This window comes from Dendrobates tinctorius, unplaced genomic scaffold (assembly GCF_039654945.1).
Source record: "Dendrobates tinctorius isolate UK_male_01 unplaced genomic scaffold, ASM3965494v1 ptg000152l, whole genome shotgun sequence".
In the NCBI taxonomy this organism is placed as follows: Eukaryota; Metazoa; Chordata; class Amphibia; order Anura; family Dendrobatidae; genus Dendrobates; species Dendrobates tinctorius.
Genome location: NW_027361819.1, coordinates 60,177 through 113,334, shown reverse-complemented (window position 1 = coordinate 113,334; position 53,158 = coordinate 60,177). Strand labels below are relative to the sequence as shown.

The 53,158-nt window shown below is 45.7% G+C and overlaps 2 protein-coding genes across 2 annotated transcripts; both read left to right on the top strand.

Annotated features, from left to right (window-relative positions):
- The first annotated feature begins 386 nt into the window (after positions 1–386).
- LOC141050632 (uncharacterized) lies at positions 387–27,929 on the top strand. Its single transcript, XM_073547220.1, has 8 exons — positions 387–448; positions 1,868–2,088; positions 6,900–7,229; positions 12,485–12,784; positions 22,018–22,125; positions 22,256–22,615; positions 25,388–25,759; positions 27,907–27,929. The coding sequence occupies exons 2-8, from the start codon at positions 2,049–2,051 to the stop codon at positions 27,927–27,929; spliced, it is 1,533 nt and encodes a 510-aa protein (XP_073403321.1). The 5' UTR covers positions 387–448; positions 1,868–2,048.
- Positions 27,930–28,132: 203 nt separating this feature from the next.
- LOC141050650 (uncharacterized) lies at positions 28,133–52,944 on the top strand. The gene is made up of 3 exons (XM_073547239.1): positions 28,133–28,438; positions 43,282–43,635; positions 49,616–52,944. Exons 1-3 carry the CDS (start codon positions 28,141–28,143, stop codon positions 49,630–49,632), a joined length of 669 nt encoding a protein of 222 aa, XP_073403340.1. The 5' UTR covers positions 28,133–28,140; the 3' UTR covers positions 49,633–52,944.
- Positions 52,945–53,158: the final 214 nt, after the last annotated feature.

The window sequence follows — 53,158 nt, the reverse complement described above, 5'->3', positions numbered from 1 at the left end:
CTATCTGGATTAAAGGGATAATCATTCAAAGTTTAAAAATTGCCATTTTTTTAAACATTTTTGTCAAGTTTCTGATATTTTTTATAAATAAACACAAAACATATCGACCTAAATTTACCATTATCATAAATTATAATGTGCCACGAAAAAACAATCTGAAAATCACTGGGATTTGTTGAAGCATTCCAGAGTTATCACCACATAATGTGACATTGGTCAGAATTTAATAAATTGGCCTGGAGCAGTTCAGTTTACACAGCCATGACGGCATGGGATGTTAATTATCGGGATTAGCCGCCACTTGACACAAACATCACATGTCAGCATAGGCATTTTCGGATTGGTTCACAGGTTTTTTAAATAATCTTGAGCCTATCCATTTGAGCACGCCCCTGGAAACGAAGAATAGGCGAAACGTGTGTTAGGGTGGGAGATGCAGCAGTCCCTGGTAACATAAACTCATTATGCACTTTATTTACTGTGGTTACAAAATACTTAATAAGTAACATTTCTCACATGTGTAGAGACAGGTGGACACCTGGATGTTTGTGTTTGGGCACCAGAACAGTACCCGGACTCGAGCCCCGACCACACATCCAGTGTTTGCAACACTGTCATGTGCATGACTGTGCAGCAAACACCGCTTCGGATCGGTGGTGACATCATCCCTGCCCATCAGAGAGCCACGGTTCCTACACTGTCAAAAGACAGCGTGAGTGCTCAGCTGTGATCAGAGGTATAAAGTTTACCTCCAGTCACTGGTGTCAGCTGATGGGACTACCGCTCCCATCATCCGACACCTGCTGCTGCTAATAACAGAGAGCACAGGAGCGGCGGATGGGATTATTCATCATCCGCTCCTGAACTGTAAATAAATAATTTTAATAAAAAAAATGGCGTGGGTTCCCCTGTATTTTTGGTAACCAGCCAGGCAAAGCTCATAGCTGGGAGCTGCAACCCTCAGCTGTCAGCTTCAACAAGGCTGGTTATCAGGAATAGAGGGGTCCCCGTGCTGTTTTTTATTTAAATAAATAATTTAAAAAAACGACGTGGGGTCCCCCCATTTTTTACAACCAGCCTTGCTAAAGCAGACAGCTGGGGGCTGGTATTCTCAAGCTGGTAAGGGGCCTGACCTTAACCCCATAGAGAATCTATGGAGTATTGTCAAGAGGAAGATGAGAGACACCAGACCCAACAATGCAGACGAGCTGAAGGCTGCTATCAAAGCAACCTGGGCTTCCATAACCCCTCAGCAGTGCCACAGGCTGATCGCCTCCGTGCCACGCCGTATTGATGCAGTAGTTGATGCAGAAGGAGCCCCGACCAAGTACTGAGTGCATTTACTGATCATACATTTCAGGAGGACATTTCGGATTTTACAATCATTTTTCAGGCTGGTGTTATAAAGTATTCTAATTTCCTGAGATAATGACTTTTGGGTTCTCATTGGCTGTAAGCCATAATCATCAACATTACCAGAAATAAACCCGTGACATAGATCCCTCTGTGTGTAATGACTCTATAGAATAGAGGAGAGGCACTGTCTGTATTGAAGAACTGAAATAAAGTCACTTTCTGATGATATTCTGATTTTGTGAGAAGCTCCTGTATGTGTCTGTGTGTTTTGAAGAATATTTCCTCTGAAAGCGATGTGTAAATGACATAGAGAATTGCTCTATGTAAAAGCTCGTGTTAAAATCGCACTGAAATCGGATGTAAATCAGATACCAGGTGTGAAAAATCGGATTGCACTCGCATGAGAAACGCTTGACACTCGCATTATACTCGTCTGACTTTGCAGGAACAAAATCGGACCGATTTTAAAATCGTTAATGTGACTCCGGCCTAATGCTGATTCCCCAAATAGGAAAGAGAAAGTGAAAGATATTTGGGAAGTTATTTGGGAAGTGTCGTCGGCCTTGCTGTGAGCTGGATCATATCTGCCCTGGGAATCAGAGACCAAGGAGAAAATCTGATCTGTGAAGAGTCGGATCATTTCAGGGAATCCCGGGAACAGCGAGAAATTACAGGAGAAGAACTGCGCGGCCATGAAGGGATTCCTCAGCCTCCTGCTCCTCGCTCTCTCAGGTCAGCGCTTCCCTTCTCTCTTCACATGAAGGTTTGTGAGAACAAACCCCAATAATTTATCTCTGGACGGAGGCGGTCGGATCACGATTCCTCCCTTACAGCGACGTCCGTATTATACGGATTCTGTATGAACTTTCCTAATACACCGAGAACCGTAATAAGACAGGTGTAGTGGTTTGGGCGTGACTCTGCATTAACTGTTTATGGTTTGGTTTAGATGTTCCTGTGATTTTATTAATCCCATAATTGGAGTTAGGCCGGGATCACATATGCGAGAAACACGGCCGAGTCTCGCATGTTAATACCTGACACTGCCGCTGGCACTCGGGAGCGGAGGGGGTTGGACCAGATGGCCCAGGAGGTCCCGACCAACTCTACGATTCTATGTTTCTATTGTTATGTGGCCTCACGCTCCGATCCAAGTGCCGGTGGCAGTGCTGGGTATTAACATGCGAGACGGCCGTGTGTCTCGCATGTGTGATCCCGGCCTAAATAGGATAATATAGGGAGGGGCTGATAACCAGAAGTAAATCTCCCACACTAAGGGTATGTGCACACATTGCGGATCCGCAGCAGAATCTCATGCGGTGTACAGCACCATGTTAGTCTATGTAAAACAAAAACCGCTGTGCACGTGCTGTGGAAAATTCCGCCCAGATTTTCTGAGGTTTATTTTCTGCAGCATGTCAATTCTTTGTGCGGATTCCGCAGCGTTTTTACACCTCTTCCATTATAGGAAGCCGCAGGTGTAAAAACACAGGTGGAATCCGCAGGAAATCTGCAGAAAATCCGCAGGTAAAACGCAGGTCATTTTACCTGCGGATTCAGCAAAATCCGCACGGAAAAATCCACAATAGAATCCGCAACGTTTGCACATATCCTAAGGCTGAGTTCACACTGGGCGTTTTTGCTGCTTTTTTATGCTAATTTTCAACTGTGTTTTACAGTATCAGCATAGTCTATGAGATCTCAGAAATCTCACGCACACACTTTGGTTTTTTGTCATCAATATTTTGTGCTTTGCATGTTTTTTTGGACACAGAGCATGTCACTTCTTTCTGTGTTTTTTCAGTGTTTTTCACCCATTGACTTGATTGGTTGGTGAAAAAATGCACCAAGAACGCAGGTATCAGGATTTGCTGCGTTTTTTGTGCCAAGATCTGATTCTATGGAACAGGACTTTGTTTTTCAACACTAAACATTATCAGCATCCACAAGAGAGAAATCTAGCGTTCCAAAACCGCTGCGAAAATGCAAAGAAAACCAGGAAACATGCTTTTTCTGTAGCTTTCCTGCCAAGAGATCAGATTTTGCTGCAGAAAAAAAATGCTGAAAAAACGCCCAGTGTGAACTTACCCTAAGAAAGTATTTACAGGTCAGTGATAATAATAATACAGGAATAATCATTCTTCTCTAGCGCCAACATATTCCACAGCGCTGTACAATTCAGAGGGGACTTGTACAGACAATGGCAGACATTACAGAAAAACACAAACCAAGAGGAGTGAGGACCAGAGCTTACAGTCTATGAGGGGGTGGGGGGGACACAAAAGGTAGAAAAGTGCTTGTCATGTGCGGCCCAGCCATCGATATAACACATAAATAGGGATATTCAAATAACGCTGGATAAGTCAGTCATCAGCCAGAATCTGTGTAAGGCTACTTTCACACTTGCGTTTTTTTTGCGCTGCGTGCGCAGTGTAAACGCACATAAAAACACATCATGCGTTTTTAATGCGTTTTCTTGTTTTTGCGCATGGTTTTTGCGCATGGTTTTAGCATCTATTTCACCTGGATGTGTATCCATTATTACGGGAAGGGGATCTGGATGGAGGACATTACACCAGGAAAGGGCCAAGTATGTTGGACATCATAACTGGAAGGGGCCATGATGGGGGACATTATTACTACAATTGACCAAGAATGAGGGACATTATTGCTAGAAAGGACACAGGATGGGGACATTATTACTGCAAGTGACCCAGGATGAGAGACATTATTACTAGAAGGGACACAGGATGGGGGACATTATTACTAGAAGGGGCACAGGATGGGGAACATTATTACTAGAAGGGACACATGATGGGGGACATTATTACTAGACGGGGCACAGGATGGGGGACATTATTACTAGAAGGGGCACAGGATGGGGGACATTATTTCTAGAAGGGACACATGATGGGGGACATTATTACTAGAAGGGACACAGGACGGGGGTCATTATTACTAGAAAGGGCACAGGATGGGGACATTATTACTAGAAGCGGCACAGGATGGGGAACATTATTACTGCAAGTGACCCAGGATGAGAGACATTATTACTAGAAGGGACACAGGATGGGGGACATTATTACTAGAAGGGGCACAGGATGGGGGACATTATTACTGCAAGTGACCCAGGATGAGAGACATTATTACTAGAAGGGACACAGGATGGGGGACATTATTACTAGAAGGGGCACAGGATGGGGAACATTATTACTAGAAGGGACACATGATGGGGGACATTATTACTAGACGGGGCACAGGATGGGGGACATTATTACTAGAAGGGGCACAGGATGGGGGACATTATTTCTAGAAGGGACACATGATGGGGGACATTATTACTAGAAGGGACACAGGACGGGGGACATTATTACTAGAAAGGGCACAGGATGGGGGACATTATTACTAGAAGGGGCACAGGATGGGGGACATTATTATTAGAAGGGACACAGGATGCGGACATTATTACTACAAAGGACACAGGATGGGGGACATTATTACTAGAAGGAACACAGGATGGGGGACATTATTACTAGAAGGGGCACAGGATGGGGAACATTATTACTAGAAGGGACACATGATGGGGGACATTATTACTAGAAGGGGCACAGGATGGGGGACATTATTACTAGAAGGGGCACAGGATGGGGGACATTATTACTGCAGTGACCCAGGATGAGAGACATTATTACTAGAAGGGACACAGGATGGGGGACATTATTACTAGAAGGGGCACAGGATGGGGAACATTATTACTAGAAGGGACACATGATGGGGGACATTATTACTAGACGGGGCACAGGATGGGGGACATTATTACTAGAAGGGGCACAGGATGGGGGACATTATTTCTAGAAGGGACACATGATGGGGGACATTATTACTAGAAGGGACACAGGATGCGGACATTAGTACTACAAAGGACACAGGATGGGGGACATTATTACTAGAAGGGGCACAGGATGGGGGACATTATTACTAGAAGGGGCACAGGATGGGGGACATTATTACTAGAAGGGGCACAGGATGGGGGACATTATTACTGCAAGTGACCCAGGATGAGAGACATTATTACTAGAAGGGACGCAGGATGGGGGACATTATTTCTAGAAGGGACACATGATGGGGGACATTATTACTAGAAGGGACACAGGACGGAGGACATTATTACTAGAAGGGGCACAGGATGGGGGACATTATTACTAGAAGGGGCACAGGATGGGGGACATTATTACTAGAAAGGACACAGGATGGGGGACATTATTACTAGAAGGGACACAGGATGGGGGACATTATTACTAGAAGGGGCACAGGATGGGGAACATTATTACTAGAAGGGATACATGATGGGGGACATTATTACTAGAAAGGACACAGGATGGGGACATTATTACTAGAAGGGGCACAGGATGAGAGACATTATTACTAGAAGGGACACATGATGGGGGACATTATTACTAGAAGGGACACAGGATGGGGGACATTATTACTAGAAGGGGCACAGGATGAGAGACATTATTACTAGAAGGGACACATGATGGGGGACATTATTACTAGAAGGGACACAGGATGGGGGACATTATTACCAAAATAGGCCCAGGATGAAACACATTATACCAGGAACAGACCCAGGATGGGTGACATTAGTATAGGATGCAGGAAATTACTAAATTATTGGGGGGGGAATACATATGTCTTTGAAGGATTTAGAACGCTACAAGGACCCAAAATGAAGGTAGGGGCCCAGGTCCAAATTTTGCACTAGGGTCCATTAGACTCTTGTCATGCCACTGCTGAGAAATAACCACATTGTCTGGGGTAGTGCATGCCAGAGATCTGGAGACGAAATGTTAGGTTTGGATTATCGAGGATGTTAGTCTTAGGTCAACAGCAAAACAGAGAGCAAAGGTAGAGTGGTAAAAGAGATTCGGGAGACGATGTAGGGTGGTACACAACTGTCACGAGCTTTGTAGGTGAGAGTGGGGGATTTGGGACGAATAGCTGTTGACCGACTGTGGACACCTTAATGAATTTCAATGATCAGATGTGGCAGACATTCAACAGACCACGGCACGCGTTATCTCCAATAGATTATGGCAACAGCTCCCTGCACTGCAAACTGTCACATGTGTTGGGGGCAGAATCATAACAAAAAATTATAGTAGATTTTTAAAAATAAAAAGGACGCTTCCTTTAGCTTGTGTTCAAAAAGACATAAGACTCTCTATGACTGAGCTTCTTAAGAGATTGTCATTTTTACTACATGCTTCACTATGGAAATATTACATGACATTATATGACACAGAATTGTATTTATTCTACTCGCTTATATACGTCGTCATTGTTTCAGTTGTTGCCATTGGCTGCAGTATTCTTGCCTTCACAATTTTTGGAAACCTTAACATAACCCAAAACAATGTTCCTAACGCCTGTGCTAGGAAACACTAATATTTACAGTATTAATGTGAAAGAGAACGGAATGTGTCATTAGTTTGTGATGTATACTTTCTTCAGTAATGGACTATATCTGTTATTGTCCACAGTGTCGTCACTAGAGCTGACCGGACCATCCACAAATGCTGCCAGGCTGGGATCTGACGCTTGGGTTCCTTGTCTGTTCACAGTGGACAATCCTCCTGTAGATCTCAATCATCTCACAATATTCTGGTACTTCCTAAATAAGGAAATCCTGAGCTATAACAAAACTGTGAGGACAAATTCTTCTAGACATTCTCTGAGCACAGAAGAATTACTAACCGGGGTAGCTAACCTGACTATTTCTAATATAAGAATATCCGATGGTGGAAGATACAAGTGCTCAGTGATCTATAACTCGGAGAGGAGGGAGAAGAGGCTCTGGTTGGATGTTGGAGGTGAGGCCGCAATAACAGAGTTGAATCAGAAATAACCAACTGCACTCACCCAACTAAGAAGGACTGTTTTGTACTCATATATAACATCGAAAGTCCATCATTAAACTTTTGCACCCTTCTAATATCTTAGGCTCATGGTCCTTTACCCAACATGGTCCCTCCTGGGGTCAGTATTTGTTTTTCTTTCTCTCTTTACTCTACCTTGGTTATTTTTTCTCCAGGGGTTACTCTTGTAAGTAATCTGCCGGCAGCTTGTGTTTTCTCCTTGCTCCTTGTATGGGGCCCTTTATTCATTTCCTGAGAGGGTGGAAGGTCCTGCCGTTGGAGTGAGCTCCTAGACCAATAGTCTCATCTATGCTTGCCTATAGGACTTTTCTTTTTGTTGGCCTTAATTCACGACCTCCACACAGTGGTTGCCATGCAATGTCCAACTGTTTCAGGCCACAGCTTCACAGCTACTCTCATGGCTAGTGTAAGTGTACCTCTTTCGTTCCAACTCATCCTAGGCCAGATCCCTCTTCTGATGCTTCTCTATGCTCAGGTGGTCTCAGGGGCTTCCTTCGACCAATAAATGTCTTTTCAAGCTATATACTCTAGGAGTCATATTTTACCTCATTTTTCTCTATTGAGCTCCAATCTCTCTCCTCATTGCTCACTCATCTGCATCATCTAATCCTGTCCTAGCTCTTTTGCACTCAACAAGTCTCAAGCCTGAATAGCTAGCTGCTTCCCTGCCACCACCATCATTGAGAGACCTAGTCCTGAGGTTATACGGCTCCATACCTCCTGGGTACCAGTAGGTGCTCTTCTGAACTCATTTTGGCTTCTTTCCAAACACAAAATATTTTTGCTTGGGAAATCCACTCTCCAGATCCTCCACAATGCAGTCATCTCTTATTTAGTGTGATCAAAATGTAACAAATTATTGCTTTGCATTCAGCCAGGCTCCCTATGTGTACAGTGCCTTATCCCCCCATCTGCATCTTTGACCCAGGCCATAAGTAACCTATCCAACCGTTCCCAATCAGTAGTTGAATTTCTGGAGTGTTTGCGTCCCATCTCACCTAAATGTGTTCTTCAGCCACTTTTGACATGTTGCTTGAGCAGACTTCTCCTAACTGCAGACCTTGTCTCACAAGAGACAAAGCGTCTCTTCTCATGGATCTGCTTCAGCATTTCAAGAACATTCCCCAGACAAAGTTATTGCAGACAAGACCTTTTCTCCTACTAACCAGTCCAAATACTTGGGTAACACCTCAGACTTAATCTCAAGCAGGATTCTTAGCTGCTCTTGATCTAGGAGGACCTTATTCCGGCAGTGGGAGACACACTCCAGGTTAAGTATGACTTTGCCTCTCCTTTCTGACAGGCGGTTTCCTTCTGTATCACTGACAACAGGTGTCTTTTCCTAACCACGCAGACTATGATGATCTCCTCAACGAGGAATGAAAATATGTCTTCCTCTAAACAGTCTGAGGTACTTTTCACTTTTGAGAAGGAACTAGTTACCAAATAGGCAATGTCACCCCCAGGTTGCTCATCTTTCTGTAATCACCACCTTGTTTTGCATTGATGCGCTGTCCCAGTAACCTGCTGGATTAGTAGCCTTTTTCAGCTGCAGTCTCCATCTTGTGCCCTACTTTCTCCTTGACATGGGTCAGCAAGGCCAATACAGCCTGGACCAAGCAGTTTCATAGGGTTAATCTTCTGGCACCCACATAAAAAAGATTTTCTTGCTGTCTCCTCTCCATTATTTCATGCCTCTATATGTGACTCATGCAGACTTACGTTAGGGTACCGTCACACTTGGCGACGCACCAGCGATCCCGACAACGATGCGACCTGGTGCGTCGCTACGAGGTCGCTGGTGAGATGTCAAACAGTCAGATCTCAACAGCGACGATCCGGAAGCGATATGACGGTCGTTGGGACCCTTTCTCTCAGACCTGTAGTAATGAGGTCGTTCGTCGTTGTCCCTGTCAAACACAGCGATGCATGCTGGCCAGCAGGACACCAGCGATCAAAAAATGGCCCAGGACATTCGAGCACAATCAGCGACATCGCAGCAGGGGCCAGATCGCCGCTATGTGTCACACGTAGCGAGATCACAGGCGAGATCGCTGTTGCGTCACAAAATCGGTGACGCAACAGCGATCTTGCTAGTGATCTCGCTGCGAGTCGGGGGCTTTAGAGATAAAACTGCGACTGAAAGCTATGTGACTCATAACCTTGGTCCGTCGACCCTTTATTCCCTTTGAGCTATTCAGCTCTCTGGACAGCTCCTTGTTAATTCAGCTGTCAGTACCTGTGTTGTTCCAGATTGACTCCAACCTCTCATTTCATGATTGAACATCCTATATAAGCCTGGCCTTACATTTCCTCACTTGCAAGATTATTTAACTCCCAGCTGTTAGTCTAGGTCTCTCACCTGTGACTGCTTCTCCATCATCATTATCATACTGCTGTCCTGTGTACCAACCTCTGGCTATCCACTGCCTACTCTACCTGCCGCTCCTCCATATCATACTGCTGTCTCGATCGGTGGCTATTCACTGCCTACTCTACCTGCCGCTCCTCCATATCATACTGCTGTCTCGATCTGTGGCTATTCACTGACTACTCTACCTGACGCTCCTCCATATCATACTGCTGTCTCGATCTGTGGCTATTCACTGCCTACTCTACCTGCCGCTCCTCCATATCATACTGCTGTCTCGATCTGTGGCTATTCACTGCCTACTCTACCTGCCGCTCCTCCATATCATACTGCTGTCTCGATCTGTGGCTATTCACTGCCTACTCTACCTGCCGCTCCTCCATATCATACTGCTGTCTCGATCTGTGGCTATTCGCTGACTACTCTACCTGACGCTCCTCCATATCATACTGCTGTGTCGATCTGTGGCTATTCCCTGCCTACTCTACCTGACGCTCCTCCATATCATACTGCTGTGTCGATCTGTGGCTATTCACTGCCTACTCTACCTGACGCTCCTCCATATCATACTGCTGTTTCTGTGTACCGACCTCTGGCTATCCACTGACTACTCTACCTGCCGCTTCTCCATATCACACTGCTGTTTCTGTGTACCTATGGCTATTCACTGACTACTCTACCTGCCGCTCCTCCATATCACACTGCTGTTTCTGTGTACCTATGGCTATTCACTTACTACTCTACCTGCCGCTCCTCCATATCACACTGCTGTTTCTGTGTACCTATGGCTATCCACTGACTACTCTACCTGCCGCTCCTCCATATCACACTGCTGTTTCTGTGTGCCTATGGCTATTCACTTACTACTCTACCTGCCGCTCCTCCATATCACACTGCTGTTTCTGTGTACCTATGGCTATTCACTGCCTACTCTACCTGCCGCTCCTCCATATCACACTGCTGTTTCTGTGTGCCTATGGCTATTCACTTACTACTCTACCTGCCGCTCCTCCATATCACACTGCTGTTACTGTGTACCTCTGGTTACAAAATGACTATGCTACCTGCCTGTGCTATCGCTAGTGGTTGCAATAATTAAGACTCCAATTCATACCAGAATCATCACATCTCCAAATTCTTGGATTGAGGAGTAGTGTTTGCCCATCACACCACTCCTTTAGACACTGGAGGAATCATGGGTCCATGTCATCCTTATGGAACGGAGAGACTTCTTTCTTGTCTTTCTCACTGGTCATTCATTTTTCTACAACTGCCCAAACTGTATGCAGACAAATCAAAGATGGTGGACTACTTGAAACACGTGTAGGGCATCAGGAGCACCTCCACCATGAGTCATGTTCTAATTAGAAAGGCTAAAGTCTCTTTCTGAGGCCTACGCGCCGCTTACTTCTGCATGTGTCCTGCATTGTCCTGCGTACCTATCTTTAACATTGGGTACGCAGAGACATGGGTTGTATGCGCACAAAAATGCAACATCTTGTGTTCGGCGGGCACGTCAAAACAACACATGTGGACGCATCCGCATACAACGCATGCTCCTGCATACCCAATCTTAAAGATAGGTACACAGGATGCATGTGGAAGTAGGCGGAGCTTAAGGGAGTAAGTATGCAGACCAGCCAAACGCAAGTGTGAATCCAGTCTAAATGAATACATTGGGGAATACTCAGCTCTCTGGGTGGTTTTAGAAATAATAATAATCTTTATTTTTATATAGCGCTAACATATTCCACAGCGCTTTACAGTTTTGCACACATTATCATCACTGTCCCCGATGGGGCTCACAATCTAAATTTCCTATCATTATGTCTTTGGAATGTGGGAGGAAACCGGAGAACCCAGAGAAAACCCACACAAACATGGGGAGAACATACAAACTCCTTGCAGATGTTGTCCATGGTGGGATTCGAACCCAGGACTCCAGTGCTGCAAGGCTGCAGCGCTAACCACTGAGCCACTGTGCTGCCCGTATTGTTTATACTCTTTTCAGTTTTTTGCTTTAGTCATTTCACCTACTGTCATGATATATATCCACAGTCCTAATTCCACCAATGTAGTCTGCTATGTTCAAAGATAAGGAACATATATAAACGTAAAGGAATTCAATAAGACTAGCTTGCCTATGTAATAAAAACTGTTTTGGAACCTGAAAAGACCCTTGTAGGCAGGTACGGACTGGGGCTGAAATTCAGCCCTGGCATTTGAAATCACACAGGCCTATGTTGTTCCCGTCCTCAAGAACCAGATGGGATATATTACTAATATTACTTGGATGGAGGAAAGGAAGATTTACTACAAGACCAATATTTCTAATGATACCTGTGGCCTGCTGGGGTAAGTGACAGAGTCAGCAACTTTGTGCTCCATCACAACTCTTAACAGTATGGGTGTCTTAAGAACATCAATTCCGTTAGCAATGTAGCAGACAAGCGAGCCCACGATCAGACAGGTCCTTCTGGCATTTGCAAGAATTGCCAGATGGCCAGTCCAGCCCTGCTTGTAGGACCTGGCAAGTAGCATGAACAAGGCTCGGATGGTGCTGTCTGCTAGCTATGAGTTACTGTCTGCACTGAAGAACCAGCTCGGATTTTGTTAGAGGACGGTGGAGGCAGATGGTAGAAGGTAGATGTGGACTGACGGTTAAAAAATTTGCTCAGTATTTTTGTTACACTTGATTATGAATGAAACAAACTCCAGAGCCATCATTTCCATCATCCATCCAACATTTGGACTTGATTCATCATATACAGTCACATATGTTGATACATTAATGATGTTTTATTCTTGCATTTTTCAGCTCCTCCACTGGTGACAATCACAGAGAGAACAGTTGTAGTGAACGAGGAGAGTGTCCTGCGCTGCTCCGTCACTGGATTCTTCCCCATAGATATTGAAGTTAAATGGTTCAGGGGCTCAGAGAGGCTGAGTGATGTTACTATGGATCAGCCACAGAGGAACCTGGACAGAACCTACAGTGTGAACAGCACCGTGACCATCACACCCACTGAGGAGGACCGAGAGCAGAACTTCTCTTGTAGAGTCCGACATTTTTATCTTACTGATCCTCTCCAGGTACACTTCCAGCTAATATTTATGGGTAAGCTACCGTTACTATCTCTTTCTCCAAATATCAATATCGGGTGTTTTATTGACCTTTATTTTGTGTTTTTTAGCCACTATTTACTGATAATGGTTTTCAGAATTATTTCTTCCAAACTATGATTTTTAACGTTATTTCATTTAAAAAAATATCACTTCTCCATCTTAGTTATATATTACAATTCCACAAGATTTGCCATGAAGGATTGATGGGTAGTGCTCTCACCTATGGAACCATTAGGGAAGAAATAAGAAAAAAAACGGGGTCCACGTCACTCATTCTTAGATTAAATTTGTCTAGACGTAAAATGGATTTCATGGCCACTCCACATGACTGTTTGTAATCTGTAAATATGATGTAAAAGATTCCACTTAAATGTCTAAAGTTGGAATAACTTATTAATATACAGTAGCTCTTAATTCTAGTTTCAGCTTTAGTTATTCTTCATTTGGATCTCTATCCCACAGTTATCTTATTCTAACCCACCCTAGAGATCGAAGATTATCTCAGAATTTCCCACAGTAGATCTTATTTTAAAAAAGATCCGTCACCAGGTTAATAGTGGTAACATTTTGTTTTTGCTCTTATTTCATTCCTTTGCTTCCCTGAGGAATCCAATTTTTGTTTTTTATTCAGGGGCTGATTTTTACCAAGGGGGCGTTGTTCACAGGGCCGGACTGTCCATCTGGCAATTCTGGCAAATGCCAGAAGGGCTTGTCTGGTTGTGAGCTGTCTTGTCTGCTACGTTTTTAACAGAACCAGTGTTCTTAAGACACCCATACTGTTAAGAGTTGTGACGGAGCACAAAGTCGCTGACTCCGTCACTTACCCCAGCAGGCCACGTGTATCATTAGAAATACTGGTCTTGTAGAAAATCTTCCTTTCCTCCAATCCAGTGTAATATTAGTAATATATCCCATCTGGTGCTTGGGGACGGGGACAACATGGGCCTGTGTGATTGCAAATGCCAGTGCTGAATTTCAGCCCCAGTCCATACCTGGTTGTTCACACTGTGATAATGCAGAACAGCCAGAAGACACTCCCCCGAGGGACAGTATGGCATATTTATAAGGCATATGGCATATTTATAGAATGTAATACACAGTGGAGCAACAGAAATAAAAAGAGTGAAGAGTGTCCATGTCTGCCCTGGTCACAGGTCCTCTGATTTGATATTATTTCCATAAACTTAATATTTAACAAGAAGGCATAAAAAAGGAATGGGAGCTATGTCTCCACTTCTCACTGAATCTACCTGAGAAGACTGTGAACAACTATAAAGGTGTAAAGCTGCGATATAAGTGATGGATGGGTGTCATGTAATAAGCGTGGATGGATATGTAGTTATAATTGCAAATTCCAGACTTGGAAAGAGCAAAACCTTGCAAAATGTAAAGGATAGCTCAACCATCCACGTAGGGATCCAACAGCCTTGGTGAGGCAACGATCTAACTAAACAGCTCATTAAGGAACATGGTCAGCAGATTAATGAGAGGGCTTACTGGGAAGCTAATCAGGAGCCTAGATGTCCTATTTAAAGGGAGTCTGCAATACCCAAAAATGAATTTTACCTGTAGATTTAGAGTAAATCTGCAGATAAATAGCATTAAATTAGCACCTGACTGTCACACTGTAAGCTACAGGGAGGAAATTAGTTTATATCCTCCCAGGAGCTGCTGGCTTTCAGTCATAAGGGAGTGCATGTGTAGGTATGTGTGCCGACTGGAGGTGGTCCCTTTCGGCTGCGAACAGACTGGAGACAGAAACCAATGTGCGTTCAAACAGGTCCTCTTTATTGGCCGTCCTCTTGACGACCACAGCACCATGGCAGCTCCTACGCACAGGCCCAGGTACCTTTCACCTCCTCCTTTCCCCTAAAGCGACGTCCCTCGTGGTTCTTTCACTGCGAGGCCCACCACCATAGCGCTTCCCCTGGCCGAGTCTGTCTGTCTGGTACCCCGGGCGACTTCTGTCCTGCGGTTATCTTGTCAGGGCCACCCCCCTTGACTGTCTCTCCTTCCAGTCCCTTCCGGAGCTCGTCCTTCTTCAGTCTCCTCCTGAGCTGAGCTGCGCTGAACTCCTCCTGGACTGGATTCCTCCCCAGGACTCTCTCTCTTTTTATTCCCCTGCCTGGGAATTCCCCTCCCAAGTCCCCGTAACTCCGCCCACCATGACTTTGCAGTTTCTTTAGCATTAGCTGCTATTATGTCCTTTCCCTGCTTTCTTTTGTCTCCCTCCAGTGGCCAAACCTCAGTACTGCACATTCTCCTTTTCCTGCTATTCTTTGTCTCCCTCTAGTGGCCAAAACCCGTTCCTACATCATCTCTTCCTGATTCCAGCTGTTTCCCCACACGTATATACAAATTCACGTCAAGTTTATTTACTGCACATCTTTACATTCACTTTTCTTCTTCAGACAGGTCCATGGGTCAGTCCACTTCCCTACATACCCCCTTCCTTTTACCATTGTCGTCCCTGACAATCCCGTGACCTTCGTGTTTTTTTGGGGGGGATACTTCCCCACTTGCTTTTGTCTGCGCGGCCGGTTGCTGAGCAGAGCCCAGAGCTTCCTAGCTCGACACGGGGTGCTGGGCGGGGCTGGGAGCTATTAAGCTCCGAGTAGCTGACAGCTACTCGCAGGCGCTTGCACCTCTATGATGACTTTCCTTCATTGGGGTAGGAGCACCCGGACTCCTCAACGGGTGCTCTCCCCCAGGTATCTTACACTTCTGGATGCTTTTGCGTTTGGGGTATTGTTCAACAAATATTGTCTGTCCCATACCACAAATTGTTATACACCTTCTTTACATGGTTGTCATGGCAAGCATTTTGCTCTAATTTAGCACCTAGGACCTGTTGAACATTTTATTCATTTTAATATAGACAACATTTAAAGTAGTCACTATCTCCGCTTTTTAACATCACGGGCACCATTTCTACAACCTTACTCATCGATTAACCATTAGACACCCTTATTAAGCTGTGCATCATTATTAAACTCTTCAAGATGCTAAGTTTCAAACATTTGTCAACAACATTTTTAAACAGTGGTGCACCCCCTTCCTTTGTGGGAAGCACCCCCACACATCCCTGCCATGTCAGGAGATAGGGTCTCTTACCCTGAGGGGACGCGGAACAGTCCCTATGCTGCGCAACAGCGCACAGCAGTCCCGGTAGTCCGATCTCAGCGGTATTCCGGGCTGTCTCCTGATGGCCGATGTTCCGCCAGCAGCAAGGAACTCCGCAGCCGTGGAGCCCCCGGGATGTCTTGACTGTTCCTGGGCCCCGAGTGTCCTTAGTGCCCGAGACCCAGGAGTCCACCTCCCCTTCATGGGGTCCCGCATTCCTCAGGGTACAAAATAACTGCCATGGCATAGTAGCCGCAGGGACAGTATTCCTTGTAAAAGGATACCTGATCTCCCATTCGCAGGGCCCTCCCATGCTTAATGGAGACCGCATTCAGGTACACCTTGTGGCCAGTCTCCGTTTCTCTGATGAAGCCGTAGCCCCTCTCAACATTCATGTACACAAGCTGCCCTATGTCATGATCTCAGTGCGGGTTTATCTCGCACATGTGGGGTTAATATCTGGAACCAGTGCTGATGGCTGGCACTTCTGGGGTTAAATGTTATGATTCCAGTGCAGGCTTACCTGCACACCTGGGGCTTATTGTTGTGGCCTCTCCCTGGTTCTGGGAAGGCTTCTTATAGCCTCAGGACGCTCGCATCCCTGTCAGTTATACTTTCGCCCTTGGCAGAGTTGTGTTGACCCCTGAGTGTGTTTGTGCTGTGTTCTTGTTTGCCCGATACTTTGTGTACGACTCAGCCTGTTCTCTGGATACTGCTTGTTGGATTGTGCTTGGTACCTTCTATGTCTGTTTGGCTCTGACCACTGCCTGTCACCGACTCTCCGTTCTGTCTCATCCCTGGTACTTTATTGCTATCTCTGTGTATAACCCGGTTTTTTCTGACGTTGAGTATTCCTGCATTAGTGTCCTGCCATCTCTGGCAGCAGGACGCTAAGCCCCGCCCCCTTGCAGTCACATGACCGTAGGTCCTTCACTGCTTACTGACTTCAGCTCCTCCAGGTCCTGTTTGACTGAACGGTCCAACCGTGTCTGACCCCGGGCACCTCCGCAGCGTGGGTGAGTCCTTGCTCAGTGGTGGCTGCACGCCGACCCTAACGGGACCGTGACATTATAACTGACCTTTATGTTTTTGGGTTTTTTTTTTCTCTGCTGAGAACTATGGATCCCATACAATATCTGGCTGAACAGATGCAAAATCTGAGTCAGATGTTTCAGGGTTTATCTTTGGAGCAGCAAGCTCTTGCTCGTTCTCAGCAGCAGGTTTCTGAGACAGTGCTGGGGGGCTTTAGCTGCTGGGTCTCTGGGGGCTGGGGCGAGTGATGTTGTTTTGGTGTCTCCAGAACCACCTCTTAAACTGCCTGACTTCTTTTCTGGGAACAAAAAGGAGTTCAGGATCTTCATGGAGGCCACGTTCCTCTGGGGACGAAAGTCAGAAGGTAGGGGTCATTATGTCTTTATTAAGAGGGTCCCCGCAAGCTTGGGCTTTCTCCCTTCCTCCCACGGCCCCTGAGAGAGTGTCTGTGAATGCATTTTTTTGAGGCCCTTGGGCACATATATGATGAACCGGACCGAGTGCGATTGGCAGAGGGCATGGTGATGAGTGGCTGTCAGGGGAAACACTCAGCTGAGTGGTTTTGTACGGAGTTCCGCCGCTGGGCTGCAGAGGTCTCTTGGAACGACGCCGCACTCCGAGGACTCTTTCGCAGAGGCTTGTCCGAGCGGCTACAGGATGCTTTGGCATTACATCCCCCACCTAACTCACTCGAGGACGCCATGACCCAGGCCGTCCGATGGACCGCAGGTTGCAGGCCAGGGAGGTGATGCAGATGGAAACTCCATTGTTCCCTAGTGGAAAAGAGACTGTTTCTGTACCCATGGACGTAGGGGCTCTCTCCCTGAAGGAAAAGGAGAGACAACGCCAGAGAGAAAAGCAGTTATGCTTCTACTGTGGTAAAACGGGACCTTGGAAAAGGGAGTGTCCTGATTGTCCATCCTCGACCCAATTCGCGGGAAACGTCTAGGTCTGGGTAGTCAGCGGGGAGACTACTCAGACCCTCAGGTACCTTTTTCCTAGTTTTCTAAGGTGTTGCTTTATGTGGAACTGTCAATGGACGGTTGTTTTTTTTCCCTCTACAGCCTTCGTGGACTGCGGATCATCCATCAATCTTATTGACTCCCTATTGGTCAAACGCTGTAAGATAGGGATAGTTAGACTCAAGGTTCCGATCAAGGTGGTGGCCACTGACTCCTCCCCCCTCACTAAAGAAGGAATTCTCTTCATGTCTGACTTGTTTTCACTCAGAGTGGGCGCTACCCATGTGGAAAACTTAAGTTGTTTGGTTCTGGACAATCTGCCAGCAGGATTGGTGTTGGGCATGCCCTGGTTACAACACTATGACCCAGTTATTAACTGGAAAACAGGGGAGATTGTTCAATGGGGGTTTAATGATTCGATGATATGTGATAAATCTGCACTACTGGTCGAACCTCTTAAACTCGGTACAACTCGGTCTGTTCTCTGGATACTGCTTGTTGGATTGTGCTTGGTACCTTCTATGTCTGTTTGGCTCTGACCACTGCCTGTCCCCGACTCTCCATTCTGTCTCATCCCTGGTACTTTATTGCTATCTCTGTGTATGACCCGCCTTTGTCTGACTTTGAGTATTCCTGTATTAGTGTCCTGCCATCTCTGGCAGCAGGACGCTAAGCCCCGCCCCCTTGCAGTCACATGACCTTATGTCCTTCACTGCTTACTGACTTCAGCTCCTCCAGGTCCTGCTTGACTGAACGATCCGGCCGTGTCTGACCCCGGGCCCCTCCGCAGCGTGGGTGAGTCCTTGCTCAGCGGTGGCTGCATGCCGGCCCTAACAGGACCGTGACACCCGGTGCTCCGAGGGACAGACATGGCTGCCTCCCCCTTCTCAGGCAGCAGCGCCCAGACCTACCGCTCTTTGGCCTTCTTCTGCGAAATGACGTCAGCAATCCAGACAGAGGGCCCGGTATTGGCCATGGAGCTTGGCGACCTGGCCGCAGCCGCGATCTGGAGTGGGGTCGGAGCTGCAGCGGGCCTCGATGGATAGGCTACAGCCGCGGTATGGAGCTCGGCAGAGGTGGCCGCGGGCCTCGGTGAGCAGGCCGCGGATCCGCTCTGCACTGGAGACGTGGGACGGGGTGCTGCCGGTTGGGGCAGCTCGGGGTTGATGGCGCGGACATTGGTCGGCCCTGCACGGGCTGCGGATCCATCGGGAGCCGGGGACGCTGGATGAGGGGAGGCCAAGCGGGGAGGCTGAGAGCCGGTGTCGGGGCTCTTGGGCTTAGCTCGTGTATGGGGCGTGGAGGCGGGGACTGCCTGCGGTGCCGCCGGCTGGGCCGGGGGAATGCTCACCTTCCCTGGCGCCGCGGCTTCCTTCAGGCCATCCCGCAGTTCCTCCAGGAATCGGTGCATCAGTGCGACCGGAGGGTCCGAAGTGTCGCTGGTCTCCGTCGCTCCTCCATTGCTCCCGGTCCCGTCGTCTGAAGTGCATCGCTGCTCTTCCTCCCTCTCTCCAGCAGGACCAGCCTTCAGGCCCGATGGTTCCATAGGGAGGGTCGGCAATGGTTCCTCCAGCGGCTGCCCTGGCATGGCCTGTGCCGCCTGCGAGCACACCGTCACCTCCAGCTCCGCAGGTCCAACCGTCGGCAGCTTCAGTGGGGTCCCAGGTAGGTCTTCCTCCAGGGTGAGTGTCCAGTACACCGACACTGACTCCCAGGCACAGGTTACACGGTGGCCCTCGATCTCCCGCCACCATTGCCACTCCATCCGTCCAAGGCCTCGGCAGCTGCAGTGTCTCATCATGTCCGATGTCCCAGAGCTCAATGGCGCTAGACAGCCATACCCAGCCTTTTCACCAGGGTCACTCCCGTTCCAGGATGGGGCATGGGCCGGCCTCTCCACCCATTTTCCAGCGTTCAGTGGGAAGGGGCGACTGTCACTTGATGTACACCGCTCTCCCCAGAGGCGGGCTCCGCATAGCTGCCCCTGGTTGTCCAATTTAATGCCAACTTCCTCCTTCCCGACAGTCACCAGCGCTGGAGGGGCGCAAAGTGTCTTTCGGGTTCTCTTCCGATAGTTCCAATCACAGTCCCAATTTGTATTCCACTCAGGTACTATCTTCAACCTGTTTCAGCTCAGGTCCTTTAAATCTTCGGTGCGGTCTCAGCGCTGACGTTGGTGTATTGGCGGTGATGATCCTGCCAACTACGCCACTTGTAGGTATGTGTGCTGACTGGGGGTGGTCCCTTTCGGCCACGAACAGACTGGAGACAGAAACCAACGTGCGTTCAAACAGGTCCTCTTTATTGGCCATCCTCTCGACGACCACAGCACCACAACAGCTCATACGCGCAGGCCAGGGTACCTTTCACCTCCCCCTCTCCCCTAAAGCGACGTCCCTCGTGGTTCTTTCACTGTGGCTGCCTTAGGCCCACCACCACAGCGCTTCCCCTGGCCGAATCCGTCTGTCTGGTACCCCGGGCGTCCTCTGTCCTTTGGCTATCCTGTCAGGGCCACCTCCAATGACTGTCTCTTCTTCCAGTCCCTTCCGGAGCTCACCCTTCTTCAGTATCCTTCTGAGCTGAGCTGCGCTGAACTCCTCCTGGACTGGATTCCTCCTACAGACTCTCTCTCGCTCTGTTTTTATTCCCCTGCTTGGGAATTCCCCTCCCGAGTCTCCGAAACTCCGCCCACCATGACTTTGCGGTTTATTAAGCATTAGCTGCTCTTATGTCCTTTCCCTGCTTTTTTTGTCTCCCTCTAGTGGCCAAACCTCAGTACTGCATTGTCTCCTTTTCCTGCTATTCTTTGTTTCCCCCTAGTGGCCAAAACCCGGTCCTACACCATCTCTTCCTGATTCCAGCTGTTTCCTTACACGTATATACAAATTCACATCAAGTATATTTACTGCACATCTTTACATTCACTTTTCTTCTTCAGACAGGTCCATGGGTCAGTCCACTTCCCTACACATGGAGTGATAACAGTCATCACCCACTTTACTGTGAGCGGAGCAGTCTGTAATCACTCTCCAGCACAATGATTGATGATCCGCTCTACACAGATGTGCTGAACATTCGCTGCGGGGCAGGCAGTCAATCAATGTACAGAGGAGTGATTACAGCCACGTTCACACTACAGTGACGGTAGCCACTTCATGCCTGCACCTCTGACTCATAACCAGCAGCTCCCAGGAGCAAATAAGTTAATTTACACTCTGTAGCTTTCAGTAAGGTGGCCAGGCAGGATTTACTGCTATTTACCTGTAAATTAACCCTATATCTGCAGGTAAATCGTGTTTTTGCACTGGACAGTTTTCCTTTAAGATTCCTAGTGATGTAATCTCTGCCAGTCAGATACATCAAGAGGGAATGGACCTAAAACTAGGGAATATTTTAGCTCAGTTCCCTCTTCATTTGACTGACAAACGTTACGGTACTTTACCCACTTTATAATGTATATCCATCTTCATATTAAACATTTCATATTGTTGCATTATGTGTAGCTGGTTTAATTATTTTTTTTAATTAAAAGTGACATTTTATTGGGATTTTTTTTTTGTTTCTCACAATATAGAGTTCTCTAAAGTGAACAGGCATTAATATTGGTCTTCAAAGTATAAATATCAGAGGAGTTTCTAATAAGCAGAGGCGCCTGGGCAGAGTCTGACTGTAGAAGACCACGTTGAGCTGATGGTCCCATTATAGTTTGGGAAAGCAATTATTATGTGTGCGCCGTTATCAGATTATGGCTGTTCGACCAGAACGTTAAAAATTGGTAATGATAGTTTGGCCATTAAGAGCTTTAAATGGAGGATTACATAAAAGAAATCTACAACAAAAATTTTCAAAATTCCTCCATATTGGGTTTTCCCGTCTTTACAATGTAAATGTAATGATTTATCGATAAATGATGCCATCACTTTCTGATACTCTGGGGTCCAACTACCAAGACCTCTAAGACCCTTAGAATAAAGTTCCCGAGGTAAAACCCTCCCTGATTATAATGTGATGGCATCTCCGAACCTTACGCCAACATTAATAATCCCTTTGATACTGACTCTGTAGAAGTCTCTGCTCTCTATAGTAATTTATTCTTCCATTTCTGCAGACAGAAGCTCGGTCGGGATCATCACTGTCTGTTCAATCCTTGTGGTTATTCTGATAATCATCATCATCGCTGGTGTTCTGTGGTGGAGACTAAATCCGAGGAAAAAAGGTAATGCAGTCAGGATATGATTATTTCCTGTTCCATCTACATGTCTACATTAAACACATAGAAATCCATGCAGCAATGTCATGTTATTTCCCAGTTTGATGTAATTTTATCATTTTATGCTATTTTATAGTTATTGGTCCATTCATAGTTCGTGACATTGTGGGTCCTCCTAAGCTGATTGATGGAGAGGAGGCCGCTCTGCACTGCACCGTGGATAACGCCCCCGAGGACCTGTGTGTGACCTGGCTGATAAGAAGAGCTGGACAGGAGCAGGCGATCCAGACGTCTCAGAAGAGAGAACGTTCAGAAGAAGATGAGAGTTTACTGGATACGTCCTATGTGATCAAATCACAAGTGGTGGGACGTCAATATTCATCATCACTGAGCTTCATACCCCATATGGAGAGACATAAAGACGTGACCTTCATCTGTAGAGGGGTCTCCGGTCATCATAAGGAAGAGAAGTCGTTTCACCGTTGGATGATTTATGGTGAGATATGATTTTTATATGACATGACATTCATACAGTTATCAAGTTACTATTCCGAGCATTGTAAGATCTGGATAATTGGCTATTTCCAATATTAAAGGGAACCTGTCACCACTTTTCTGTCCTACCAGTTAGAAATGTCATTTTATTCAGTGCCAACTATGCATTCCCTACATAATTATGTAACCCCCTGACTCCCCTTGTATCACCCATAAAAACCTTTTATATTTCTCTTGTGATGGATGCTAATAGGATCCGTCCGGTCCGATGGGCGTGGCTTCGGGTCACTCACTCCACCCCACTCCTCAGCTGCTGCACGTTGTCCTTGACGCAGATCGCTGTGAGATATCACACCCACGCAGACAACGGATTCTCACGCGTGCGCACTTCTGCTTTTCAGCTTTGCCCGCAGTTGGGCAACGCATACTGAGCACGCGTGAGCAACCATTTGACTGAGCGGGTGCGATATCTCACAATTTCTACTTACTGTGGCAATACCCCATATGTGGCTGTACAGTACTGCTTAGCCATACGGAGAGACTCGGGAGGAACGGAGCGCTATTTGCCTCCTGGAGCGCAGACTTTCCTAGAACAGTTTGTGGACTACATATACAGAGGCCCTAATTGCTAGAAGAGCAGAATCCCCCCTCAAGTGATCCCATTATGGGAAACTATACCCCTTGGAGAATTTATCTACAGATGTAGTGACAATTTTGACTCCATGGATATTTTCCAGAAACAAGCAGCAATGAATGTTGTCGAGTGAAAATTGCAAACTAGATAATAAGTAACCTCAAGCACTCGACAAGAAAAATAGAGTTTCTTGATGCAATGAAACAAATATTTTATTCAGGGAATCCACAGCCGACATAGAAAATCATAACATTCCTCCCAACGTTTTGGCCTTTATGGCCTTTTTCAAGGGTATATTTCTGTAAACAGGGAGATCAGCATCTGTGGCGTGTAACATATCCTACCGCACTGGAGGGTTACACGCCACAGATGCTTGTCGAGTGCTTGAGGTTACTTATTATCTATTTTGAACTTTTTTGTTCTTCTAAAGCACCAACTATCATTATCAAATCGGAATGCACTACTAACTTTGATCACATATATTAAGAAAATTGCAAACTGCCATTGTAGTGACCAGTACGTTGTAGTGACCAGTATGATGTAGTGATCAGTAAGCTGTAGTGACCAGTATGTTGCAGTCACCAGTACGTTATGCCCAGCCCATGCTTCTGGAGGTATGCACCTGTAAGTTAGGCGGGCTTTCATCGCTTCAGAAATGCCAAACATGGACGCAATATGTGGATTAGGTACACTGTGGGGCTCACAAGGGAGGGGGGCATTTGGATTTTGGAGTGCAGAATTTGCTGAATTTCTTTTGGTGGGTGAGGAGCTATTTCACTTTTCCAGAGCCTTTGTGCTACCATTAACGTGAAAGCCCCCTATATTTCCGTTAGCAGATGACAGACCTGAGTGGGGACTTGCTTTTTTTTGTGGATTAAGTTGAAGCTTTTATTGGGAACATTTTACATACCATTTCTTTGAAACAGAAAACCAGGCTATAATTTTGATTCTTCTGGTTGGCTATTTCATATTTTATAAATAAGAGACAAACCTTCAGTTGTGACTTTCTCCTTAAATAAAAACTGTTGAAAAAGAGATAATTATTTCTTTAAAGAGAAAATGAGACTAAAAAATGCCTAATTTGTAGATACTGATAAAAACTATTTCAATTTAGGGAATACTTATTAATAAGAATGTCAAAAGGGAAACGGTAAGTAACAAATCATTAAAAATATCTGCGACCATGATAATTCCACTCTTCTGCCACAAAGCTAAATTAAGACAAGGAATATGAAATTCCAACTCTCTAATAGAGATTTTAGTAAGAGGGATGGACAGGTTATTTCTAACCCAATAGTTCCACAAAAATAAAGTAGCCTTCATAGTTGGTAAACACGGAGTAAGGGATGATGGCTTGATATATTCTCCCATTCATTATAATACGTGGTATATAGAAAGGCGCAGGAGCAGAATATTGGGAGCTACGTGACACTTTCTGGTATTATGTTAAATACAAAAGTTACTGTTAATAAAAATAATCATTCTTCATAATAAATAAAGTAAAATAAAATTAAAGTAGCGGAGTTGAAAGCATGTTCCAAAAAATCAAGTTATTCCTTAGCCATGGGATAACTTGCTGATCACTAGAAGTCTTACTATAGGGACCCCCAGCAATCCTGACAATGGAATTCTGCAACTCTATCATGAATAATTTGGGTGTACTGTACATCATGTGCGGCCTTTGCTACAGTCAGTGTCTATGCGACTACCAAGAGCTTGGCTATTTCTGACAGACCTATACACCATGAATGGAGTGGAAGCTGAGCATGTGACCCCCAAAGATCGGCAAGTAACTCCCTATCTGACGCACCACAGGGTCTACGAGTCCATACTGAAGACCCATTGTTGTGACCCCTAAATATGCACCAGGAAACCCATCATTCACACTTGCCAACAACACCAATTTTGCTTGAACCATCCCAAAAAACATACACCAAGGTTCTCCGGGTGTTTCTATAGGAGGCACTGAAATATCCAGAATTTGCAGTTGTTTGGTAAGTGAATTAATTCAATTTAATTGGAAAAGTAAGTTGCAATACCATTTTTTATAAAACTGAACCTGTTTAAATGAGGGAATGTGTCACCTGTTTGGCTTTGCTGTTGTAGAGGCTGAGGCTCTTTCTTTGGCTCATTTTGCAGCAAAACCCAAACTGTCTAAATCACTAACAAGGAGACGAGTGAGACCTGGAGAAATAAAGTATTTACTCAACTTGGTGAAATTTTATCCACAAAATATCAAGATTGTCTGGATGTGTGGGGTTGAAACGACAGGAGGGGTCGTATCATCCACCGAATCCAAATCAGAGAATCCTGACAGAACCTACAACATCTCCAGTGAGATCATTATTCCTGAGGATCAACACAAGGATCCAGGATTCAGAGTACGAGTGACTTGGGAACATGAATCTATGGAGAAACCAGAATTCCGGGAGCTGAATATCAGAGACTCAGGTGAGAGGAGAGATAAATGGGGTAATATAAGAATCCTGGAGCTGTCTATCAGAGACTCAGGTGAGAGGAGAGATATATGGGGGGGTTATATAACAATCCTGGAGCCATCTATCAGAGACTCAGGTGAGAGGAGAGATATATGGGGTTATATAAGAATCCAGGCGCTGCCTATCAGAGACTCAGGTGAGAGGAGAGATATATGGGGTTATATAAGAAACCTGGAGCTGTCTATCAGGTGGGAGGAGCGCTATATGGGGGTTATATAAGAATCCTGGAGCCATCTATCAGAGACTCAGGTGAGAGGAGAGATATATGGGGTTATATAAGAATCCTGGAGCCGTCTATCAGACACTCAGGTGAGAGGAGAGATATATAGGGTTATATAAGAATCCTGGAGCTGTCTATCAGAGACTCAGGTGAGAGTAGAGATATATGGGGTTATATAAGAATCCTGGAGCCGTCTATCAGAGACTCAGGTGACAGGAGAGATATATGGGGTTATATAAGAATCCTGGAGCCATCTATCAGAGACTCAGGTGAGAGGAGAGATATATGGGTTTTATATAAGAATCCTGGAGCATCTATCAGAGACTCAGGTGAGAGAAGAGATATATGGGGGTTATATAAGAATCCTGGAGCCGTCTATCAGAGACTCAGGTGAGAGAAGAGATATATGGGGGTTATATAAGAATCCTGGAGCCGTCTATCAGAGACTCAGGTGAGAGGAGAGATATATGGGGGTTATATAAGAATCCTGGAGCCGTCTATCAGAGACTCAGGTGAGAGAAGAGATATATGGGGGTTATATAAGAATCCTGGAGCCGCCTATAAGAGACTCAGGTGAGAGGAGAGATATATGGGGGTTATATAAGAATCCTGGAGCCGCCTATAAGAGACTCAGGTGAGAGGAGAGATATATGGGGGTTATATAAGAATCCTGGAGCCATCTATCAGAGACTCAGGTGAGAGGAGAGATATATATGAGGGTTATATAAGAATCCTGGAGCCGCCTATCAGAGACTCAGGTGAGAGGAGAGATATATGGGGGTTATATAAGAATCCTGGAGCCGTCTATCAGAGACTCAGGTGAGAGAAGAGATATATGGGGGTTACATAAGAATCCTGGAGCCGTCTATCAGAGACTCAGGTGAGAGAAGAGATATATGGGGGTTATATAAGAATCCTGGAGCCGTCTATCAGAGACTCAGGTGAGAGAAGAGATATATGGGGGTTATGTAAGAATCCTGGAGCCGTCTATCAGAGACTCAGGTGAGAGGAGAGATATATGAGGGTTATATAAGGGTACCGTTACACCTAGCGATGGACCAGCGATCCCGACCAGCGATATGACGCGGTCAGGATCGCTGGTGCATCGCTAGGTGGTCGCTAGTGAGCTGCCACACAGGCAGATCTCACCAGCGACATCGCTGGGGACGGGGATCGCTACTTACCTGTCAGACGCGGCGATCCTGCGTCCTCCCGCCCGGCTCCACGCGTCGCTCGTCGGCGCCACAGGAAGCGCCGCAGGAAGTGGCCGACGAGGAATGGTCCAGGAGCTTCTCGCGCGATCAGCGATAACCAGCGGGGGAGCCAGTCGGAGGTAAGTATCACATGCAGCGATATCGCTAGCAATATCGCTATAGCGTCACAAAATCGGTGACTTTACAGCGATATTGCTAGCGATATCGCAGTGTGTAACGGGGGCTCAAGAATCCTGGAGCCGTCTATCAGAGACTCAGGTGAGAGGAGAGATATATGGGGTTATATAAGAATCCTGGAGCGTCTATCAGAGACTCAGGTGAGAGGAGAGATATATGGGGTTATATAAGAATCCTGGAGCTGCCTATCAGAGACTCAGGTGAGAGGAGAGATATATGGGGGTTATATAAGAATCCTGGAGCTGTCTATCAGAGACTCAGGTGAGAGGAGAGATACAGTTGTGCTCAAAGGTTTACATACCCCGGCAGAATTTTTGCTTTCTTGGCCTTTTTTCAGAGAATATGAATGATAACACCAAAACTTTTTCTCCACTCATGGTTAGTGGTTGGGTGAAGCCATTTATTGTCAAACTACTGTTTTTTTTCTCTTTTTAAATCATAATGACAACCTAAAACATCCAAATGACCCTGATCAAACGTTGGATTTGTATCACCTGCCTTATAGCATAAGTTTCTCGTGAATCAAAGTATGTCCCGTCCAAATTTCAGTAGAACAGAAGAAGTTACAGTAATGTAAAGTAGCGAGTGAATCACCCTGTATGTAGTTTTATGGCATCCACACTCCTTGTTAAAGGAGGCATCCAACCTCTTTAACACTTTCACAAAAATACGCTTAATATCCTAATGAAGAACTGTCATTTGTATACATTTCATTTATTCAACTATTCTCACAACTATTACAGAATCTGATCATTTCTAATTCTATTTCCAGGTAAACCCCAGATGTCGGCCCCTATAGCAATCACTATGGCCGATTCATCTCGTGTTCAGTTCTCTCTGAATCTACAGAAGTTTTACCCTGAAGATATAAAAATCTCCTGGTATAGAGAAGATCAGTCTGGTAAATATGGATTATCAGCTGTGGAAACAATCAGAGCACGGGACGAGGATCTCACATACGAGGTCACCAGTGTCGTCCAGATTTCTAAATATTTATTCAGAGATCCAGAGATGGAAATCATTGTAGAGTGGGAACACGAGAGTACAGAGACGTCAGAGAGGAGATCACTGAGTGTCAGAGGTAAAGAGGATATCTGTCTATCTACTGCCTGTGTATTATCTATCTATGTATCTATTATATATCTCTCTATCTATTATCTATCTATCTGTCTATTATCTATATATTACCTATCTATTTATCTATATCTATCTACTATCTATTATCTATCTGTCTATTATCAATCTATTACCTATCTATTATTTATCTATTTATCTATTATACAGTATATCTATCTACTATCTATTATATATCTATCTGTATATTACCTATCTATCTATTACATATCTATTATCTATCTATTATCTATCTCATATTTATTTATCTATCTATTATTTATCTATCAAATAATAATAATAATAATAATTTTATTTATATAGTGCCAACATATTCCACAGCACTTTACATTATAGAGGGGGCTTCTACAGACAATAGACATTACAGCATAGCAATAAACACATAGATCAAAACAGATACCAAGAGGAATGAGGGCCCTGCTCGCAAGCTTACAATCTATGAGGAAAAAGGGGAGATAGGAAAGGTGGATGGTAACAATTGCTTTTATTGTTTGGACCAGCCATAGTGTAAGAATCGGGTGCTCGTGTTGCTGCATGAACCAGTTAACAGTCTAAGTATGTAACAGTACAGACACAGAGGGCTATTAAATGCATAAAGCATGTGAGAACATGATGCGAGGAACCTGGATATGGTGAAAAAATTTGAATGAGCCACACAGGAATATTTAGGCTAATGCGTTGAGGCGATAGGCCAGTTTGAACAAATGAATTTTTAGGGCACGCTTAAAACTGTGGGGCTTGGGGATTAATCGTATTAACCTGGGTAGAATTGGCGCAACATGTGAAAAGTCTTGAGACGGAAGTGGGAGGTTCTGATTAATGAGGATGTTAACCTCAGGTCATTAGCAGAAAGGAGGGCACAGGTAGAGTAGTAGGCTGACAAGAGGGAAGAGATGTAGGGTGGTGCTGAGCCATGGAGTGCTTTGTGGGTGAGGGTAATAAGTTTATACTGAATTCTGGAGTGGATGGGTAACCAGTGTAAGGACTGGCACAAGGTAGAGGCATCGGTATAACGATTGGTGAGGAATATGATTCTAGCTGCAGCATTCAGGACAGATTGGAGAGGGGAGAGTTTGGAAAGAGGGAGACCAATTAGTAGAGAGTTACAATAGTCCGGACGAGAATGAATAAGAGAAACAGTAAGAGTTTTTGCAGAGTTGAAAATAAGAAAGGGTCGAATTCTAGAAATGTTTTTGAGGTGCGGATAACAAGAGCGAGCCAGTGATTGGATGTGGGGGCGAATGAAAGCTCGGAATCAAGTATGACCCCAAGACAACGGGCATGTTGCTGGGGAGTAATGGTGGAACCACACGGAAATGGCAATGTCGGGCATAGGTAGGTTAGCAGAGGGAGGAAACACGAGGAGTTCAGTTTTTGACAGGTTCAGTTTCAGAAAGAGGTAGGACATGATGTTAGAGACAGCGGTAAGACAATCACTGGTGTGATATCAGGAGAAGTGTATAATTGGGTGTCATCAGCATAGAGATGGTACTGGAACCCAAATCTACTGATTGTTTGACCAATAGGGGCAGTATACAAAGAGAAGAGGAGGGGGCCTAGAACCGATCCTTGAGGAACTCCAACAGTAAGGGGAAGATGAGAGGAGGAGGAGCCAGCAAAAGATACAGTAAAGGAGCGGTCAGAGAGATAGGAGGAAAACCAAGAGAGAACGGTGTCCTTTAGGCCAATAGAGCGGAGCATAGTGAGGAGGAGCTTATGATCCACAGTGTCGAATGCTGCGGAGAGATCCAAGAGAATTGGCATGGAGTAGTGGCCATTAGATTTAGCTGTTAGAAGATCATTAGAGACTTTAGTGAGGGCAGTTTCAGTAGAGTGTAGAGAACAGAAACCGGATTGTAGAGGGTCAAGGAGAGAGTTATCTGAGAGGTAGCGGATAAGTCGGGTGTGAACCAGGCGTTTCAGGAGTTTAGAGATGAAGGGAAGATTAGAGACAGGTCTATAGTTAGCGGCACAGTTTTGGTCGAGGGATGGTTTTTTAAGTAATGGCTGTATGATGGCATGCTTAAATGAGGAAGGAAAGATACCGGAAGAGAGAGAGAGAGGTTAAATATTTTTGTTAGGTGAGTGGTGACGGCAGGGGAAAGGGACTGGAGGAGATGTGACGGAATGGGGTCACTGGCGCAAGTGGTAGAGCAAGAAGATTCAAGGAGCCTTATTACTACTTCTGTTACTGGTTCAAAATCAGAGAGTGAGCTAGATGCAGTGGGGGAGGGAGGACAGTGCATGGTATGAGGTGATTGGGAGATAATTTCCTGTCGGATTTGGTCAGTTTTTTCTTTGAAATAATTAGCCAGATTGTTAACGTGGAGATCTGTGGTTGGGGCCTGCACTTTTGGGTTGAGTAGGGAATGAAAAGTGTCAAAGAGATGTTTCGGGTTATTGGATAGTGAGGTGATGAGGGTGTTGAAATAGGTTTGTTTTGAGAGGTGAAGGGCAGTGTTGTATCTTTTAAACATAAACGTATAATGGATTATCTTCTGGTAGATTGGATTTTCTCCACAGACGTTTGGCGCACCTGGAGCACCGCTGTAGGAAGCATGTTTGCAGCGTGTGCCCGGGTTGTCGCCGTCTGTGCCTAGTTGTTCTATGTATAGGAGGTGCAATTTCATCCAGGGCACTTTGAAATGTTTCATTGTTATTCTTCAGTGCAGAATCAGGACATGAGAGGGAGGAGATAGGGGCCAATGAAGACTGCAAGTTCTTCATAAGTTTATGGGTGTTGATGACCTGTGTGGAAAGTGGGGGTGACCTGGGCGGGATGACAGCTCTTGATAGAGAATGAAAGAAGGTTGTGGTCAGAGAGCGGGAGAGGGTAGTTTGTGAAATCATCCACTGAGCAAAGCTGGGAGAAGGCCAAATCGAGGGAGTTTCCATCTTCATTCGTCAGAGAGTAAAGGGGGCTTTACACATAGCGATATCGCTAGCAATATCGCTAAAGCGTCACCAATTTTGTGACGTAGCATCGATATTGATAGCGATATCGCTATGTGTGATACTTACCTCAGACTGGCTCTCCCGCTTTCTGTCGCTGATCGCGCGAGATCGTCCACGTCGATTTCTCGTCGGGCGCTTCCTGCTGGGCTTCCTGCTGGCGCCGACGAGCGACGTGTGGACGCGGGCGGGAGGACATCAGGATCGCCGCATCTGAAAGGTAAGTAACGACCGCTGCTGCGTCGCTACGTCGCTGTGAGATCTGCCTGTGTGGCAGCTCACTAGCGACCATTTAGCGATGCACCAGCGATCCTGACTGGGTTGTATCGTGGTCGGGATCGCTGGTGCATCCCTAAATGTAAAGGGGCCTTTAGAATGCTGCGAGAGGCTGAAAGAGGAGGTTAGAGATAAAAGGTGAGAAGCAGATGGTGAGAGGGAAAGAGCAATGGGAATGTTGAAGTCTCCCATGATGAGGGTGGGGATGTCACAGGAGAGACAGTGTGGAAGCCAGGTGGCAAAGTGATCCAGAAACTGATGGGAGGGGCCTGGAGGACGATACACCACTGCCACTCGCATGGAGAAGGGGACGTAGAGTCTGACAGCATGGACCTCGAAAGAAGGGAAGACAAGTGACTGTACTTGAAGGATAACCTGAAAGGTACATTTGGGTGATAGGAGCAGACCAATGCCTCCACCTGCTCTGTTGTCCGTTCTTGTCATATGAGAGAAGTGTAGTCCACCATATGAAAGAGCAGCAGTGGTGGAGTCTGACTGCTGGATCCAGGTTTCAGTAAGAGCCAGAAGGTTGAGAGAATCGGAAAGGAAGAAGTCATGGATGAAGGAGAGTTTAATACACAATGAGCGAGAATTCCAAAGGGCACAATTAAAAGAGATAGAAGGCATGCAGGGAATATTAATAAGATTAGACAGGTTTCTGAGTGTAGCAGTTGGGGGGTTCGACTTTCTATAACGAGGGGCCGGGGTTGGGAGAGATATCTCCTGTGACCAGGAGAAAGAGGATAGAAAGAGTGAGCAGATGGTTTAGTGATTTATGAGAGCGTCTTGGGTGTTGGAAGGTGCGAATAAATGGATCTGTGCTGTTTAGCAATGTGAAAAGAGCATGAGTGCTATACATAGGAGAGGAAAGGACAGAGGGGCTGATATGGATGGAGTGTAAAGAGTTAATGCAAGGGCGGTGGATGTGAGTGAATGCAGCAGCCAGGATATAAATACAAATGCATATGGTATATATTTGCTGCAATCCATATGTAGAGGGAATAGATTTATTAATTTTTCTTACCTGTCTCCAGCCCTGTCTAACTGCCATGTTATAACTGCCCGTACTTTGATAAATGTACATAAATGCCCCCTCCTGCATAAATGCTTCCCCAGGCTATGTCTGAATATATAGGAGGCCAGTTCTAAGATCTCTTACTTTTTTTTTTCCCTTACTCGTTGGCAATCAAACTGAGTTGAGGCAGCAGGACACAATAAATGTAGTGAGCAGATAAACAAGTGTCCAGGCCTACATGGATCATAGACCACTTTCAAAAGTTACTTGACCTCACAGCATAAGGGCACAAGCAGGGTTAGTTGAAATAACTCTATACCATTATATATGTGTATATATATATATATATTATAATATATATATATATATATATATATACACTCACTGGCCACTTTACTAGGTACACCATGCTAGTAACGGGTTGGACCCCCTTTTGCCTTCAGAACTGCCTCAATTCTTCGTGGCAGAGATTCAACAAGGTGCTGGAAGCATTCCTCAGAGATTTTGGACCATATTGACATGATGGCATCACACAGTTGGCGCAGATTTGTCGGCTGCACATCCCTGATGCAAATCTCCCGTTCCACCACATCCCAAAGATGCTCTATTGGATTGAGATCTGGTGACTGAGGAGGCCATTTGAGTACAGTGAACTCATTGTCATGTTCAAGAAACCAATCTGAGATGATTCGAGCTTTATGACATGGCGCATTATCCTGCTGAAAGTAGCCATCAGATGCCTGTTCTTAGCTGAGAGGAGTGGTACCCAGTGTGGTCTTCTGCTGCTGTAGCCCATCTGCCTCAAAGTTCGACGCACTGTGCGTTCAGAGATGCTCTTCTGCCTACCTTGGTTGTAACGGGTGGCAATTTGAGTCACTGTTGCCTTTCTATCAGCTCGAACCAGTATGCCCATTCTCCTCTGACCTCTGGCATCAACAAGGCATTTCCGGCCACAGAACTGCCGCTCACTGGATTTTTTTTCTTTTTCGGACCATTCTCTGTAAACCCTAGAGATGGTTGTGCATGAAAATCCCAGTAGATCAGCAGTTTCTGAAATACTCAGACCAGCCCTTCTGGCACCAACAATCTTGCCACGTTCAAAGGCACTCAAATCACCTTTCTTCCCCATACTGATGCTCGGTTTGAACTGCAGGAGATTGTCTTGACCATGTCTACATGCCTAAATGCACTGAGTTGCCGTCATGTGATTGGCTGATTAGAAATTAAGTCTTAACACACAGTTGGACAGGTGTACCTAATAAAGTGGCCAGTGAGTGTATATATATATATATATATATATATACTGTATATATATCTTTATATATCTACAAATTGCATGCAAATATAACACGCCTTTCAGCTGCCCCTGTGGCTGGGTGTCCGGAAGCTCTCACCTCGATATGCCGCAGTGCCTCCACCCAAATCTTTCTGGGAGCTTTAGTGGAATGAAGAAGGGTCTTCTTCTGCCAGGGGTCGACTCAAGAAACCCCTGTCCACGCTCCATACACTCTCACAAGATGAGAATTAAACATTTAAAAAGGTTTTCCCATGAATGGATTTTATTAAATAAAAATGTTCCTCTCCTGAGATAATTATTCCAAGATCTACTGATTAAAATGAACTTTTATTTGTGGAAAACCCTGTGCATTTACTTGCTAGCAAAGTGGTGCTAATACATGGAGCGGACATTAATTGCCCCTAGGTAGACTTGACGTCTCCAGTCCATACCAGGGACATCACATGGCACAATGGAAATGTGATATTTCCATGCTATAGTAATGTGATGTCAACACAGTCTGTAAATATATGTGTGATCAAAGGACATAATCACTTCTGTAGTTTCTACTGCTAGGATTTTATGTTTTGGGAAACCACAGAAATATAGTATCAACTAAAATTATGGCTATATCATAGTAGTGTTTAGATAGTGTGTTGTGGGTTTGTATGAACTGGCTGTGGGGGGCGCTTTGCTCATTGTCTGCCTATTGCGATAGATAGGTGGACAAGTGAATGTGAATAGTGAAGTTCTCCTTTACGGTCATATCTGTGACACACGTGCAATTAGTGGTTGCTGATCATGACAAAATTGGTGGCAGTGGTGGGATACTTCTTTATTAGAACAGTAAGGGCTGGGATTATTCTATTAGCAGTTACACTTATGTACAGGTAGAATCTTTGCTAAGGAGTATTCAAGTCAACATGGACAAAATTAGTGCTTAATTTTGTTTATTAAAAAAGACCTGATAAACATCCCCCCATACTTGTGTGGCGCCCCTGAGGCTTCAGTTGCACCTTCTCCTAAGGTGTGGTATCCCACCATCCAGGTAAGGTGGGGAACTCCTAATCGCACTCCAACACCTGCATCCCACACACAGGATAGTTCAGCAGGGGCCCATCCATGCTTTATGCTGGAAAGGTAATAGAGTACCTTTTGTGGTCCCTGGCTTCGTAACACGAGAGGTGCTGGGAGGTGGGTGGAGTTAGTATAAAAGAAGGGGAAAGTGTAGGACTGAGATCAGATTAGTCTGAGATGAGTTGAAGGTCAGTCTGCAGAAGAGGGCAGGCGGAGTAGGAAAGGACAGTCACTCAGTGAGGAGTGAGGATCCCTAGGAGAAGGGATGGAGGAAGGAGTGCTGCAGCTGCCCCAGTGATCTGGGCCAGTTGGCACGGGAAGGAAAGGAAGGAGAAGAGACGTAGACCTGAAACTACAGCTTCCATAGAAAGGCAGAACAGATCGGAACAAAGGAGAACAGAAGGACGGTGGGAAGTGGGTTAGGGAACAACCCTTCCAGTCCAAAGCGCAAGGCCGGGGCCCGATCCCCGAGGTTGACCGGATCCTTAATATCCAGCAACAGACACCGGTGGAATAGTGAGCTGCTAACGCCCTACTCCCATTATAGACTTGGGACACAACAGCAACTTAATAGTGAGTCGGGACTCTGGAGATAGAGATCCCTGATCAGGCTACAGCTGTCTGTCATACAAGGGTCGTAGGAAACCGAGATAAGAGGCACTGCAGGGAACCACTGTACTGGGGTACTTCACACTTAAAGGCACATTAGAGGAGACGTTCAGGAAGGTACATGTTGGCGGAGTGTTGGAAGGGAGAATCCCATCTTGCCTGGAGGTTGGCTGGAGCCCTGACCTGGTGAACACGGCACGGAGGCAGGCACCTGTGTGAACTGCAAACAGTGAGTAAAGCTTTGGAACCGCACACCCTGGTGTCCTCCAGTTATTCGAGCACCGCTACACTTGGGTACCAGCATCCGCACCATCCGCGCCTCTCCTCCATAACTGCATCTACACTGCCCTGGGACTACAGCTCCACCTGTGGGGAGCTTTACCATCTATGCTGCACACACCATCAGTCCCAGTGGATCTGCACGCAGCGTTGGCTTAACATCACACTTGCCAAACACCACGGGTGGCGTCACAAACTATCAAACACCACCATTTTATTGGGCGCCCAGGGCCACGGACCGGGTCACCGCCACCGCAGCGCATCCCCCTGACACCGGCCTGGTACCGAGTACCCCACAGCCCTGGGACGGGGCGACCCAATTTTGGCGTCACGAACAGGATGACGAGACCCGATGCCATCGGATTCTGTGTGCCTTGGATTTACAACCTTTGAAGAAGACGCCACCCCCGGAAGGAGGGGCAGAGGAAGCCAGTGGCGAGGAGGGCGGAGCAAGAAGAAGAACGCCAGAACGCCACTTTGGGAAGAGAGGGAAGGAGGCCTGCGGAGCGCGGGAAAGTGCATATCCCCGGCGCCATGGCTGACGGCTCCAACCCTGAATCCGGAATGAACTGCCAGCAATTGGAAGATGAGATCACCGAACTGACTACCTGTCTGCAGCTGAAGCAGGAGACCTTGGAGAAGCTGATATGGCCGCGCGCCCTGGAGGGGCCTACACCTGCGGTACCCTCTCCATTGGTACCCGCTGCTGTGGCACCGGACCTTTTCTGGGCAGCCTAAAGGGACATACAACTGCTGCCAGACCACCGGCAGCGTACCTTGCTCCCTCCCTGCCACCGCTACCGGAGGAGTTGTACTTAGCACAGGGAGCTGAAGCGGAGGAAGAGGAACTCCCGCTTGGACCCGGCGCGGCTGCGCAGGTCCCTACAGCGACCCCCGCGGAACCAGAGCCGCCGGTAGCTCCACCGCCATCCCCGGTGTCCGACCGGGCAGCACCCACCACCACTACACCTGCACCGGAGCAGAGACTGCATCGCCAGGAAATACCAGGTATATACCCCGACCCTCCGAATGGGTTACCCTCCGACTCTGAGATGGGGAGGTGGAAGAGGTCTCTGTTGCGCAGAGTGCGGTTGGAACAGGCGCGCAGACCTCGACGTCTATAGGGGATCACCAGTAAAGTACTTCCATAAATCTCGTTACCCAGGAGAGTTTATTACACCAGTTGTGCCTTTGTATTTTTGTTCATCATGGTTGCCTAGTTTTGATTGGCAGCGTTATTTTTGAAATGGAACTGTGGAGATCATAGACGCTGATTGGTCCAAACCTTTATTGTACATAGTTTGCACCCCTTTGGGTGCTCTCTATTGGTTTTACATATAGAACTCTTTGCGAAGAGCCCCTGGAGGTTGGTGCCAACTCATTGAAGGAAAAAGAGAGGAGATGCCGTAGAACCAACTGTGCTTTTACTGTGAAGACTCTGGACATTGGAGAAGGGACTGTCCCTCTTGCCCTTCTTATGTGAAGCCATCAGGAAAGCGACTGAGTCTGGGTAACAATCAAGGAGGTTGCCCAGACTCCCAGGTATTTTTTTCCTCGCTTACTAAAATTCTGCTTCAGGTGGAACTGGAACTTGCTGGTGGCCCAGTTGTGACTACCGCCTTTGTTGACTGTGGTTCTTCTATTAATCTAATTGATGCCCAAGTTGTGACTGTTAATAAGATAGGGACAGTCAGGCTAAAATATCCTGTTAAATTTGTGGCAATTGATTCCTCTCCTCTCACCCAGGAGGGAATTTGTTTCATGACTAATACCTTTTCTCTGAAAGTGGGTTCCACTCACGAGGAAAAATTAAGGTATTTTGTTGTGAATAATCTGCCGGCTGGACTGGTACAGGGAATGCCTTGGCTTCAACGCCACAATTCTATCATTGACTGGGTCATAGGGGAGATCATTCAGTGGGGTTGTACGGCTAACGGCCTATGTTGTAACCTGACACCTCTTGTCACCCCTGTAAAATCTGTGTCAGTGTCATCTGTCGGTCTGGAAGGTATTCCGGAGTACCTGAAAGACTTTGAAGACATATTTTCCGAAAGTGAGGCAGAGGCACTACCACCATATAGACCCTTTGATTGTGCCATTGATCTTATCCCTGGATCCAAGTTATTTAAGGCAAACCTGTTCAATTTGTCCGGGCCCGAACGTCTAGCCATGAAGGAATACATCACCGAGAGTCTCTGCAAAGGGCATATTTGGCCTTCGGTTTCACCTATGGCGGCGCACTTCTTTTTTGTTAAGAAAAAAGATGGTGGTTTGCGGCCGTGCCTCAACTTTTGGGAATTAAAAAAAATTACTGTGAAAAATACATACCCTCTTCCCCTAATTCCCGATCTAGGTATCCAACTCACCGGAGCCAAATGGTTCTCTAAACTGGATTTACGTGAGGCATATAACCTTATAAGGGTGCAGGAAGGGGACGAATGGAAAACAGCATTCCTGACGACTGAAGGGCTCTTCGAAAACTTGATTATGCCCTTTGGTCTCACCAACGCTCCTGTTTTTCAGAATTTTATTAATGTAATTTTCTCTAATTGAATTGGTCGTTTTGTGGTTATTTATTTGGATGACATTTTGGTGTACTAGGCAGACAGTCAATCTCACTTGCACCATTTGCGGATGGTTCTCATGAGGCTGAGGGAGAATCATTTGTATGACAAGTTGGAAAGATGCTCATTCTTCATGCAAGAATTATCCTTTCTGGGTTTGATTGTGTCTGGGGAGGGGTTCCGCATGGATCCTAAGAAGGTCCAGGCTGTTACGGATTGGGTGCAGCCTCATGACTTAAAAGGGTTGCAGCCATTTCTGGGCTTTGCTAACTTCTATAGGAAGTTTATAAAGGGCTTCTCGCAGGTGGTATAGCATTTAACGGACCTCACTCTCAAGGGAGCTGATGTAAAAAATTGGTCCGTAGCCACAAAAAATTCTTTCATGACGTTAAAAAAATGCTTTTCTTCAGCCCCTGTAATGCTACAACCCGACCCATCAAGACCTTTTGTCGTGGAGGTCGATGCCTCGGAAGTAGGGGTGGGGGCAGTTTTGTCTCAGGGCCCTTCTACCCTTACTAATCTGAAGCCTCGCGCCTTCTTCTCCAAAAAATTTTCCTCTGCTGAGAGAAATTACGATGTCGGCAATAGGGAGTTGTTGGCGGTAAAGTTGGCTTTTGAAGAATGGAGGCATTTCCTGGAGGGGGCCATTCATCCCATTACAGTCATCACTGATCATAAAAATTTGGCCTATATTGAGTCTGCCATGAGATTGGCCCCAGACAAGCTCGGTGGGTGCTTTTTTTTTCTCGTTTTCAGTTTACCATCACATTCCGCCCGGGATCTAAAAACATCAAGGCTGATGCCTTATCCCGAAGATTTGATTGTGTCCCCTCCAGAACCTCCATCCTCCATTCTTCAGCCAGGAGTAGTGGTGGCCGAAATCTTATCTGAGTTACAGAGAGGTATTTTGGAGACCCAGGCACGGGCTCCTGGTGGTAAACCCCCAGGTAAATTGTACCGGAACGTTTCCGTCTCAGACTTATGATTATGATTCTATGTTGAGTGCTCATCCTGGGATTGCAGCTACCCGGGGGACAATTGAGAGGGGTTTCTGGTGGCCCTCTATGGTAACAGACATTAAAAAGATTGTGACTGCATGTGGGGTATGCGCTCGTTCTAAAAGTTCTCAGGTCCGGCCGGCTGGGGAGTTGGTGCCTTTGCCAATTCCGGAGAGACCATGGACACATTTGTCCATGGATTTTATCACAAATCTTCCTCCTTCCAGGGGCAACTCGGTGATATGGGTGGTGGTGGATAGGTTTTTTTATACAAGCCCACATTGTACATCTCCCCACGTTATCATCTGCTGAAACCCTGGCCCGCTTATTTATTCAGCATGTAGTTCGGTTGCATGGAGTGCATGTGAATGTGGTGTCAGACAGAGGGGTACAGTTTGTGGCCAGGTTCTGGAGGGTTTTTTGTAAAAAGCTGGGGATTTTGTTGTCCTTTTCCTCTGCCTATCACCCTGAGTCTAATGGACAGACTGAGAACACGAACCAATCGCTGGAGCAGATTCTAAGATGCTTGGCCTCTTCCAGACAGGACTGGTGTGAGGTATTGCCAATGGCAGAGTTTGCGTTCAACGGTCGTGTGAGTCAGTCTACTGGGAAGTCTTCCTTTCAGATTAACTGATTTAACCCACATTTTGAGAGTTTTCCTGCATGGATTCAGGTTGTCCTGGAGCTGAGGGTGCGATACAACGTCTTAGAATTCTTTGGAGGGAGGTTCAGAGGAATATTTCCAAGGCCCAGGAAAACTATAAGCGGTTTGCTGACAGGAGGAGGGGGCCAGGTCCAGCATTTGTTGTAGGGGAGAAGGTGTGGCTATTAACCAGCAATAACAAGCTTAAGATACCCTCTATGAAGCTGGGCCCCAAGTTTATTGGCCCATACAAAGTTGTGGAGCTTGTTAACCCAGTAGCCTACCGACTGCAGCTAATCGCATCCTTTAAAATTTCTGATGTCTTCCACAGGTCCCTGTTAAAGCCTAAAGCCTGTGGGGACGGTGAGAGAGGCTTCCTCATGCAATGCTCCACCAGTGGTGGTAGAGGGGCAGCTGGAGTATGAAGTAGGGCCCATCATTGACTCCCGGTGGGTGCGCCGGAGACTCCAGTATCTGTTACACTGGAAGGGGTACTCTCTGGAGGATCATTCATGGGTTCCGGCCAGTTCGGTGCATGCCGATCGTCTGGTCTTCCATGCCAGATACCCGGAAAAGCCTGGGGGTCTAGTGGCCCCCCCGTTAAGAGGGGGGTACTGTCATGGTTTGGACAGGGTTCTTGCCCTGCACTCGCAGGATTAAGTGTACAGTGGGGCAAAAAAGTATTTAGTCAGTCAGCAATAGTGCAAGTTCCACCACTTAAAAAGATGAGAGGCGTCTGTAATTTACATCATAGGTAGACCTCAACTATGGGAGACAAACTGAGAAAAAAAAAATCCAGAAAATCACATTGTCTGTTTTTGTTTCATTTTATTTGCATATTATGGTGGAAAATAAGTATTTGGTCAGAAACAAAATTTCATCTCAATACTTTGTGATATATCCTTTGTTGGCAATGACAGAGGTCAAACGTTTTCTGTAAGTCTTCACAAGGTTGCCACACACTGTTGTTGGTATGTTGGCCCATTCCTCCATGCAGATCTCCTCTAGAGCAGTGATGTTTTTGGCTTTTCGCTTGGCAACACGGACTTTCAACTCCCTCCAAAGGTTTTCTATAGGGTTGAGATCTGGAGACTGGCTAGGCCACTCCAGGACCTTGAAATGCTTCTTACGAAGCCACTCCTTCGTTGCCCTGGCGGTGTGCTTTGGATCATTGTCATGTTGAAAGACCCAGCCAAGTTTCATCTTCAATGCCCTTGCTGATGGAAGGAGGTTTGCACTCAAAATCTCACGATACATGGCCCCATTCATTCTTTCATGTACCTGGATCAGTCATCCTGGCCCCTTTGCAGAGAAACAGCCCCAAAGCATGATGTTTCCACCACCATGCTTTACAGTAGGTATGGTGTTTGATGGATGCAACTCAGTATTGTTTTTCCTCCAAACACGACAAGTTGTGTTTCTACCAAACAGTTCCAGTTTGGTTTCATCAGACCATAGGACATTCTCCCAAAACTCCTCTGGATCATCCAAATGCTCTCTAGCAAACTTCAGACGGGCCCGGACATGTACAGGTTTAAGCAGTGGGACACGTCTGGCACTGCAGGATCTGAGTCCATGGTGGCGTAGTGTGTTACTTATGGTAGGCCTTGTTACATTGGTCCCAGCTCTCTGCAGTTCATTCACTAGGTCCCCCCCCGTGGTTCTGGGATTTTTGCTCACCGTTCTTGTGATCATTCTGACCCCACGGGGTAGGATTTTGCGTGGAGCACCAGATCGAGGGAGATTATCAGTGGTCTTGTATGTCTTCCATTTTCTAATTATTGCTCCCACAGTTGATTTCTTCACTCCAAGCTGGTTGGCTATTGCAGATTCAGTCTTCCCAGCCTGGTGCAGGGCTACAATTTTGTTTCTGGTGTCCTTTGACAGCTCTTTGGTCTTCACCATAGTGGAGTTTGGAGTCAGACTGTTTGAGGGTGTGCACAGGTGTCTTTTTATACTGATAACAAGTTTAAACAGGTGCCATTACTACAGGTAATGAGTGGAGGAAAGAGGAGACTCTTAAAGAAGAAGTTACAGGTCTGTGAGAGCCAGAAATCTTGATTGCTTGTTTCTGACCAAATACTTATTTTCCACCATAATATGCAAATAAAATGAAACAAAAACAGACAATGTGATTTTCTGGATTTTTTTTTCTCAGTTTGTCTCCCATAGTTGAGGTCTACCTATGATGTAAATTACAGACGCCTCTCATCTTTTTAAGTGGTGGAACTTGCACTATTGCTGACTGACTAAATACTTTTTTGCCCCACTGTATGTGGCCTCTTTCTGGATCTGGGAGGAGTATTTATACTCACTCTTTACCAGGGTTCTCTGTCAGCTATACTTTTGCCCTTGGCTTAGTTTAAGTGACCCCTGTGCATTTGTGCCTTGTGCAGTGTGCATGCTTATGTGTTTGATAACTTGGCTTCTGACCCGGTCTGTCCCCCGTTGTGCGCTTGCCTGCTAATTCGGTATTGTGTGTCTATTTTCCTGGTTTCTGACTTCAGCTACGTCTCTGGTTATTCTCCTGTCTACGCCCCTGGTACGTCTGCTGTCCATACGGTTGTGACCATTAGCCTGTCCCTGACATCCCTCCTGTCTAGCGCTCATTGGAGCTTCAGTTTGTGCTATACCTGCTGGTAGAGTCTTATTCTCGGGCTGGCATCTCTCTCTGCTACTGCTGCCTCTGGGAGACCTGCGGCCGGCTCCACCCCCTGGTAATCACGTGGTGCAGGTCCTGCTAGTGTGCAGTCACACTGGGACGTGCTCCTCTCCCTAGGGACCCCGGTAAGCCACTGCAGCAGCGCGGATTTCTCAGGGTCCAGACGCTGACTGGATGTCAGTTCTGGGTATCCTGACATGTATATTATTTAATATTTTTGCATCTTTTTAAGCATTATACCCTTTTTTTTATATTTAATCTGAAGTTTATCAAGTTTGTCTTTGCTTATTTAAACATACAACCTCGAAGAGGGAAAGTATAGCCTGGTTTTATAACCCTGATCTATCATCGATCTATCATCTATCTATCATCTATCTATTATCATCTACCTAACTATGATCTATTATTTATCTATCTATCTATTTATTACACGTTACAGATTTTCCCTGGAGCCCACATGTCGGATCTATTAATGTCCCCGAGCTGGAAGATGGTAAATCAGCCACCCTGACCTGTGATATATACAGATATTTCCCGGATCTTCTATCTGTTAGCTGGTTCACAAAGACGGACGGAGATGTGACCGAACTGCCAAGAACATCATCAAACGCGGACGTAATTTACAAATTCTCAAATAAGGAGAAAAAACAGGCAGATAACACTTATTCCTGTGAGGCTTCAGTGACTTTCAGCCCAATAATAAGTTCACACCAAGGATCCGAAATCCTCTGCAGAGTGAAGCATCCCAGCGAGGAGCATCCCATAGAGCGGAGCACCGGACCCCTACACATCGGTGAGTGAGTTATATGGATGTAAACTATAATACAACGACAAGTTACACCATGACACAGTCTCCCCAGTATGGGGCACGTGCTTCAGAAATGCTGTCTTATAGTTTTTGATGTAGTGATTCGGTGATATATGGTGTAAATCATCAGTGTCAGCCTTGTATTCACTCATAAAGCAGGGAATACAGTACTCATTTCTAGCATCATGTTCAACACAAAAATCAGAACATTTAAAGAGGTTTTACCATGAAAATGAATGCATTTAAGGTACCTAGCCAAATCAGATCTCATACTTTGCACTGACGAGGGCCAATAGCCCGAAACGCCGTGTCTGCAAATTGAGATTCTGATTTGGCTTTTATCCTAAGTCATAGTACAAGACTCGTTAAAGGGTTGATTGTGACTTGTAGGATCGCTACTACCAATAGGTGGCGCTGTAGTCCTCTTTCTCTCTGAAGAGGCAATTTGCATATATGCATTTAATGTAAAAGAGCTTGGAAAAACAATACATTTTCTAAAGCTAAGTTCACACTAGGCATTTTTGCTGCGTTTTTTTTTTTTTGCTGCTTTTTTTATGTAAATTTTCAGCTGTGTTTTACAGTACCAGCAAACCCTATGAGATTTCAGAAATCTCATGTACACACATTGTTTTTTTTTTGTCATCAGGATTTTGCATAATGGAGCAGGTCACTTCTTTCAACGTTTTTCACCCATTGAAATGAATGGTTCGTGAAAAAACCCTGAAAAATCCATGAAAAAGTGCAGGTATCAGGATGTGGTGCATTTTTTTGTGCCAAAATCTGATTCTATAGAATAAGACTTTTTTCCAACACTAAACTCTATCAGCATGCACAAAAGACAAATCTAGCATGTCAAAACCTCAGCAAAAAATGCACAAAAACGCAAGAAAAAACAAGGAAAACATGCTTTTTTTTCTGCAGCTTCTTTCCCGCCAAGAGATCAGGTATTGCTGCAAAAAAAAAAATGCTGGAAAAAACACCTAGTGTGAACTTACTCTAATACTTTTTCAGAATTTCAGCACTTTCCTATTATAGGCTTCTGAAATATTTGGACAGTGACAAGTTTTGGCATTGTAGCGTCAAGATCCAGGTCTATAATCAATATAATCAATTTATTTCTATAGCGCCAACATATTCCGCAGCACTGTACATTAGAGGGGACTTGTACAGACGATAGACATTATAAAAAAGCAATAATAATCACATACGGTAAATCACCAGATACCAAGAGGAATGAGGTTCCGGTTGCTCGCAAGCTACAATCTAGGAGTAAATAGGGGAGACACGTAAGGTGAATGGTGACAATTGCTTTCATTGTTGGGACCAGCCAGCAGTTTTAGGCCTTGCTTAATACTGTGGGCATTGATGATTAATCTAATTATCCTGGGTAGTGCATTTCAAAGAATTGGCGCAGCACGTGAGAAGTCCTGGAGACAGGAGTGGGAGGTTTGGATTATTGAGGATGTTAACCTCAGCTCATTAGCAGAACCGAGGGCACGGGTAGGGTAGTATGCTGAGATGAGGGAGGAGATGTAGGGTGGTGCTGAACCATAGAGAGCTTTGTGGGTGAGAGTGATAAGTTTATATTGAATTCTGGAGTGGATGGGTAACCAGTGCAACGACTGGCACATGGTAGAGGCATCGGTGTATAGGCGTAATGTGCCGACTCTCAGCTTTAATTTGAGGGTTTTCACATCTTATTTGGAGGAAGGGTTTAGGAATTACAGCTCTTTAATATGTAGCTGTCTTCTTTTTAAAGAGACCAAAAGTAATTGGAAGGTTATGTCTAAATCTATTTAATGGGCTGCATGGACTATTGTCACATTAATCCATGATCAACCAAGCAGGCAAAAGGTCTGCAGCTGATTCCAGATGTGGCATTTGCCTTTGGAAGATGTGCTGTGAACCCACAACATGCGACAAAAAGGACTTCTCAATGGAGGAGAAACAGACCATCTATAGGCTGAAATAAAAGATGAAATCCATCAGAAAATTAGCAGAAATGTTAGGAGAAGCCAAATCAACAGTTTTGTACATTTTGCAAAAAAAAAAAAGAGTGCACTGGTGAGCTTGCGAACTCAACCAGGCCTGGACATACGCAGAACACCACAGTGGTGAATGATTACAGAATCCTTTCCATAGTGAAGAAAAACCCCTTCACAACATCCACCCAAGTGAAGAACATGAAGAAAACTCTATAGGAAATTGATGTTTCAATATCTAAGTCTACCTTAAAGAGAAGACTTCATAAGAAAAATGCAGATGGTTCACCACAAAGTGCAAAAGATTAATCAGCCTTATAGAAAGGCCAGATTAGACTTTGCCTAAAAACATCAAAAGAAGCTGCCCAGTTTTGGAAAAGCAAAACTAAGATCAATCTGTACTAGAATGATGGGAAGAAGAAAGTATGGAGAAGGCTTGGAACGACTCCTGATCCTCAGCACAGCACATCCTTTGTAAAACATGGCGTTGGTGGTTTGATGGAATGGGCATGCATGGCTGCCAGTGGCACCGGGTCACTAGTGGTTATTGATGATGTGACTGAAGACAGAAGCAGCTGAACGAATTCTGTGTCTACATGGAGATACTTTCAGCTCAGATTCAACCAAATGCAGCAAGGTTGATTTGACGGCACATCACAGGACAGATGGACAATGACCCAAAACATCCTGTAAAAGCAAAGTAGGGGAATATTATGCAATGGCCGAGTGATCACCAGATCTCTGCCCCATTTCACAGGATGAAGACAAAAGTTAAGCCAGAAAGAGCCACAAACAAGGAACAACTGAAGTCACTGTAATAAGGCGGCAAAAGCCTCACACCGGAAGAAACCAGCGATGGCGACGTTCATGGCCTCCAGACTTGAGGCTGTCATTGCTGCAAAGGATTCTCTACAAAGTCTTAAAAATGAACATTTTATTTATGGTGAAGTTAATTTGTCCAGTTAGTTTTGAGCCCTTGAAATGAGGAGACTTTGTGGAAAAATGGCTGCAATTCCTAAACGCTTCACTAGATAGTTGATTAAAGCCTTTTAATTTAACCTGAAAGTCTCCACTTCAGTTTCATCTCATTTGCTCCATTTGAAATCCAAAATAACTGTGACGGCCAGGAAGGTTACGTCCGAGAGTGGACCCTCTGGGTCGCAGCGCTGGATCTCCCGGGGGCGAACGCGCCAGGTGGTGCCGACCCCTATACAGGGGCCGTTAGGGGAAGACCCTCGGAAGACAGATGCCGCGACTGCTAGAACCAAGAGGGGCGGCTCAAAGGTCTGTGTGAGAGGTACAGGACTGAGGATAGAATGCAGAACGGAGTAAGAAGTGCAGGTCAAAGTATGGAACGGAGACACGGAGTACAGGACTGGGCACTGGAGTACAGGACGGAGACACGGAGTACAGGACAGGGCACTGGAGTACAGGATGGAGACACGGAGTACAGGACTGGGCACTGGAGTACAGGACGGAGACACGGAGTACAGGACTGGGCACTGGAGCACAGGACTGGGCACTGGAGTACAGGTCGGAGATACGGAGTACAGGACTGGGCACTGGAGTACAGGACGGAGGCACGGAGTACAGGACTGGGCACTGGAGTACAGGACGGAGATACGGAGTACAGGACTGAGCACTGGAGTTCAGGACGGAGATACGGAGTACAGGACTGGGCACTGGAGTACAGGACGGAGGCACGGAGTACAGGAGAAGGGCTACAGAGCAGAGCACGGAGTGCAGGACAAGGAGCGAGCACCGGACTGAAGCAAGGCAAGGAATAGGAGGAAGTTACAGGAAGAAATCCTGCAACCTGGCCAGAGCACCGCAGGCAAGGCACACGATAATCAGGCGTCTCCTCCATCTTGGAGACGCCTGATATAGCACGTGCAGCGGTCTGATTGGTGGCCAGAGCTCTGGGCGGGGGCTGCAGGGTTAAGGAACCCGCAGAGCGCGCGTCCGCGCCCTAGAGCGAGCGCACGTGGCCCGCAGGCGCCGGGGGGATGGGAGCGAGGAGGAGGCAGCCATAGTGCGGCGAGGTAAGGACGGGTGAGTATCGGCAGCGGCGGACCCCGCCACTGCTGGAACGGCTACCGCCGCAGCCGTGGCAATAGCAGAATAGCGCCCTGCAGAGCTGAAATCACGAAGATCCGATCACTGTCCAAAATTTTCGGGACCGGATTCACCGGCTCTGAACGAGCATGCTTGGGTGTTTTTTGTAATAAAAGGGATATGTGTATGGAAACTGTGAAGGAAACGTAACCTGGTGTGAGTAGCGCCAATAACACTATGGAGAGGGACATTGCACCGTTCATAAGAGGGAGACTCACAGCGATGTTCCATGCAGCTATCTGCACCATCACCAAGAGCGGACAGAGAGCTGTTCTTCCGTGACTCTGTGTTGTACTGTTGCTATCTCATTAGCAGCCTGTATTAGGAATTTACGACCAGCTTTGCTTATGTTGTCTGCCATAAAAATGTAGCAAATCTTGGCGCATGCCATATTTTTTTTCTATAATTTGCTGCTTTTTGTTTGGGGACAAACATGGAGAGAAAATTATACAAAACACTGAGCAAATCTACAGCTGGTGGCGGAAGGTGAGGAGCTCCTTTTGCTCCTTGAGGATAATCTAATGTTGCAGCAAATTTTTGCAGCAAACACCTACATTACGACATGAACAAGAAAAGCAGAAGAGATTAGTGATCGCGGGAGGCCCATGAAATATTTATTTCCCACAAAAGACAAAGTATTTTAAAGTCCTGCCCCACATCTGCTTTCACTGTCTCAAAACTAGTGGTAATCAGCAGGCGGCACTACTGTCATTCATCCTACTTCTATCACCGACCCCTAATGAGGATTCATTTCAAGGTGGTGAAATAAACCGTGGGGCGGCACTGCTGTCACTCACCCTGCTTCTATCACCACCCCCGATGAACTCTAATTTCAGTGAATGAGGCGATAGGCAAAGAAACTACATAGCGGCAGTGAATATGGAGTAATATGGGGTTCATTACTGTGTACGACGCACTATGTGGTGCCCATAATACTGTATGAAGGACTGTACTGTCCAGTTTCTGAGCTATTGATATCACTCATGTAATGTAAGAAGTAAGTGAAATCTCTGGCATTGTACTAGATCCACCTCTATATTCACCGTCCACTTTTTTAAATGCTAAATAAGAAAAATGGATTCTTTCAAAAACGTTTTTAAAAACTTCCTAAAAGCGCACTGTGGGAATCTGAAAAGTTTCTACTTCCTCCCGAAAACCACACATCATCAAGAAAAACAGAACTTGTGGTTTCCGTTCTGGAGCTTATTAGGCCAAAAATACCACAAAAGGTCTGAGCTATGAAAACAGGAGAGTGTATTTCTCTGCTGGTCAAGAAATTCCGAGTTGCATTGTTATGAAACTGCTTTCCTCCATCCAGGTGATACTGCCCCATAGGAAATGCAGAATCTATGCACAATACCAGGTCAATAGTAAATATATTTAGAAGATGAGGGCCCAATACTGACCCTTTTGGTACTCCACCGTTAACTGTGAACCAATAAACGTCTGTGTATTATATATGCATATTCAGTAACTGTAGACATAGGGGAGGAGGGATATGCAGCTGCAGTATTGCTCACTCTGGGCCTATGAGACTGGATGCTGGTTCAAGGGAGGCAAAAGTGGGGAAATTACTGGTGCAAATTCTGAGCACAGCATGACCATGAAGCCAGGAAAAGTGCTCACAATCAGAAAGGTAAGATACAACATATTTCATATCAATAGGTAAATTATTTTATATATATATATATATTTCAAATTTAATATTCATCCTGATTACCATTTACCAAAGGCCAATACATTATTTCCAAAGTGGAATAAAACATGAACATTAGCTTTATCTTCACATTTTAGCCGTAGTAATAATAATTAAAAGGGTTTTCTCCTGACGAGCATAACATCTTCTTTTTGTCATCTCCTTTCTTCAGCCATAGAGAAAAACTGAGCTAGAAAACCTGATTCGCCTTAAAGACTAATGAAGTATGATGAAACTTAAAGTGTCATTAAAGACTCAATATCAGTGAAATCCCACCAGGTGACAAGAAGATGTGGATCCCAAGGACCCTCGATGAGTTACACAGCCCACCACCAGCGCAGAGGTGTTTCCGGTCACAGGCCTCCCTGCCTCCTGTCTGTGTTGCAGGGACTCGGAGATAGTCTTAGGCCCAGTATTAGGCATCCAAGCCTAGTACACATTATTGACTTCTTAAGGGTAGAGCCAATGTTTAGTTTTACATTTGCATTATTTTCTTCCCCTTCTTCCTAGAGCCACAACATTCTTTTTTTTTTTTTTAATTCCCATTGCCACTTCAGGGCTTATTTTTTTGCAGGATGAATTGTAGGGTTGAATGAAACCATCTAGATTACTATTTATTTTTTGGGGAATGGATGCCCCCTTGTCATTACGGCAAGCCTAGGTTTTAAAAGGTCATTAGAAAGATCTCTGTACTGTCCCCTCATGTACATGTACACTGTAATAAGATCACCCTTAAAGGGAATCTGTCACCCCTGGACGCTTTCAGGCTGTTACTATGGGCCTACAGGTAATAGAATGGTTAAACCAGTGTTACCTGTGTGCCTCATACCCGCGGTCTAGTGGTGGAGAAATAGAGTTTTAATGTTTTATGTTAATGATTTCTTCCAGGCTCCAGGAAATGCAGTGCGTGGAGAAATCCCAGCCTCCTGTCTTTATTATCATACCACCCCACCCCATGCATATCACGCTGACCTGTGACGTGCAGCTGTGGCACCGTAATCCCGCGCCTGCGCCCTGCACTCACGCTGTTCTCAGTACCTTATCCGCACTTTTATACGCAGTGTCTTCATCATGCTTCTGCGCATGCCCCAGCGAGTCACTGCGCAGTAAATGTATGACTAAATCTGCCTGTTTTTTGCTATAATGGCCACTTCCTTCAATACAGTATAAAGGCCTTAAGAAACTGTCTTCATTGCCCACAGCAACCAATCAGAGCTCTGCTTTCATTTATCAAACTTCACTGGTAAAATGAAATCTGTGCTGTGATTGGTTTCTACAGGCAACAGAAACAGGTTTGTAGCTAGGATAGAACACACAGGAGGAAAATATCTAGAACACACACAGAATTGGAAGATGGAGGAATAGAAACCTTTACACAGCGTGGAAGTGACAGACAAGAATGACATTGAGTGATATAATGTGACATCCGCGCCTGTCCCATCTACTCCTGCTTTGCTCTCGGCTGATGCAGAGTGACTATTCAGTAGGTCTCTTTCATTCCTGGGACTTGTGCCAGTCCTGTAGCTATGGGGTTAATTCTGTTTGGGTTTCTTCCGGTTGTAAGCACTGGGTAGGGCTGCTCTATATTTAAACCCCTGAGAATCAGTTCCCACTGCCAGTCAATGTTTCTGCTACCTGGTTTTACCTGTGCTCTGTGTATCTGTGGCTTTTTTCTGATTTATCCTGTTCCCTGACCTCAGTTTGGTTATTGACATTTCTCCTGCCTGGCAATTTTGTACCTCCTGGATTGGACCTGGCCACCTGACTATCCTTCTTGCCAGCTTGCACCACTAAATAGCTGTTGACTCTGTGGCTCCAGCCCAGGGACCCCTGTGTAAGTCCAAATCCCTGTACAGGAGTTAAAGAGGGAAGGCCAGGGGAACCCATGGGATCTGAGAAACGGAGTAGTTTGCTCCATGCCTGTTCGGGGTTGCATTTTGTGAGCTGCCAGTTGACTACGAAAAGTGCCCAAATTACATATAAAAGCTGTGCTGTGATTGGTTGTTAATATTAGAAACTTTGCATGGCGCCATATCTCCTTCTCTTGGCCAATAGCAGATCACAGAGCAGCTTGGTGGGGAGCAGGCGCCTGGAGAAGCAGCGGCTTCTGAGAAATGTAGTCTACAGTGATCATATGGCCAGTTCACACAGAGCAGAGAGAATGGAGCCAGAAAATGGTGTAAGAAATTTGATAGTGAGGATATGAAAGTTTGGTTATTTTAGAGAATCCCTGAGAGACCCCCATTAAATTTCCTGACTTTTCATGAATCCGGAGTCTCTGATGAGTGGCGTACAAAGTCTGAGATTTCTGGTGTAGGGAACACCACAGCTTGAACTGAATTAGACAATCTGTGGCTTTATGCCCCATCACGGCCCAGCTCTGCCAATTTCTGCAAAAATAGGAGAAAATGAGTGACAAAGCCATAAGTCACTAAATGTTTGCAAAAACCTGACAAAATTCTGGCATTGAAGGTTTGATGAATCAGGCCCAGCGTGTGCCTGTAACCTTGTCTATTTAATGGCAGATGAAGGTCATAATGCAATAATGTTTGTAGTAACAAGCACCACATTTAAAATGTTTCTAACACCAATGCCAGCACCCCTGCATGATTCTCCTTCCTCGTTTATGCAGGGATGCCGGTATTTGGAAATCTCCCCGTGTCTTGCTTCCTGTGCACGCCACACAGGCTTATCGGTGGCGAACCTAGTGTACGTGCTCAAGCTGTTCTTAAGGGAGCAGCACACACACCTTGAAGATGTCCCCAGCCAAAAGATGGGAATCATCAGGTATATAAGGCACCTTCCCCAGTAGGGAGGTGCCTGAGCAACCGCTGTAGTTTCTCTACGACTCTTGTGTGCACAACTGTATGTTACCAGGTCGCATGTCCTAATCCATTGGTGTTAGTTCATTATCCTGATTCTGTTCCCATATTCCTGTATAGTGCCATCACAGGACAGAAAAGCAGCGAACATGGGGCAGAGTAAGGTATACTAACAGAAAGAAAGAGGAAACGCATGGAGGTAACGCCTGAGAGGCCAGGAGATACTTCATGCTTGCAAAACCTAAGATACATATTTATTGGCTGTACTTTTATATATTGTGTAATGAAGTAAAAGCAATACTACATAATATATATATATATATATATATATATATATATATAGTGTGGGTGATGGAAGGGTTAGCTGAGCTTCGTTTCCTATAATTACTGATGTCGTATCATGACTTGTATCCAAGTATTCCTGAAACCTTGACTAATATGTCGTTTGTAGACCCAATTCTGATCTGACCTAATTTTACAATTAGACACTGACATCGGTGCTGTTATATGGAACTTATTGTATTATTATGTTAAGATTACATTTATGCAACATGGGAAACCTCATAAAAAGATATTTCACAAAAATAAAAGCAGAAATTCACTTTTTTTTTCCATTAAGGCTGTGTCCTGAAGGTTAAAGTGTGCCATATCCTTAAGGCCATGTCCCCACATAGCGTAAATGCCAACACCCCTGATAGGCAGATTTCTGTGTACACTGTGCATAGGCAGAAAGATGCCAATCAGTGGTGGGGTCGGGGTTACACAGAGCAGGAGGAATAGGAGGTATGAGACATCTAAACCGCTGCACGACCAGCTCTACCCTCGCCTACTGTATTATCACCCATCCCTTGAAGATTGTGAGCCCTCGCGGGCAGGGTCCTCTCTCCTCCTGT

Excerpts from the sequence above, each read along its gene's own strand:
- LOC141050650 (XM_073547239.1), top strand. The coding sequence starts at position 28,141 with ATGTCGGCCCCTATAGCAATCACTATGGCCGATTCATCTCGTGTTCAG. Across the intron at positions 28,439-43,281 it reads GAGATCACTGAGTGTCAGAG|ATTTTCCCTGGAGCCCACAT; the intron begins GTAAAGAGGATA and ends TACACGTTACAG.
- LOC141050632 (XM_073547220.1), top strand. The coding sequence starts at position 2,049 with ATGAAGGGATTCCTCAGCCTCCTGCTCCTCGCTCTCTCAG. Across the intron at positions 2,089-6,899 it reads CCTGCTCCTCGCTCTCTCAG|TGTCGTCACTAGAGCTGACC; the intron begins GTCAGCGCTTCC and ends TATTGTCCACAG. Across the intron at positions 22,616-25,387 it reads TCACCGTTGGATGATTTATG|CAAAACCCAAACTGTCTAAA; the intron begins GTGAGATATGAT and ends CTCATTTTGCAG.